The sequence below is a fragment of the Amblyomma maculatum genome, chromosome 8 (genome assembly GCF_055883805.1).
Source record: "Amblyomma maculatum isolate TAMU_Amacu chromosome 8, ASM5588380v1, whole genome shotgun sequence".
In the NCBI taxonomy this organism is placed as follows: Eukaryota; Metazoa; Arthropoda; class Arachnida; order Ixodida; family Ixodidae; genus Amblyomma; species Amblyomma maculatum.
In genome coordinates, this window is record NC_139351.1 from 58,505,623 (window position 1) to 58,577,711 (window position 72,089).

Below are 72,089 nucleotides of genomic sequence, written 5' to 3' on the forward strand. Positions count from 1 at the left end.
AGCTCTGATGTTCAAATGTCAAGACTGGGTGGAGCAAGGAATTGAGTGGAATTACTGGTAGGAGTATTATTTCACAATCTCTATTTGGTGCGCTATTGTTTCGGCCCGTACAACTAGAGTGCCGAAAAAAAGAATGCGTTTCATCGCTTTATCCACCATCACTGATGTTAATACCTAAGACCATCTAGAAAAGTGGCACAGAAAGCTAAAAGTGTGCTATTATAAATATGTAAGTTATGAATAACGTTCTCTACGATGTGCGCGGTGACTCGAAAGGTCGGGACAAAAACCTTGAAACGCAAGGAGAGAAAAGAGGTAAACGGGACCGGAAGGAGCCAGTGAATAGGCCCTAAGGACAAAAAAAAAGTATGAATAGCAGTAATTCGGCAATCTGTGAACTGCAGCGTGAGACTCTCGATGTCGCATTACGTTGACCAGCGAGGAAGGTGCCGAGCAAAACAACACTTGGTCACCACGTGGAAGCAGCTTCGTAGGATCGCTGGCGGCGATCAAGTACCGCCACAGGCGACAGCAGACTCTCCCCTAAGATCGAGCTTACAAGCTGAGGGCGAGCTTGAAGCGTTTCTCATGGAAAAAGAAGACTGCCTGCAAGGACTTAGGGCCAGCGGCAGTTATCTCGAATTGGAGAAGTACAGAGCTTTGTCTACGCATTTGAAAATGGGCCAGATAAGAAAAGACTCGAGTGTTTTGAATTTTGGGATGTGGAGAGGTTTCGACGCCCAGAACTGTATTCCCTATCTACAGCAGCCTCATATGTACCATCTGCGCAAGTCAGCGTCGAGAGAGCATTTTCTGGACATAAGTATATCCTATCTTGACGTCAAACCTGGGTAACTTCAAAAACCCTCGACAATGTCGTCTCGACTCGGCCTTGCTATGCTGGCAAATAAAAAATTAGCATTTACTGAGCACATAATACAATATTTTTCGAGCACTCATGCTGCCATATCATGCTTATTGTACAATTATTCGACTAAACATGCCAGTCTAGTCTTAAAGAGTTTCTAGAAGAAGTTGCAGGGTCGTCCACTTCCAGCTATCACACGATAAAACGGTCACTGTTTTTAAATGATCATTGCATCTGACCCGGCTATGAAATAAAGCAAAGGGGCAGACTGAGCAACCCCTCCGAGTCCCTGTGTGCCTTTATCACTTTGCTTCGATATGCGCCTACGTCGGACGTAATATTTCTCTGAAACAGTCACCGTGTTATAGTTAGAAGTGAATGACCCTGGCATAACGCGCCTATGCAGGCAACCATGAAGCGCCACAAGACGGTGGTCGCATCGTGTCGCTGCCACATGAGTGAGACAATTAGTTATTCTTGTTCTCTATAGCAAATACGATTAATGACTCTAACCCTAATACGTGGCAGAGGGGACTTTTCTCAGCACCTTTCGGGCCCCAACACGCGGGTGCATTTGCGTTTCACCTCCATACAAACGCAAAATGCGAAGGCGTTCGCGTGTTGTGCTTTATACAATCGCTCATAGGATATACATCATAAGTCTTTGGGTGCGTCCATGGTCCGGCCTTGGTCTGATTTCAAAGTCCTTTAAATGGGAGCTGTACGAAGCATTCTTTAAACATTCGGGGCGTCACGGCTTCAATTGGTTATGTGCCAATGAAAATAATCATTATTTCCCGCCCCCCTCTCCCCATCTTGCTCTAATAGTAGGTCACTAATTATGAGCATAACTGAAGCCTGCACAATCAATTGGAGCCCGTCATTGCAAAAAAATGCAAGATAATACACATTTTCTTCGTTCCCTCGAATAAACAATTAGCGACAGCTCATCGCCTAATAATGGGAACAGAAAAGCTAATTTAGTAGGGTGATTAAACAAGCTTAAAACGGAAGCGACAATGAGCACAAAGAAAGAACATCTCATCGTCAGCTCAAACTTAGGTAACAATATCATGCCACCAGTGAAGGGCACATGTAACCAAGCCAACTGACAGCAAATATGCGCCACGCATAATAGTTGAAGCACTTGGAGCCATTCCTGTTCTTTGTGCTGTGAACACTAATCTCACCTTTAGAGAAATAGCTCGAGCGTCGTTTGGCAGCCGCATCTGCAGCTTAATTGTCTGAACTGTAACAACACGATTAAAAGGAAGCATCGAAATTTCGCCAACCCTGTTGACTAAGTCATCAATGCCTCAATAATGCCAAAGTAAGAGCAAGGAAATCCTAGCGAGATGTAGACACCCCGCGTTCTAAACTACTCTATAGGCCTGAAATACAGTGGACACCGCTAGTGAAGCAGTATTTCTCCTTTACTTTCAGCTAGGATTATAGTTAGACATTGAAGGGGGCAAGGTATGTCCAAAGGAAAAAACAGCGCTAAATTTTTGACGAACCACACAGAAAGACGAACGGGACAGGCGCTGACTCTAACCAAGTTTATTGAAAGATACATGTGTACATATATAGATCGAAGACGCTGAACGCCTGCGCATGTCCTGAAAGGTAGAACAGAGAAAGAAACAAGTAAAAAAAAACCCCTCAGGTAAAACCTCACATAATCTCGTATTTATCAACAATCTATGCTCACTTTGTCTATGCTCGTCTTTCTCAGTGTTCCATCAAAAATTTAGCACTGTTTTTTTCTTTGATTAAACACAATGTCACACCAACTAGCCCAGCAAGACATACTGTTAAAGGAGGCAAGGTCGGTGTATATTCATCAGTGGGGAATAAAGCGGCTTTCAGTAGCCTGCTTGGTGTACGATTTGCAAATAGGAATAGTGGTGTAGCCTAGTGGGGTAGCCTCCCAATCTTAGCATTAAAAAATCGCATATTGCGGGATGCTTGCTAGTGCAGGGATGCTTGTAATTTTCTGTCATGGTCTAAACACTATATTGGGCGCCTTGATATAAATCCCACACTGTCCAAGAGCTACAAATTTATTTACCTAGTTACGTTTCTCCTTTCGGGCATGTTACTAAGAACAATGGAGTGATAATCTGCCAGGAATTTTATCCAGCGTTAACGTTCGTCATTACCAGTGATTCATTACATAATAATTTGAATACCTGTAACGCTGGGCCAGTAGTCATAAGTTGGAAAAGTTCTCTGTAGCTCTAGTTCGCAAGCATAAACTGACATTCAAAGCCAGACTTAAAGATTGCATAACGAAGAAATTGAAGGCCACGCGAATTTATTCCTTTTTCTCTTGGAGGAACTTCTCAGTTGCTTCTATCGAACGACTGCCGCTGCATGTGCATGTGGCTTGAAGCGTCCTTGTCCCCGCTTGGACTACAGACTGCAAGAAAGGATATCTCGGTCTTCGTATCAGTCACGAAACCTGAAAGAAAACTTCCGCCAATTGTTCTTTCCGTCCTGTATCCGCAGTGAATCACATACAACTTCAAACAACGTGACAGGAAAAGTGGCAATTGTGAAATTGTTTAGGAAGGAAAGAAACGAACGATGTTGGATAAGCGGCATGACGCCATCGGCGGCAACTTCATACTCCAAAAGAAAGAAAGAAAGAGGCTCGCAACTTCTCTTAGCGCCGCACGTTCGCCTTGATAACGCAAGCAGCAGATAGGGGATATACTCGCACCAACGCTTGTTCTGACGTGGATTTGAGTATTTGACAGACAGTGTTCCTTGCCGGAGTGAGGCCTTCTGAGCACCGCGAAGAGATGGGCGACACGCACGTAGACGGTTCAAGCCAGGAAGGTCAGAAAAAATGGTCTATATGCTATCCATCCTACGCGCGTTGTCTCCGTGCTTCTTACCATCAATAATTATCTAGAGGACTGGCAATTCGCGTGTTATCTCCACTGCGATGCGGGTCAGGGGGAGCGCAGGAGTTGGGACGGGTAGCGCCTATTAGCTGAGCATGCATTTCGTACAGGGAAGATCTGTTGTTGTATCCTCACGGCTGCCGAGTACGCATTTGCTTTACAATGCCCGCAATGTATTGCTCTGGCTTGGTGCTTAATTGCTGTGGAAATAGAGCTATTACTCTAAATAGCTATTCGATCGTTCTCTACACCGACAAGACACGCACCTGCCATAGGTGACTCATTCAGTAAGCTCTATTTGTGCTACGGAAAACTGCACCCAAGCACAGGATAGAATCACGGCTTTTTCGTGACGTCTCAAGAGGTGGTCAGGCACGAAACGAGAAAACCTCCAATCTTTTGATTTTTTTTCACGAAATGACCAATATTTTTTGCACAGCCTTTTTTTTTTATTGATGCAGTTCATGTCTTCTTTTCGAGCACGTTTTTACCTGCGTGCCTGATTGAAAAGCGCTGTCTAAAGTCACCGCTAAAACGACTTAAGTTTATAATACCAGGCCTACAAGTTGCGGCAAGCATTAGTGTTTCGCTTTGTTTCTCTACGACCAGCATCAGCAAACCCTACAAAACTCCAGCGTGCCATGCAATTTCAAATTACGACTTAAAATAGCAGAGAAGGCGTCCCATACACTTTTTTTCCAAAAGGGCAAGTGAAACAAACTGAAAAACGCAAGACTGTAATCGCACGATAAATATTCACAGTCCGATCATTATATTCAAACCTAAACAAGCGTTTTTATATCGACAACAGCTTCTATGTTCTAATGGTCACTGTTAACGTACAAAAGTATGGACAAGTGCAAATACTGAAATACTTTGTTTGCCTTTGACGGCGCGTAATTGGCGCTTTCGAGCTCGTAAAGGCAAAATGTTATGAATCAACACGTCTCCAATGTGAAGCATGCTATCGCAGTTGTAGGTTGTCTTTGGGACATGGATATACAGGACGGAACTCTTTCAGATTTTTCTACGTTAACTAATTAATTACTATCTTTCAATATCCTTTCTTAGTCGATCCCGCTTTGAGTAGTGAAAAAAATATAGAAATTTGTGATAGTTCGGCGAACGAAAACTCTGTGTACCCGATAGTCAAATAAGACGATCGGTAGAGGGTGTGCCACATATTTCCTCCAGTGGCGCCACAGTAATCTCGTAAACGGCGAAATACCATTTACCAACAGATCCGAATTGCTGCTCAAAAAGGAAAAAGACGCTTTAGATAAGGCGACACGGAAGTTCCTTCGTTTTGTTTCGAAGAGAGTAACGGGCACAGCAATTCTAAAGCCGTGGCTCGTCGTGTGGCTCGCGAAATGAAAGTTCCTGTTTTACGTCAAGCACACAGTCGAGGCTGGAAAGACGCGGCGAGCAGAGTGCTTATCTCCGTATCGGTGTTTTCAAGTGTTCTTTGCACGGCACTCTTGGAAAGGGGTGTCTCCGTTATATCCGTGTTTCGATGCTGGCAGAAGGAGCCTGGCTTATGGAAGCCTCGAAAGAGACCTGAATGCAATGCTTCCCGCCGCAGCATCACTGAGGCCTTTATCTTCGCCTTCTGTATGCGCTATAAACGGACTTTGATGCTTTCAGCAGGCGCAAGTCAAGTATCGGTGGACCCACGAGTTTTGAGGGCGCAGACTGACATATACGGAGCAAACAGAGCAAACACGTTACCTTAAATACACCATACGTTGAGTCTACTCATTATGCTCTATTTATTTGTGTTCATTTTGTTCACGCGTACAGCCGCTATGTCGATAAATCAGCGCAATGAAGCTTTCTTCAATCACGTGATTCTTAACCGGTCCTCTTTATGTAGGAACGACATCAATTTTGTGTCGACCAGGACAGCGCAGAGTAAAATGTACTAAGAAAAAAGTAGCGAAGTATGGGAGAGGTAACAGGTATTGTAATGTATGGCTTTGGAATACTGTTCTCCACTTGGCGATGGTACACGTGTACTGACAGCATGAAAGAGGTTAGTGGGTTTCTGTATAAAAAGAGGTTGCCAGCGACAGAAAATTCAGTATAAGCATCACACAAAGGCATTTTCCTAGGATCGATCAAACGTAATTGCATTGAAAAGAGACGAAAGAGCATTCCCACAATGTTCTACGAACACTACAAAATGTATCCTCAGTAAAGTTTAAACACTACACTGTTGCTAGCTATCTAACCATTAGCTAAAACGCTTACAGTGCTTGTAGCGAGAGCATGACTTCATTCAAGCGCAAGGCGACCAAACGTTTGGTTGGGTTTTGTTAGTTCCAGGCACTTGTTCCGCATAGTTAGTTCCGAATAGGCACTTGAAGCCATCATGAGCCAAACTCTAATTACAACAGGTCCTTTTCTATAGATAAGTCAAGGTTTGTTTAGAAGGTTTACTTTTAAAAATCGAACCCAAAAGCTATTTCGGCGATAACATGTCTTCAAGCAAAAGACTTGGATGAAATTAGATTTATTCATTTTAGAGAGACGTAAAACTATTTTCTTGAATTTCCGCAATTTCATGTGTGACATTAAAATGTGGTTTGTTGCCAGCTGCTCAACACATGCTTCAAATGCATGTTTCCTTGTCTGAGAATCGTGAAGTTGTGTGTGCGATGTATATGTCCAATTTGGAGACGATATAGGATTGCTTCAAAAAGCGCTCTTGACGACTGGTTGGCTTTCGTTCTTTAATGATAAACTTGACCAGGCGTAGTTTGTTCCTTACTTCATTATCCCATGACGCCTTTCATTTGGCTTTAGCGTAACGTCTTCACCGGCATGCTGATTTGTTTTATTACAGTTTTGCGAGCACGTGTAACACATTCGTCCGCTTTCTCAATCAGCGAAAGAAATATTATACTGTCAGGCATGCGCACATAAGATTGAAGCTGTCAGCTGTGTCAAAGAGCCCAAGTCTGTGAAATAACTCAGGAGCTTCCTGGGACTTTGCTCCTACTTTCGACGCTTCATTCCTAAGTTTGCTGACGTAGCCTACCCCCTCACAACCCTCCTGTAGAAAGATATTCCTTTCAAATGGACTCCTGAATGTCATTCTGCGTTTCGCCAGCTCAAGTTTCTTCTTACCTCACGGCCCATACTGCGTCATTTCAGCCCGACAGATCCCACTGAACTCCACACTGACGCAAGTGGCATCGGTGTGGGTGCTGGGCTCATACAACAACATGACGGAAACCAACACGTTGTCGCTTACGCAAGTCGCACCCTTGAACGCATCTATACCGTGACTGAGCAAGAGTGCCTTGCCGTCGTTTTTGGCGTACAGCGGTTTCGCTCGTACCTTTATGGACGTGCCTTTACAGTCATCACCGTTCATCATTCGCTTTGCTGGCTGGTGAATCTACGCGACCTCTGCGGTCGGCTGGCCCGCGGGGCATTACGCCTTCAGGAGTTCAACTTTACAGTGTCGTACAAAAGTGGCCACTACCACGCTGACGCTGAATGCCTGTCGCGGCTGCCTCTCGCAACTACCCTCTGCGATGACAACTTTGACGACTATCTTGCAGCCGTTTCCGTACAATTTTCGGATCTTGCCACTTTCCAGCGAGAACAACGAAAAGATCAAGACTTGGTATGACTTTTTGAAAAAGCTCGTGATCCGGCATCTGCGAACCCTTTCTGCATTCGCGATGGTTTGCTGCATCGAAAAAATTACTCGCCAGGCAGTGCACGCTTTCTGCTAGTCGTTCCAGCTAGCTTCTACTGCTCTGTTCTACACTCTATGCACGATGACGTTACAGCTGGGCACTTGGGGTTTGCCAGGACTCTTACCCGCATTAGGGAACGTTTCTACTGGCCAAATATGCGTCGAACGACTCAGCGGTACGTGAACTCCTGTGTGCAGTGCCAGCGGTTCAAGCTCCCCACGACTTCTCCGCCGGGCCACTTACATCCGGTGACACCACCGACCACACCATATGAGCAAGTGGGTGTTGACCCCATATGGCCCGTTTCCCCGCTCGTCCAAAGGCTATCGCTGGGTCATGGTGTGCATTGATCATCTCACGCGTTACTGTGAAACTGCCGCCATCTCTTCCGCCACCGCCGCTGACGTCTCTTTCTTTCTTCTTCACGCTGTCGTCCTCCGTCATGGGCCTCCTCGTGTAATTATCAGTGACCGAGGCCGCCAGTTTACGGCAGATGTTGTGGAACAGCTTCTGCGCTATTGTACTTGCTAGTTGCGTCACTCTACGTCGTACCATCCCCAGACAAATGGCCTCGTTGAACGTACAAACCGGACACTGACGAACATGCTTGCGATGTGTGTTGACTCGCAGCACAAGAAGTGGGATGACGTGCTTCCATTCATTACTTACGCCTATAACAACTCGAAGCATGAGACAACTTCTTATAGTCCATTTTTCCTCCTCTACGCCCGTCCGCCTCACCGTTCTCTCGACACCATTTTGCCGTTCTCTCTCGACAGCCAGCCTTCTGTTTCGAGCACCCTCTGCCGCGCTGAAGAGGCTCGTCGGGTCGCCTGATTACTCATTCTGGCCTCGCAGGACCGCTCTAAGCAGCGCTAAGATCGTCGGCATCAGGATGTCTCCTACCTTCCTGGCGACATAGTGTGGCTCTGGACACCTCTCCGCAAGTGTGGTTTGTCCCAGAAGCTGTTGTCGCACTACACAGGCCCATTTATTGTGCTCAAACTCATCCATGAGTTGAGTTACGTCGTGTCTCGCCAATGTTTCCAAGGTCGCTCCTCTCGAAAAACACAAGTAGTTCATGTCGCAAGAATGAAGCGCTGCCACTCTTGGGACTCTGACTGACAGCCCAGGGGCTTCGTCTGCGAATGGGGAAATGTCAGGCATGCGCACAGAAGAGGAGAAGGAAGTGCAAAAAGAGTCTAGGATAGAGGTTGAAGAGAAAGCTCGCCATCTGTTGGTTAGCGCACCAGGCTAAGGTGCACAATCACTCTGTCAATAAACCTTAACAATATGACTCTGATATGTAGTCCTGATACACTGCTGATTATTAAGGTGTCTTCGAATGCATAGCAGAGAGCCGAAGAAAATTGTGCGACAAATTCATCACCTTTCTTTGCCTCCATGTTATGCATTGGAAGATACCAAATTATTCCACACTATATCAGGACTACATATCAGGACTAGAGGACAGTACCTCAGGACTACATATCAGGACAGTATGTCAGGACTAGAAAAAAATGGGGGATACACTTAAGAATATATTCACTTTTGGCACTGAATTGTCCATCACATGCACGCATACACAAAAGTTCACAACAAGACGCCCACACCAATGATGCGATGATGATGCATCATTGGTGTAGACGTCTTGTTGCAATCACTGTATGCAATGCGATGGATAATGCAGCGCCAGAAGTCACCAGATTGATCTAACCAACTAGCCCGCACGCCAGTTCTACTGACACACTTAAGCTCCGTCTATAAGATTATGACTGGACGAGCTTACGGCTTCCATCAACGGATCCCTTTGCAGATCGCCTTTCGCACACATGCACTTTCATCATCATCATCATCATCATCATCATCATCATCATCATCAGCCTGATTATACCCACTGCAGGGCGAAGGCCTCTCCCATATTTCTATAACAATATGACTCTGATATGTAGTCCTGATACACTGCTGATTATTAAGGTGTCTTCGAATGCATAGCAGAGAGCCGAAGAAAATTGTGCGACAAATTCATCACCTTTCTTTGCCTCCATGTTATGCATTGGAAGATACCAAATTATTCCACACTATATCAGGACTACATATCAGGACTAGAGGACAGTACCTCAGGACTACATATCAGGACAGTATGTCAGGACTAGAAAAAAATGGGGGATACACTTAAGAATATATTCACTTTTGGCACTGAATTGTCCATCACATGCACGCATACACAAAAGTTCACAACAAGACGTCCACACCAATGATGCGATGATGATGCATCATTGGTGTAGACGTCTTGTTGCAATCACTGTATGCAATGCGATGGATAATGCAGCGCCAGAAGTCACCAGATTGATCTAACCAACTAGCCCGCACGCCAGTTCTACTGACACACTTAAGCTCCGTCTATAAGATTATGACTGGACGAGCTTACGGCTTCCATCAACGGATCCCTTTGCAGATCGCCTTTCGCACACATGCACTTTCATCATCATCATCATCATCATCATCAGCCTGATTATACCCACTGCAGGGCGAAGGCCTCTCCCATATTTCTCCACTTAACCCGGTTCTGTGCTAGCTGCATCCACTTGACCCCTGCGAACGTCTTAATCTCATCCGCCCACCTAACTTTCTTCCGCCCCCTGCTACGCTTTCCTTCCCTTGGAATCCAATTTGTTACCCTGAGCGACCATCGGTTATCCTCTCTTCGCACTACATGTTCTGCCCATGTCCATTTCTTCTTCTTAATTTCCACTAGAATGTCGGTAACTTGAGTTATTTCTCTGACCCACTCTGCACGCTTCCTATCTCTTAATGTTACCCCTACCATTTTTCGTTCCATAGCCCACTTTACCATTTGCTTATTCACTAACCATTAACTCTGGTTTTCTTCATATCCCACATGCCCTTTAGCATACAGCCATAATTACCACATTATGTGCGAGACCAACCAAGTCCCAATTTAGCAGCCAAGTCATCATTGCATGTCTGACTCGGAGTTCAATGGTAGTGGATGTTTCGATAACCCCCGCTCTCCCATCTTAATTGAGAAGTCAATGTTGGCAGCTTCCTCCAAGTTGGTCATCTCACTTCGTTTGGGCTACTTTGAACAAAACTACGATCAATCATTGCCCGGTGTGTGTCAGCTACTAGCTACGGCCTTGCAGGATTTTACCCGGGATTGTTAGCTCTCAGCGCCAAAGTCGGAATTTCTGGCGTACGGGGCCTTTCATAATACTGCCTCTTTAGAAATTTATTTCCAAAGCTTCCTGATTTCAGTGCACAAGTGGCAATGTTACGTTTCCCTTCGGAATGTTACCATAAAGAAAAAACTAGTTTCTCACACGATTGAGTTTACTACACCATGCATGTGTAGTTTATAAAACGAAGAGCATTTTAACAGCGGCATAAAAGGAACTCAGATGACGGCCTTTCTCTTTTCTTTTGTTCTACATCTTTCCTGGTGCAGAAGCCCGGAATCTTGAGATGGATACCATACCATTTCGTACTGGGTAAGTTGGACCCAATCTGTTTCTCCACAACCAAACTCCACTTCACCGTAATGCATAATCACCTCGCTGTTCCTTCTATGCGACTCGTTACTTGATTAAAGGAGCCAAAATGCGTTGAAATAGCCTGCATTGACAATGTGTTTTTATATATTACCTTCATTACACTTTGTAAGCTATTTTACAGCTGGTTGTAGCGAATTTCAGGTTTCGGAATTTTCTTGTGTTTTAATTTGTGCTGCTAATAACCTCTGCTACTATTTCCTTCTTTGGAATACAATTTTTTACCCTTAGCGACCATCAGTTATTGTCTCTTTGCACTACATGTCCTGCCTATGCCCATTTCTTCTTGATTTTCACAGGATTATCATTACCCGTGTTATTCCTCTGACCAACTTTTCGCGCATCATGTCTCTTAAGTTATCCCCCACCATTTTCCACTCCACAGCTCTCTGCGTTGCCGTCAACTTAGGTAGAATCCTTTTCGTTAGAATTCGCGCTTCAGCTGAAACACGATACAACACGTGGATATTGGTCGCTTTTTCTCACCAGTGGCAGGGTCAAACATAGGAAATGTTTCCAGTGGATACATTACGAGCGAACCTTCCAAATTTTCAACGATATACCACGATAGTCCGATCTCGTGCGCTGTATGTCCAGGCCGCCACAGACTTGGCACACATAAAGAGAAGCATATCTTATATTTCCGCCAGCGCCGCGAGGCTATAGTTATCGGGTTCGAGATAATGCACACCGTACGTTTACGGCGTAACTCACTTTGGCTGCTTTTTTGATGGGGCCTAAAAGTACACGCGCCAAAACTTCGATGCTGAAAATGTAGGGGTCTTGCTTGTTTTCTCTAAATCTCTTGAAATGACCGCTCCATCTACGGTAGCATAAAATTTTTGTATGGCCACTCTAAAAAGAACCTTCACGACAACTAATGCCCTGCAAGAATGCCTGTACTAGGGTAAAGGCGCGGACGCAGGCAAGCGTTTTTGTTTTTTGTGCGGTGTGCATTGCGCGCCAGCACATTTAGTCATTTTGTTTTACTCAGTACGTGTAGCTGAGCATCAGATTTCACTGTTGCGTTGAGCTCAGCGTATTTGTGCCACCTGCGTTCAGCCCACTTCACCGCAGCCCGAACGTTTGAAAGACGACCTCTTAACAGGCAGTGACACAGGAGCCCCACTTCTTAGCCGGGAGCCCCGGGATTCAATTGCGGTAGCAGCAACAACGTTTCGATGCACAGGCGAGACCCAAGAGTCCCTGTATATGGTTGCATATTACTGTGCGGTAAAGAATTAAGTAATCGAGACTGTTCGCAGGCCTTCGTGACGACGGCCCTAACATCCTGAGCCACTAAGAACGTCCTTTTCTTTAAGAATCTGAAGGCAGGCGATGACACTTATCCTCTTGTCATTCTTCGAGGCACACTGCAGTGGATTTCTGAACAAAAATAAAACTTGATCAGAAAGCAAGCACTCCTAAATTCTTGAAATCGCGTTTAGAAAGTTTTCAGTATTTTTTTTTTCACTTCATTATCCGCTTTTAACTATAAGTCCTACTCATGCCTAAGGACTTCTCATATGCTGACATAAAGTATGAGATAAATAAATTGAATTTTTGTCAAGTTTTTCGCATATTAGGGAGGGGGGAGGGTTGAGGAGGGATGTAGGCCTTCACGCATTTAGCTGTGGCAAGCGGTGCCTTTTCTTATGGGTAGACGCACCAAAAACTAGGGAAGAAGATATAGCTGCCTTTTACAGACCATTACAGATAGTGCAGGGTCCCTGAGGCGACCCTGCACTGCATTCCGGCATAAAACATGCGCGTCACTAGGCGGCAGAACGTGCGTGCTACACATGATTCAAAGCTTCTGTTTGACCTCACAGCGGGCATGTGGAGGGCGGTGCAATAAGCTACGACGCAAGGCGGTCGGCTGTTGGTATATAATTGGTTCACAGGAAGGGAAAGGCGCAGTATCTGTCACACTTGCTAGGTGGACACCTGAATCGCGCCATAAGGGAAGGAATGAATGTGGGAGTGAAGGTGGAAATAGAGAAAGGGGAGCCGTTGTGGAGGGCTACGGAGCAATTTCGACCACCTGGGGATCTTTAACGTGCGCTGACATCGCACAGCACACGGACGCCTCTTCGTTTCCCCTCCATCGAAACGCAGCCGCCGTGGTCGGGTTCGAAAAAAGAAGGGCGTCTTACCGTGGTGTAGAACCTGCCATTCCTTTGACGAAATGAAGTCGCGGATATCAGCAGGAACAGAGGCAGTAATCATCGGCTTCCGTTTTCTTCTATAAACATTCTTGCGCTGATCGTCGTCCAAACATTTAATTGCCACGCATTCACATATGGCTGTGGGGGTCATTGCCATAAGGTCACAGTTTGGTGATGTGTTTGCCTTAGGTTCAACGATCTCACAATGTAAATGTGAAACATTGGTGGTCTCAGCCACTGGGCCCATGCACACCGCCATTCCAAACAGACGCCGAGAGGTCCTCATCAGACACTCAATAAGTGCTTTACCACGGTATGATACTTCCACGATGATGTCGCAAGTGGCTTTTAAACCCAACAGGCGGCACATTATTTCAAAGTCTGGGATACTGAAACCACCGACAAGAGCTCTCGAAACACCCTCAGTCTTAGCTTTCCAATAGACGACCCGCAAGCAGTACCTAACCGCTGCAGAGACATACGTGGAGGAAGGGCCACGTTGGGCCACGTAAAAAGGAGTGTAACAATACTACTCTTGATTAGGTATGCTAGCTCTGAAAAAGGTAGGTAGAATATCTTGGCTACCTCGATTCGTTCCTTGGCTTTGTCTTTTATTTGTTTCCGGGGGGTGTGAGCTACCTCACCAGAAGCCAGGAGTGTGACACCCAGTAATACTCTTACGCCATCTTCAGACGACACCATCAGGAAATTCTTCATTAAAAGCTCTGAAACGCAGTGCTTTGCTTTTTGCTGGATTGAGGCGTGAACCTGTCAAGGAGCTATATATGTGAATAAGAGGCACAAATACTCTATAAGTGTCAATGTTCCTTAAGAACATAAAAATTTCATCAGCATATGCTGAAACCGTCGCCTCGCCCTGACCAGGGAGAGGAAAACCACGCATAGATCCGCAGGTTTTTATTTGCAGCAATAAATGTTCTAAGCAAAGCATGAAGAGGATAGATGACAGTGGGCAGCCTTGCCGTATTCCACGAGGGAAAGCTGTGAAATCAGTGCACTGGCCGTTTACTATTAAGCAGGCTTCTAAATCAGTGTATAGCGACCGAAGAACCTCTATCAAACGCGCCGTAGAGCCAAAGCATTTAAGAGCAGAAAATAGATATTCTCTTTCAACACGATCTAATGCCCTTTCCTGGCATAGGGATAGAAAAGCGAGTGGAGTCTGTGTCCGTGCAGCAAACGTAAACAGATCACGGGTTAGATCCAGGGAAGAAAGGTTTGTGGTTTTGTGGGGTTTACCGTCCCAAGGCAACTCAGGCTATGAGAGACGCTGTAGTGGAGGACTCCGGAAATTTTGACCACCTGGGGTTCTTTAACATGCACTGACATCGCACAGCACACGGGCGCCTTGCTTTTCGCCTCCATCGAAAAGTGGCCGCCGAGGCCGGGATTCGATCCCGCGTCCTTGGGAACAGTAGTCGAGCGCCGTAACCACTGCGTCATCCCGGCGGGGTAGGAAGAAAGGACTGTACGGTCTCTCACACAGCATGTTTGAGTATTACTGAATAATTCCGGTAGAAATGCTGTTATACCATGCGTTAGTATTACAGCAAATATCTATAGTCTGAGTTTAGTAAGAGAATTGACCTCTATGCCTTCAGGTCAGGTGGTTCACTGCCGCTGTTTAGAGTATGACTGATCTCACGAAATATTTTGGTCTGATTCCATCAGTAAGGAGCTCATTCAGCTTTGGTAATAGGGGGATATGTATTATTTCAAAAAACGTCTTGTAAAATATGATTGGAATCCCATATGGGCCTACAGCTGCAAAGCCATTCATTCTCCGAACTGTTACCCAAACCTCTTCCCAGGTTATTGGACCGCACAGAGTATCTTGGTGCTCTTCAGGAACGAGAGGCACACCGGTGCAAAACTCATGCACAGCCCCATCCAGACGTTTACTATATATATCTTCAGTTGAGAACAACTGCATAAAGTGTGTGCTGAGTACATCCCTTATATCTTCAGCGATGTCAGAATGTATACCGTTAGACAATACAGCAAAGAGCGTCGATGTAACCCTTTCTTAAGACCAACTGCGAACACTGCGGAGAACCAGAGGATCAGCAACAGGCCTCCCCTTCACGAACGATTCTGCAGCTGTGCAATCTCATCTATTCTCTTCGTGCTTTGCTTGGGGCATTTAGTGCTGCAGATAAAAAACCTGCAGATCTATACGTGATTTCCCTCTACCAGGTCAGGGCGAGGTGAATGTTTTACATATACTGAAGAGATTTCTCTGTTCTTAAGGATTATTGACATTATTAGACATTTTCTGAGTCTTTTTCACACATATAGCTCCTTGTCAGGTGGACGCCTCAATCCAGCAAAAAGCAAAACACTACGTTTAGGAGCTTTTAATGAGGAATTTCCTGATGGTGTCGTCTCGATAGATGGTGTAAGGGTACTGCGTGTGACATTCCTGGCGTCTGGTGAGGTAGCTTGCACCTACAAAGAAATACAACACAAAGTCTAGAAACGGATCAAGGTAGCCAAGACATTCTACCTACGTTTTTCTAGGCTGGCATATCTAATCAAGAGCAGTAGTGTTGCACCCCTTTTTATATAGCTAAAGTGGCCCATCCTCCTAGTATGGTTCTGCAGCGGTTCGCTACTGCTTCCGGGTCGTTCCTTTGCAACGATAAGACTAAGATTGCTTCGAGGGCTCTTGTCCGCTTACCAACAAAAAAAGACGGTTTCAGTATCCCAGACTTTGAAATATTGTGGCGCGTGCTGGCCCTAAAAGCCACTTGGGACATCATCACGCATGTAGCATACCGTGGCAAAGCACTTATTCAGTATCTGATCGGGAACTCTCGACGTCTGTTTGGAATGGCAGTGCGCAAGGGCGCGGCGGCTGAAAGCCCACCAATGTTTTGCATCTACATTGTGAAATCGCTGAACCTACTGCAAAATACATTACCAGACTGTGGCCTTAAGGAAATGAGGCCCACAGATATATGTGAATACGTAGCATATAATTGTTTGTTCGAATATTAGCGCAGGAAGGCTTATAGACGAAAATGCAAGCCTATGATTACTGCCTCTCTTCCCGATGACATCCGCGATTTCATTTCGTTAAAAGAATGGCAGGCTCTACCAACAGCCGATCGCTTTGCGTCTTGGGGCGTAACTCCCCCTGACCGCAGTGCAGTCGGACAGAAACTACCATGGTTTGCATGAATGTAGCGCGCACTTTCTGGCGAATAGTGACGCGCATGCTTAATCCAAAATGCAGTTTTATAGAGCTTAATCTGTGCGTAGGCATATGTGTACTTTGGAAGAGGAGGGGTTTGGCTGTTTTTAGGGGACGCCCGCAAGAAGCCATGTTTCCAATGCTGTACAGAATGAGAACAATGCTAGCTCTCCACTCATTTAAGGGAAGAACTGACAACATTGGGGAATAAGATTTTTTCTCACCATTTTCTAGAAGATTTATCCTTTTTTTGAATGGCAGAGTGACAGCGCCTATCCTTCCGTGCTAGAAAGGCAGGCAAGTGTTTTTGATTGGCATGATGTCCGACTCCGTAGAGTAAGAAGGCTATACAGGTGTTAGTGTTGCAAAGAACGTGTATGCGATATATATATTCAGTGTAGTACATGACTGAGTGCTTGTTAGACCAATACGTGTCGCTGAAAAAAAAGTAGGTTACTTTCGTAGAACTTGGAAAACAAAAGTTTCTTAAAATGGTATTTTGTTACTATTGAGGAATCATTATAGGTGCTGTTTGCAATGCAGTACTAAAAACAAAACCAGCCGCTTATGGGCCCAACAAGGTTTAGCCGGTATTTTGTTTCTCTTGAGGAAACATTATGTGCCATAAAGAGAATTTATCCATACATACATACATACATACATACATACATACATACATACATACATACATACATACATACATACATACATACATACATACATACATACATACATACATACATACATACATACATACATACATACATACATACATACATACATACATACATACATACATACATACATACATACATACATACATACATACATACATACATACATACATACATACATACATACATACATACAAAAACGCACATTGCTGACAAACCAAAGCACTATACAAACGCTATAGGTTACATATACATAAACTAAAAAAAGAAAACATGATTCCGTAGAGAGGGGAAAACATTATAAACCGGGAGGGTTATAATAAAGGACGACATGAATCTGAAATCAGCTACCTCGTGCAAAATAGAAGCGCGGCGCGTGTGCCAGCGCCTCAGAAACCGCGTCTCGCCGCCAGTTTATAACTGTCCTGACAGATACTTCCAGAAGACGAGGCGCATACTCTGCAAGGCTGGGTACGTTGCTTGGCCGGGAGTTCGGCGCACCTCAGCGAGGCACCTGCGACGCCACAAAACAAACAGAACCACACTGAACACAAGGTGTTCAAAAGGGTTGCGGCGGCGCCTTACGCCGGGTTTCATACGGACGTTAAACATCCTATATTCGAGCCGCCACATGTTCTCGCAACCATAGATTCGAACAAAGCATGCGCGAGGCTCTCGGAAGCAGCACAGTTGGCACACTGGTCATTGGGTACAACACGCCATCTGGCAAGGCGCTGTCTCTTGGGAGGACGCCCCAGCGCCAAAGCCAATCAAAATTTTGCACTTCATTTGGCAGCCGACAAGCTGCCCACGCTCGCCATTAGGCTACAGCGGTCTGCCGTTGCTCATCAGCTGAAAGCCTGCGAACGGCTACTAATTCGCTGATGCGTATGGCTGGTAGGTCGCCTACATTAACATCTGACAGGTCTATATTGAGAGTCAACTTTATATCGGCAACCTTACGGTAAAAAGGCATTAGTCTGTCCGCCTGTGGACCGAGGTATTCTTCGGGTGTAAGCACACGACGCGCCGTGCTCATCCAGTACTGGATAAGAGAGCGACCAGGTTAAGACTCGTCAGCTAATAGCCTCTCTACCAGCCTTAACGCGAGTACTCGAGCCACTGTAGGGATTCACGGCAGGCCAAGGCCTCCCCTGCTCCTCGGAAGATGTAGGATGTGACGAGCGACTAGCGCTGTCCTCCCATCCCAAACAAAAGTCCCTATAAGGGACTCGTCGAAAGCGGCTCGTTTTCACAACATCCCGGCCGAGAGGGGTGGAGTTCTCCCTCGTGTGAATATACCCTAAGGGACGCGAATCTATTCACATATGTGGCGCGGGTGGTCGTGATACGCGCCACATAAAGGGTGAAAGCGCGCGCTCGTGTCTTGGCAAAACTAACTTTAGCATTGAACGTGATGTTGAAACGCGCTGCGACTGAAAAGGTGTGCGTGGCTTCGGAGAGAAATACATCGCACGTCCGGGGGGAGACCCCACTTGACTCAAACAGCACGCCAAGTGCACGCACTACGTCCACAAGCGCTACAGCGGCGGCTAAAGGGCCCCTAAACTGGCCGAAGCGGAGTGCGTTACTTTTCTTCTTGTTGAACTGAGCTCGAGATAAAGCTGCATATTCAGAAATTAATTAAAAAAAAAACCAATGAAACTCTAATTGTCGTGCCCGAAGAGTGAAATGTCGTCCGCGTGTGCAGATACAACAGTCTCCTGTCCTACGGATGGACGTCTTCGAATAAGCCTTTCCGCGGCGACCCTATGCAGCAGCGGGACGAGCAAAACTATGAAGAGTACCGGCGAGAGCGGGCACCCCTGACGCACTCCCCGCATAATCGGAAAGCTGCCAGCAATTTGGTCATTCAGTACTAGTTCACTGCTAAGATCTGTGTAAAGGCCGCGTAGGAGCTGAACGAATTCGTCAGGGAAACCAAATGAGCGGAGTACGGCGAACAAGTAACCATGTTCTACGCAGTCGAAGGCCTTTGCCTAGTCCAAGGAAACAAAAGCTCCAGTGATCCGTTTGGCACAGGTGTATTAGAAGACGTCTATTGTCATTGTCAGCGAAGCGAACACAGATCTTCCAGGTATCGAACAGGACTGGCATGGGCTAACCAAATCCTGAAGGTAGATTCGCACCCTACGGACCAGCAATGTGGCTACAAATTTATAGTCGGTATTAAGGAGGGTATCGGTCGCCACGATGAGCGACTCTACGGTGTCATGCCGTCCCTCGGCACTAGAAAGATGCGGCCGACACTGAACGAGGGTGGCTTGGTGCCACTCTCTAGGAAATAATTTACGAGCCTAAGTAAGGAAGGACCGAGGATCAAAGAAAGTGGAATAAAAACCGGTTACAAGTCCGTCAGGACCGAGAGCGGTTGACTGGTTCATGGCGCCTAAGGCACAACGCACCTCCTCCAAAGTTGCCGGCTCCTTAAGTGCCGAACATGCGTCTTCTGGAAGTTGAGGAAGAGGCCCACAGAAGGAGCCGACAGCTTCTTGAAAATGCTCCTCCTCATCGAGGCCTTGCCACGAAAAGAGGACCGCGAAATGCGCGGTAAACGAGTTGCGGATGTGCGCGGGTTCCGAAGGCGTCGTACCGTCCGCAAGCGTGACGCTCTCCACGCGAGTTCGCCTGTTACTGCGCTGGCCAACGGCTCGAACGTGTCCGAGGTCTGCGGTATCCTTAAGCGGCACGTTTGATGGTCCCGCTGAGAATGATGTGCGTGAACTGTCTTCGAGGATGCGGTGATAACGCTCGCATAGCGTCTCGAGATATTCGCGCATCGAGAACGTAAGCGCTTCGCCCCCACGTACGATGCGCATACGGCGCAGAACGTCATTCCGCATGGTCGTAATGCGGACAGGCCGCGCCTTCCCCGCACATACAAGAAAATCGCTCCAGCGTGTTTTCAGCGCGTTCCAGGTAGCAGGTGTTATGTCACTAACTGCGGCCACAGACAAGCACAACTCCGGCGTACATCAGTGAAGCACTCTTCATAGCGTAGTACCGCTGCATCCATGGGCCGCATCAGAGGGCTGATTGCACGGCCCGGGGCTGCCCGCAGAGTAACCGTGACCGGGAAGTGATCACTTAGTTTTAGGCCTGGTGGGAAAGGCAATACCTCACACTGTAGCAAGCCAGGTACCATGGGGGAAGGGATGTAAACTCGATCTATTCGGCTCGCGCTGTGGCCCCCGACTCGTGTTGCCTCGAAATGGTCTCCGCTAAGAGTGACCCACGCGTCCTCTAACCGTAATGATCGCACCAGCTTTCCAAGTTCTTTCGCCTGGTATTTGGAGGCGCCCTGACCAGGCCCCCTGATGTTTCGTATTGTGTCTACAAAGAAAAGTTTATTGACTGCCATTGACATAAAACATACATACGGCGCAAAATATGCAGTATTCACATTCTAAACGAGCAGCAGGTTTCGCCTGCGCATCTGTGCTACTTGCTTCACACCAGGATGCAACAGAGGAATGCAACATACATTTTGCCATATGGACAGAAAGGTTTGATAGTTGAAGTGTAAAAGCACCTCGAAAGCGCCTGAATGTCTAGAAGTTATGTCGAAAAACACAGAGAAGAGGAGGCTTAGTTTGCGATCTTGGTTACTAGGCTTTTTCATTACATTCAATGTAGTCAGTTACCATGACATATAACAGGTTTTTGGTAAAGAGGCGGATGACTATTTTCTTCAGGCCTTTGCTCCAGCTTCTATACTATCACAACAGTGGTGCGCAAATCAGGTTCAGTAAAAATTGCAAAGCACGACAGCTGCAACTCTCAAAATGGCAGTTGGTTAGGTCCTTTATGCCGGGATATACGTAACAAGAGGTACGTTTCGCTGGCTGAGCTTGTTACGGTCATGTATATTTAGCATTGAGGTACATTGTGTATACATGCATATTATTCATATTGCTTGACAGAGACGAAGGCTGCCCGATGCTATGTCAAGTAGCACGCAGCGGTTATAATTTTTTTCTACACGGTATTTTGATTTGGCAGAGACTCCAAATTCAGTCTCATACATTGGATTGCTCCCCGGTATGAAGTCTATTTGGCGCAAGTCTCTCGCATACACTACAAATGTGTCCAAACGGATAGTTTACGATGTCTGCTTGAAATTTCCGGGTCGCAGAAGCACTTTTGGAAACTCGTGTGCAGTGATCAGTCATACGATGTGCCTTCCGGTCCTATTCTGTTGGTTCCCTTTGACTGAACTCTTCCATAGGTCCTATCTCGGTGCCTATGATACTTCTATTATGCTCGGAGTCTAGCATGACTGTTTGGCAAGCCGGTCCTTTCATTTTCGGGTGTCGTCGCCGCTCTCTTCGACTTATTATGCTCATTTGTTGTTGTTGTGGCTGTAGGAAGAAGGAAAAGAAAATTCAGGGGCCCGCTACTGGCTCTGTAGCTGAGCCACCTCCGCTGCCTCGTGCAGGTTGGAGAGAATATAGAGAAAAAAGAAAAGGAAGAGTGAAAGAAAGACGCGCGCCGACACAACAGCCGTCGTCCACCACCAGTGGTGGCGTGTGCAATGACGGTCTATGACAGATAAAAATTCGGTGCTAGCCTGGCCCCATGCCGCAAGCGGCAGTGACCCACTGTATCATTTGCCCTTTGCTGCTGCTATGCGCATCTTTTTAAGGTCCACCGGTGCCTGCGTTTCGATGGAGGTGAAACGGAGAGACGTCCGTGTTAGGGCACGTTGTTGTTGTGGCTGTAGGAAAAAGAAAAAGAAAAATTTGGCGGACGCTTAAGCTTCGCCTTCAAGAGTGGAACTCGATAGCATTATTGCACCTCGTCGAGAAAACTTATAAACGCAAGGATATTGGGACATGCTCGCACCGGAACCCGCGCGGCCCGAAGGGGAGAAGCGGGTGAGCGAAGATAGTGATCTAAAGAAAGGAAAGACGCTTGATTCTACAACCCGTGAGGGTGCTCGGCGAAACGTCAGGGGCGAGTGGCGCGCCACGTTTCGGGGCAGAGCCGCACATTGCCAGGAGGGGTTCTTCTGTATTTGCCGCAACATGGCTCTGCATTTGCGCAGAGCGCAGAAGAAATGTAGCGGAAACGTGTAACTGCGACTTCTGTAAGTAACATGCTCATAATTACCTATATACACCGCAGTATAACGTTCTACGGCACGTTTCTAAGGCAACACCGCATTCACTAGAAGCGCTTTTGTACAGCTTTCAAGTATTGAACTCGTGGATGAGTGGACAATAAAGAAAAAAAAAAACTCGTGGATGAGTGGTAGCGTCTCTGTCTCATTCTCCAGAGACCCTGGTTCGATTCCCACCCAGCCCATCTTGGAAGTTGCTTTTTTATTTATGAAGTGCATGCTGGGATTTATCGCTAATGGCCAACGCCGCCGACGCCGACGACACCGGCTATTCTGCGGACGTTAAAATGCACGGGTGTGCTACTGGGTCTGTAGGTGAGCCACCTCCGCTGCCTCGTGCGAACAGACGATTGATTTATAGGAAGGGAAAGGCGCGGTGTCTCACTTGTTTTCTGTGGACGCCTCATCCGCGCCGTAAGGAAAGGAAGGAAGGTGGGAGTGAAAGCGGAGAGCAAAAGAAAGAGGAGCCGATAGTGGAGGACTTTGGAGTAACTTCGACCACCTGGGATCTTCAACATCACACAGCACACGGACGCCTCTTCGTTTCGCCTCCATCGAAACGCAGCCGCCGAGGTCGGATTCGAACCCGGATACTCCGGCACAGTAGCCGGGCGTCTTACCACCATTAATTAAATTCCTTTACATACCCGCGAAACGAACAGGCGTCCGAGTGCGTTTCTATGAAGGCAAACGAAGAGGCATCCGGATGCTGTGCGATATCAGCGCACGTTAAAGATCTCTAGGTGGTCGCAATTACTCCGTAGTACTCCACTACGCTCCTCCTTCTTTCTTCTTTCATTCTCACCTTGCTCTTTTCACTTTTGGCTCACTTAAGTGTTAAATGGGCATTTCGATGGAGGCGAAACGAGAGGCGTCCGTGTGCTGTGCGATGTTAGCGCACGTTAAAGATCCTCAGGTGGTCGAAACTACACTGAAGCCCTCCACTACGGCTCCACGTTCTCTCCCACCTTCCTCCCTTCCCCTACTGCGCGGTTCAGGTCTCCACAGAAACAAGTGTGACATATACTGAGCCTTTCCCTCCCTGTCAGCCAATTATTATTATTATTATTATTATTATTATTATTATTATTATTATTATTATTATTATTATTATTATTATTATTATTATTATTATTAATACTATTATTATTACCGCGCTGTTATGGAAGGGAGAAAGGTGGGAGATAAAGTGGAGAAAAAGAGAGAGGAGCCGTAATTGAGGGTAATGGAGCAATTTCGACCACCTGATGATCTTTAACATGCGGTGACTTCGCACAGCGGACGAACGCCACTTCGTTTAGCCTCCATAAAAGCGCAGCCGCCGGTAAACCGTAAGAAGCTGCGCATGGCAGCAGCATGGAGAGTATGAGCTTAGAAGTCGAAAAGAGCAGCGGAGACGCCCGAACAGAGAGAAACTGCTTGCCAGACATGCCAGACTGCCGAGCATAATAGACGTAGCATAGCCTCAGAGATGTGGCTTATGGAAGAGTTCAGTCAACGGCAACCAACAGAAGACCGGAAGGCACGTTGTATGACTGATCACTCCATTCGAGTTTCCGATAGCGCTTGAGTGACTCAGACACTTCGAGCAGAGTTGGTGAACAATCCGTTTGGACCCATGTGCAGAGTGTGCGAGAAACTGTTGGACTAAATGGACATGACACCGCTGAGTATGATACTGCATTTGGAGGCTCTGCCAAATATAAATACTCTGTAGACAAAATTAGGACCACTGCATGCCACCTCACAGAGCATCGCGCAGTCGACTCTGTCAAGCAAAATGAATAAAAGATGTGTATACCCAATATATCTGATTGCTAAAGATACATGACCGCAACACGCTCAGACAGGGAAATGGACCTCTCGCTACGTAGAATAGCGGAGCTACGCCATTGCCACCTGTTTCAGACCTACAGCTGTCGTGCTTTCCAATCCTTACTGTACCTAAATTGCTCTCCTCTCCAATGAAAGTATAACATTTGAAAAGAAAGCAAGAAAACTATCATGCGCTTTTTTGCAAAGAACATGCAATACTTTATGACAACTGCTCATATTAAATGAATTAAAAGAACTACTAACCGCGATTGCAAACTGAGTGTTCCCCGCTTTGTGTGTTTTTCACCATAACATTTAAATAGAATTCATTCAGGTTTCGTGACTAATGACATTGAATCAATTACTATTGCTTTAATTGCCATGCTCGGCCGTCGTACCATTGCAAACAGGAAGAAAGAATTTTCTTTTAGTAAAATTTTGTTTTCGATATTCTACATAACTCATGTATGTACTGTGCATGCGTGTGAAGTCACAGCCAAGGCCAGCTGCGCAGCCTTCTCGCCAAGCGGTGCTATGTTGTCTAGCAACGCTTAAGAGGTGTGCGACTCCTCATTAAAAAAATGAGTCTCTATCACTTGGATCCCTAGCCGAGCGCCTTACCACTGTCACTGTGCTACGCCCCGGATTATAAAGCGTTGTTCATAATTCCGCTTGTCTACTGTGAGCCAATGGCTTGGCGCCGCATTTGAATGCCACTCAAAGAAAGTAATTGGATACAATAGTACGCATAACGCTTTGATAGCTGAAGAGGCTGTGATAGTGCTAGCATATACAGGTACTAAAGCCAGATCTATCCTCTCAGATAATAAGGCGGCTGTTAAGAACATCGGCAAAGGCCTAATTTTCAAGCAGGCGGCCAGTCTACTCAGAAAGCAACCGCTAAACAGAGAGGTGGGCGACCGTAGATACCCTGCTACCCGGAGGCAAAGACCCCCTCATACTCTAAAAGAGCTCTATGAGACTCCCAGGCTAAGCAGAAGGATCTATCCACTACCAGATAAGTCCCTAACACGCGCAGAATACAGGGCCTGGCGATACATTCAGGTCATCATTTTTTTCCCTTATGTTACTTGGCATAATGAGTCAACAGCTGACCCAGAGGCTTGCAATCTATGCAACGTACCTCTGAGTCAATATCATCTAATCTGGCAATGCCCTGATTTGCCGGAATCTAGGAGACTGATCCCCTTGATCAAATTAGCTGGGAAACCTACATCCGCAGCAAAAAAATGCGGATGTACAAAATATCGTCCTACACCTGGCGGAGGAGGCTTACTCCAAGACCTTTTCTGCGACAACAGCGTATGAGTGCCGGCAAGGAAGAGACCCTCCTTCTGACTGAGCCCCTGCTCCTAGGCAACTAAAGTCTTCTCTCTGTCTCTCTTAAATTACTCAGAGTGCCGCCGAGATGTATCAAATGCTAAATATTTATTTAAAAAGTAGAACAGAAGAACGACATAGCAAGGGATTGGCGCGCAATGTAGCACCGAAGACTAAAATGGATAAACAAGAAGTGAATTAATATGACGTATAGGATGTATTACGTAAATGGAAGTAGAGCCGAAAAAGGGCATAGAAAAGGAATGGCGCGCAATTTTAAAGTACCAAAGAATAAAATGGGTAACCAAGAAGTGAATTAGGCAACTAGAAGCAGCCACAAGCAACAAAAAGCAGTATCTGCACTTTCACTTTATTTCAATACAGATTCTGCAGTGCTCTATGTTTTTCTGGGACACAGATTGGTGTAACAAGCACTCAGTCATGTACGTATACTGGATATATACCTCATACTGGTTCTTTGCAACAATAAAACTTGTGTAGCCTTCTTACTCTACGGATTCGGACATCATGCCAGCCAAAAACATTTGCCTTCCTTTCTAGTACGGAAGGATAGGCGCGGTCACTCTGCCGTGCACAAGAAGGATAAGTCTCACTGCACATTAATACCTCTGGCTCAATAAGCAGCTAGTCTTTTATTACGTAAACTTACATGTGCCCGTAAGCAGCTGGTTTGTTTATAGTGTGGCATTGCAAACTACACACAATATAATAATTCCTTATTAGAAGCATTATTCCCTTTTAAGAGTTGCTTTTACATATTCTACAAAACTAAAATGAAATGTGTTTCTGGGGCACGTATTGGTCTGACAAGTGCTCAGTTATGTACATACACTGAATATATATCTTATACAGGTTCTTTGTAACAATAACACTTGTGTAGCATTCTTACTCTATGGATTCGGACATCATACCAGTCAAAACCTCTTCCCTCCTTTTCTAGTACGGAAGGCTAGGCGCTGTCACACTGCCGTTCAAAACAAGGATAAACCTTGTATAAAATCGCCAGAGCAATTCGTCTTCCCCAATGTTGTCAGTTCTTCATTTAAATGTATGTATAGTATTGTTTTTATCCTATACAGAACTTTAAACAAGGATTTTTGCAGGCGTCCCCGCAAAACACCCATTCGCCTCATCTTCCAATGTACAGTAAAACCTCGATAATTCAAACTCTGTTAATTCAAAATCCTGCATGATACTAAGGTTTTCTGCGGTCCCGTATTTTTCATTCTAAATCTGACCAGATAATTTGAACCGGTGGTCTGCACTAGCCCGGGTAATTGGAAAATTTGGGGTGCTGCCTCCTAACCCGGCACTTAGTCGGGAGCAGGCGGTCACCCGAAAGCAAATACAAATCGGGTCACTCCTTACCCGGCAGTGCTACCAGTCCTCCACCCAGACATCTACACGAGTGATGTGTGCAGTGTATGTGAAGTGGGTCCGGCGGACCAATGGCACAACATGTGGGACTATGCCGGGTTTCCGACTGAAGCTACACCCCAGACATACCCGCCCGAACTTCAAAATGTTATCAAAGATGCCTATGCACATAAGCTCTATGAACCGTCCCTGAGACGACCCTCCACTGCATTCCGGCATGAAACATGAGCGTCACTAGGCGCCAGAACCTGCGTGCTACACATGATTCAAAGCTTCTGTTTGACCTCACAGCGGGCATGCGGAGGGCGGTGCTACACCCTGCGACGCAAGGCGGTCGGCTGTTGGTATATAATTGGTTCACAGGAAGGGAAAGGCGCAGTACCAGCCACACTTGCAATGTGGACACCTGAACCGCGCCGTAAGGGAAGAGAAGAAGGTATGAGTGAATGTGGAAAGAGAGAAAGGGGAGCCGTAGTGGAGGTACTACGGAGTAATTTCGACCACCTGAGGATTTTCAACGTGCGCTGAGATCGCACAGCAGAGCTGTTCGCGAAGTTGCTTTGGCTGGAAGGGTAGCAGTTCCTGGCCCTACGGGGCTGGGACGGTAGGTCAACGCAGCTTGCGGCAGGGGCTAGCCAGCCAGTGGTTTTTATCTGTTGTAGGCCGTCGTTGTATCCGCCACCGCTCGGTGGGGGCGGACGACGGCTGTTTTTGCGGCGCGCGTCTTTCTCTCCCTCTTCTTTTTTTCTTGTCTATTTTCTCTTCTGTCCGCATGAGGCAGCGGAGGTGGCTCAGCTACAGAGCCAGTAGCAGGCCCGTTCATTTTCTTTTCTTTCTTCCCACAGCCACAGCAACAACAACGCTGACATCGCACGGCACATGGACGCCTTTTCGTTTCGCCTTCATCAAAACGCAGCTGCCGTGGCCGGATTCGAACCCCCGGGAGCTCCGAACAGTAGTCGGCCGTCTTACCGCGGTGTAGAACCTGCTATTCGTTTGACGAAATAAAATCGGGGGTATCAGCAGGGAGAGAGGCAGTAATCATCGGCTTCCGTTGTCTTCTATAAACATTCTTGCGCTGATCATCGTCCAAACATTTAATTGACACGCATTCACATAAGGCTGTGGGGATCATTGCCCTAAGGTCACAGTTTGGTGATGTGTTTGCCTTAGGTTCAACGATCTCACAATGTAAATGTGAAACATTGGTGGTCTCAGCCACTGGGCCCATGCACACCGCCATTCCAAACAGACGCCGAGAGGTCCTCATCAGACACTCAATAAGTGCTTTACCACGGTATGATACATCCACGATGATGTCGCAAGTGGCTTTTAAACCCAACAGGCGGCGCATTATTTCAAAGTGTGGGATACTGAAACCACCGACAAGAGCTCTCGAAACACCCTCAGTCTTAGCTTTCCAATAGACGACCCGCAAGCAGTACCTAACCGCTGCAGAGACATACGTGGAGGATGGGCCACGTTGGGCCACGTAAAAAGGAGTGTAACAATACTACTCTTGATTAGCTGTGCCAGCTCTGAAAAAGGTAGGTAGAATATCTTGGCTACCTCGATCCGTTTCTTGGCTTCGTCTTTTATTCGTTTCCGGGGGGTGTGAGCTACCTCGCCAGACGACAGGAATGTGACACCCAGTAATACTCTTACGCCATCTTCAGACGACACCATCAGAAAATTCTTCATTAAAAGCTCTGAAACGCAGTGCTTTGCGTTTTGCTGGATTGAGGCGTGCACCTGACAAGGAGCTATATATGTGAAAAAGAGGCAGAAAAACTCTATCACTGTCCATGCTCGTTAAGAACATAAAAAGTTCATCAGCATATGCTGAAATCGTCACCTCGCCCTGACCAGGGAGAGGATAACCGCGGATAGATCTGCAGTTTTTTACCTGCAGCACTAAATGTTCTAAGCAAAGCATGAAGAGGATAGATGACAGTGGGCAGTCTTGACGTATTCCACGAGTGAAAGCTATCAAATCAGTGGACAGGCCGTTAGCTATTAGGCAGGCTTCTAAATCAGTGTATAGCAAACAAAGAACCTCTATTAAACGCGCTGGAAAGCCAGAGCATTTAAGAGCGGAAAATAGATATTCACTTTCTACACGATTTAATGCCTTTTCATTGTTTAGGGATAGAAAAGCGAGTGGAGTCTGTGTGCGTGTAGCAAACGTAAATAGATTACTGGTTAGATACAGGGAAGAAAGGATTGTGCGGTCACGCACACAGCATGTTTGAGCATTACTGAATAATTCCGGTAGAAATGCTGTTATATGATGCGCTGGTATTACAGCAAATACCTTATAGTCTGAGTTTATCAAAAGAATCGGCCCCGATGCCTTCAGGTCAGATGGTTCACTGGCGCTTTTTAGAGTATGACTATTCTCGCCAATTGTTTCTGGTCGGATTCCATCAGTAAGGAGCCCATTCAGCTTTGGTAATAGGTGGATACGTATTATTTCAAAAAAAGGTTAAATATGGTTGGAATCCCATATGGGCCTACAGCTGCAAAGCCATTCATTCTCCGAACTGTTACCTGAACCTGTTCCCAGGTCATTGGACCGCACAGAGTATCTTGGTGCTCTTCAGGAACGCGACGTACACCTGTGCGAAACTCACGCAGAGCACCATCCAGACGTTTGCTATATATATCTTCAGTTGAGAACAACTGCATAAAGTGTGTGCTGAGTACATCCCTTATATCTTCAACGATGTCTGAATGTGTACCGTTAGGCAATACAACAAAGGGCGTCGATGCAACTCGTTCTTAAGACCAACTGCGAACATTGCGGAGGACCACAGGATCTGCAACAGGCCTCCCCTTCACGAACGTTTCTGCAGCTGTGCAATCTCATCAATCCTCTTCGTGCTTTGCTCGAAGCTCTTCCAAGAACATTGGACCGCATAGAGTATCTTGGTGCTCTTCAGGAACGCGAGGTACACCTGTGCAAAACTCACGCAGAGCACCATCCAGACGTTTACTATATATATCTTCAGTTGAGAACAACTGCATAAAGTGTGTGCTGAGTACATCCCTTATATCTTCAACGATGTCTGAATGTGTACCGTTAGGCAATACAACAAAGGGCGTCGATGCAACTCGTTCTTAAGACCAACTGCGAACACTGCGGAGAACCACAGGATCTGCAACAGGCCTCCCCTTCACGAACGTTTCTGCAGCTGTGCAATCTCATCAATCCTCTTCGTGCTTTGCCCGAAGCTCTTCCAAGAACATTGGACCGCATAGAGTGTCTTGGTGCTCTTCAGGAACGCGAGGTACACCTGTGCAAAACTCACGCAGAGCACCATCCAGACGTTTAATATATATGCCTCCAGTTCAAAACAACTGCATAAAGTGTGTGCTGAGTACATCCCTTATATCTTCAACGATGTCTGAATGTGTACCGTTAGGCAATACAACAAAGGGCGTCGATGCAACTCGTTCTTAAGACCAACTGCGAACATTGCGGAGAACCACAGGATCTGCAACAGGCCTCCCCTTCACGAACCATTCGGCAGCTGTGCAATCTTATCTATCATCTTCGTGCTTTGATTGGAGAATTTAGTGTGGCAGATAAAAAACTGCAGATCTATACGTGATTTCCCCTAACCAGGTCAGGGCGAGGTGAATGTTTTAGCATATACTGACGAGATTTCTCTGTTCTTAAGGATAATTGACCTTATTAGAGATTTTCTGAATCTTTTTCACACATATAGCTCCTTGTCAGGTGGACGCCTCAATCCAGCAAAAAGCAAAACACTACGTTTGGGAGCTTTTAATGAGGAATTTCCTGATGTTGTCGTCTCGATAGATGGTGTAAGGGTACTGCGTGTGACATTCCTGGCGTCTGGTGAGGTAGCTCGCACCTACAAAGAAATAAATCACAACGTCTAGAAACTGATCAAGGTAGCCAAGACATTCTACCTACTTTTTTCTAGGCTGGAATATCTAATCAAGAGCAGTAGTGTTGCACCCCTTTTTACATAGCTAAAGTGGCCCATCCTCCTAGTATGGTTCTGCAGCTGTTCGCTACTGCTTCCGGGTCGTTCCTCTGGAACGATGAGACAGAGTTTGTTTCGAGGGCTCTTGTCCGCTTACCAACAAAAATGGACGGTTTCATTATCCCAGATTTTGAAATATTGTGGCGCGTGTTGGCCCTAAAAGCCACTTGGGACATCAATGCGCATGTAGCATACCGTGGCAAAGCACTTATTGAGTATTTGATCGGAAACTCCCGCCATCTGTTTGGAATGGCGGTGTGCAAGGGCCCGGTGCCTGAAAGCCCACCAATGTTTTACATCGACATTGTGAAATCGTTGAACCTACTGCAAAACATATTACCAGACTGTGGCCTTAAGGAAATTATGCCCACAGATATATGTGAATGCGTGGATACTAAATGTCTGTTCGATTATCAGCGCAAGAAGGCTTTAGACAAAAACACAAGCCGATGATTACTGCCTCTCTTCCCGATGATATCCGCGATTTCATTTGGTTAAAATAATGGCAGGCTCTACAAACAGCAGATCGCTTTGAGTCTTGTATACATTGTATACGGTGGAGCAAAGGTTCTATGCAAAGGACAAACAGGATCGAGGACAATGGGCATCCTTGTCGAATGCCGCGGCTCACGGGGAGGGGTTCAGTGATTCGATTGTTAATCACGAGACTGGCTTCCAAGTCTGTGTACAGGAGTCTTAGGACATTGATCAGATCTGCAGGGAATCCAAAACATTCTAGTACTTCAAACAGATAGTTTCGCTCTACCCGATCGAACGCTTTTTCTTGGTCTAGGGAAACAAAGACGCCCGAGACCTGCGTGCGTGTGGCATACGTGAAGAGGTCCCGGGTTAGAGCTAAAGAAAAAATTGTGCGCTCCGGCACACAACATGTCTGGACATTGCTTATCAGTTCGGGGAGACAGGATGATATGCGATGCGCCAGTATGGCGGCAAGTATTTTATCCGGGGAGCTCAGAGGTTCGATACTGGAAGTCTGAAGGCACCTCGAGAGCGCCTGGATATCTAGAAGTTATGCCGAAAAACACAGAGAAGAGGACGCTTAGTTCGCAAACTCGGTTAATAGTTTTTTTATTTCATTGAATATTTTCAGTAACCATGAAGTATATAACATGTTATTGGGAAAAAGACGGATCACTGTTTTGTTCAGGCCTTTGCTTCAGCTTCTATACCATCATTAAAGTGGTGAGACAATCAGGTTTAGTAAAAATTGCAAAGCACGACAGCTGCAAATCTCCAAAATGGCAGTTGGTTAGCTGCTTTATGCCGGGATATACGTAGCAAGAGGTGTTTCGCTGGCTGAGCTAGTTACGGTCATGTATGCATAGCATTGAGGTACATTTTTATACATATCCTTTATTCATATTGCTTGACAGAGATGAAGACTGCCCGATGCTTTGCGAAGTAGCACGCAGCGGTTGTAATTTTTTCTACACAGTATATTGGTTTGGCAGAGACTCCAAATTCAGTCTCATACATTGGATTACTCCCCGGTGTGAAGTCCATTTAGCGCATTTCTCTCGCATACAATGCACATGTGTAGAAACGGATTGTTCACGAAATCTGCTTAAATGTCCGGTTCGCACAAGCACTTTTGGAAACTCTTGTGGAGTGATCAGTCATACGATGTGCCTACCGGTCCTCTTCTGTTGGTTCCCTTTAACTGAACTCTTCGATATAGGCCCTATCTCGGTGGCTATGCTATGTCTATTACGCTCGGAGTCTGGTATGACTGTTTGGCAAGCCGTTCCTCTCTTTTTCGGGCATCTTCGCTGCTCTCTTCGACATCTTATGATCATTGGCTCCTTGCTGCTGCTGTACACATCTTTTTATCGTCCACCGGTAGCTGCGTTTCGATGGAGGTGAAGCGGAGGGACGTCCCTGTCAGTGCACGTTAAAGATCCCCAGGTGATAGAAAGCACTCTGAAGCCCTCCACTATGGATCCTCTCTTTCGTTTCCACTATATCTCCCACCTTCGTCCCTTTCATAACAGCGCGGTACCTGTGTCAACAGAGCAGGCGTGTTAGATACTGCGCCTTTCCTTTTATTTAAGCCAATTTATTATTATTTTTATCATAATATTATTGCTGTTGTTGTTGTTATTGCGCTCTGTATCTTGGCGTCTCTGCTTGGCAAGGTGTTCTCTTTATTCGGTCGTCTAGGCTGCTCTCTATCTTGGCGTCTCCGCTCGGCAGGACTTTCTTTTTGTTAGGGAGTCCGGTTTCCGCACATGCGCAGAACTGGGGAATGGCGAGACTGAGAAACGGCGAGTCGGCAGGTAATGTAGCTCTCGCTACAACATAATTCATGGGCTGTGCGATTTCATTGCACGTTAAAGGTTGCCAGGTTGTCGAATTTACTCCATTTCGCTCCTCTACGGCTCCTCTTTCGCTCTTTATACTTTATCTCCTTTTCCCTTCCTTCCCCTACAGCGCGGATCAGGTGTCCACAGGAACCAGTTTTACACACACTGAGCCTTTCCCTTCCTGTTAACCAATTAATATTATTATATTATCAAAACTATGCCGGCCTATTTCAGTGTGGCTCAGCCCTTCTGAGCCGCTCACTGAACTGAGCCGTTTTTCTTGTGCTCCATCCCTGTCAGATCATCTGAAGAGGCCCAGGAGGCGGCCATAGGCTTGGCGATGGCCTCCACATCTTCAGTGATTCCTAATCTGCAATTTGTAACTTCGCCAAAGGCCGGGTCTCCTCATCGTCATATCCCTCCTCTACTCCACCAATTTCCATTTCCGCCATATTCCATTGATCTGGGTCCCAGCACACTCACCCCATCCAGCGAACACATCCCACAATTACGCCCGAGGATTCGTCGACAGGGCTGGGGCATCACCCGTTCTGCGGACGATGAGAAATGGTATGGTTACGTCTCATGACATCGCCATACACTACAGCTTAGGTAGACATCTCCCCGCACATAGTTGCTTTACGAAACACCAAGAGTTTGCGTGGAGGCAACTCCAAAGCAACACCTTCGCTGTGTGCTATGTGGCAAAAACACCACTCTCTCACACATACTTTGGGATGCCCACTGGGCCCCTCCCCCAGGTTTGCAGCTCTCGAATCCAGCCCAGTGGGAGGGCGTAATTCCGTCTCCTCAATGGTTGGGTCCCGCAACTTCTTTCTCCTCATTGAATGCCTCTCAGCGGGTTAATTGGCGATAGTTACCAAAAGGTGGCTCTGAACGCAACCTAAAGGTAACATACACTCACTGAAGGCAGGATATTATTACGGTGAAAGTTAACTGATTAGTGTCACCATTGTCATGCCATCACCTCGTGGCTCTGTTCACAGCTGATTTTGCTGCTATTAAGAAATAAAAACACTACTTATTGTAACCTAAAGGGGAACACTCCCCAGGAATGGGCTTTTTTTTTAATGCTGCCTTAAAACAAAAGACGAAAAAAGTTATTACAGGATTCGAACATCTGTTTTACGCGCTTAGTGCTGGGGTAAGTAGTGTCAATTCATTGCGCCACTGAATTTTTTTTTTCTTTATTACCTGGCTTTGGTTCATACCATTTCACAAGAACACAACACGAATAACACAAAACAAAGTACATATTGGAAGGTCATCATCAGCCAATGTCAGGCTGGCTTCGTCTCAGTACATTAAAACTTCCGCAACGACAGCAAAGGCTCTACCCTTGAGAGCCATTCGGGAGGTTCAGCAGCCACTTTCTGTATGGCAATAAACAAATTCACACTTTCTCGAAAGTATATTCTAGCGGGTCGAGCATCCCTGTCTCAGTGATAGCCCGCCATTCTGGAGCGCCATATAGAGTGGAGGCCCATGAGCATGATTAAATCATACGGAACGCCATCTTCATTATCAATGCTTAAATACCGGATGCCGTGGAAGTCTAGTGGAAATTCTTTCTTTATCGTACGTTGCAAAACATCCCAGAAATAAACCCCTTCCCAACAATGCAAAAAAACATGGTCTATTGTTTCCGGCTGCTTGCAGTGGGGGGCGCACTGTTTAATCTGCAAGCCATTGCGCCACTGAAGCAACGAGTTCGACTTGCTTTACATCCCGCTATTATTCACTTTCACAATATTTCCGCTTTCTGTCGCCAGGTGACGCTGCTCAGAGGACCCTACCATTGAGGGAACGGAATCACGCTTGCCAGGCCACGTTGCTCAGCTCCAACTGTTGTTGTTTTGTGGCTGTAAGAAGGAAAAGAAAATGCACGGGCCTGCTGCTGGCTCTGTAGCTGAGCCATCTCCGCTGCCTCGTGCAGACAGAAGAGATTGCTTTTTGCTGATTGCTTTATAGGAAGGGAAACTGTCATACTTGTTTTTCTGTGGACACTTCAACCGCGCCGTAAGGGAAGGGAGGAAGGTGGGTGTGAAAGTGTAAAGAGAGAAAGAGGAGCCGTAGTGGAGGGCTACGGAGTAATTTCGACCACCTGGGGATCTTTAACGTGCGCTGACATCGCACAGCACACGGAGAAGAGAAAATAGAGAAGAAGAAAAAAGAAGAGGGAGAGAAAGACGCGCGCCGCAACAACGGCCGTCGTTCACCTAGGGCACACAGATCCGGGTCGTACAAGAGCACTAGAATTCGCCCAGCAGCATGAGGTCATGGCCGCTTTATGGGGCTATAACCCACATTTTACTATTTAGTGTCGGCGAAAATACAGTTTATCCTCATTCTCTTCCCGTCGCTACAAGACAACAGCGAACCATTCATTCAGATAAAAACCAAGAATTTGGCCGCCGTTTAAAAGTTCCTTGCATACTATTATATATAGGGAAGCTAATTGGGGAGCGAAATGCGAAGAAAGGTATGTGTGGAGCCAAAAATAATTCATGGGAGGAAAAATGCTATGGTGCATTGCTGAGTAAAATTATGACATGAAATGATTAATGCATAATTAGACATATAACTCGGCAATTTGCACTGCGTGAAAAATGCCTCCTGTTCTAATGCGTGGTTTTATTGAAGATTGTGCATTTATATATGCAGATGAAAATTTTAATTTCATGCGTCTTTAATTTCATTTCATGCGTCCGCAGGTTACGCAACCTTATACACTGCCAATTATTGGAGGCACAGCTGAAAGTTTATCCATGCAACTTGAACAGTACTCATGATTGTCAGCATGCACATGGCACTCAAGCGGGATTTGTTTCACGGTATCAATAAATACTTGCTTGCTACAAGGCGGAATATTTATGTGACCGACGCGATATACCCCGCAGTTGTAAATACAGAGCACAGGCGAAGTTTGTCATAGAGAGTTTTCAGATTACGACGAAGCCTGAAAGGGAGGCATGATCTTACCAAGGGTCTATGGAGTAAAGAAATTGGTAATGATATGTCATCAAGTTACAGAGCCGGTAGTTTTCGGAAGCAAACCTTCTAGCTATATTAGACGAATGATATTTTGTGAAAACATTCTGGATGTGTCTCTCAGATTGGCTTAAGTTACGGGCCATTTACTCTTTTTTTCATTGCCAAATTGCAGAGTGAGCTGGTAACCGCTGAAGTATTATGCAGCGTATTGCAGCAATTGTCAACAATGATTATTTTTGATGTCTAAAGGAATGATATGATTATCAGTTTTCTTTAACAGGTTTGTGGTTTCCGATTGAGAAAGGAGTGAGACAAGGCTGCATGCTGTCGCCTTGCCTATTTAACCTATATGCAGAGTGCGTCATGAGGAAGACCGGTCTGTACGAGTCTTCAGCTGTAGTGAAGATTGCTGGAAAACGTATCAACAACCTTAGATATGCGGATGATACCACTTTATTGGCAGAGAGTGAAGGGGAACTCAAGAGACTTCTGATGCATGTACAAGACGACAGTGAGAAGTTTGGGCTTAAACTGAACATTAAAAAGACAAAAATCATTGCGTCTTGCCCGATCAAGTCCTGGAGCGTTAAGGGACAAGAAGTGGAAGCTGTGACAGATTTTCTCTTCTTGGGCTCCAAGATTACCCGGAAGGAGTCTGCAGCCATGAAATTAGGAGACACCTGCTTCTGGGAAAGAGACCCATGGTTAGCCTTGACCGCCTAGTAAAGAGCAGAGACATTGGTCTGCCAACCAAGATCCGTATAACTCGTGCTATGGTCTTTCCAGTTGTGATGTATGGATGCGAGAGTCGGACTGTGATGAAGGCTGACCGCCCAACAATTGACGCGTTTGAATTGTGGTGCTGGCAGAGCCTCTTGAGAGTTCCTTGGACTGCCAGAAGATTAAATCAGTCGATATTGTCGACCATAAACCCTGACTGCTCATTGGAGGGTCAAATTATAACATTAAAGCTCAGCTACTTTGGTCATCTGATGAGAAGAGAGGAGTCGCTGGAGAAAGATTTGATCCTGGGAAAGGTTGAGGGTCACTGGAGAAGGGTAGGCAGCGAACTCGGTGGTTAGATGGCGTCCTCGAGGCGCTGCAGATGAAGTTGTGTGATGTTAGGAAGATGGTGAGAAACCGGAAGGCGTGGCGTGATATGGTCCATAGGGTTACGCAGAGTCGGACACGACTGAACTGAACTGAACTTAACAGGTTTGAGAGGATTTGCAGAGACGTTTCAAAGTCCATAAACATAATCAAGCTAGTGGGTCTAAACACAATACGCAATGAAAAGCTCTAATGCCGTGAAGCTGAGCTGTTGCAGAGGATGTCGTCCGTTGCAATCAGTAAGATCTTTGTTTCATCGACGAGTGCAAAACTGTAAACCGCTTGATGGATTCCTCATGAAATGCAGACTCCAAATGTTGCATATTTGGTTTTTTGTATGTCTTAATGTGATCAGCGACCCATGCAGTGTTGGAATCTTTAGTAAAGGGTTCTGAAAAATGAGAAAATGTAAACCGTAAATTGCGTTGAAGACTAGGAATCGCGTATTTTCACACGTCTAAATGCGCCTCTGAACTACGACTTAAGAGAGGAAGAAAGTGAAATTGAAAGAAGAAAGGTAGGAAGTAGTCGAAAAACATTATTAGACCAAAAGACATTTGTCGATTTTGACCACGGACTCTCACATGGCACGACACTGTTATTTGGGTTAATGATGTTGACAGGCTAGTGCATTTCGGTGATATGCCAGTCCAGTTATTATAAGCGTAGCAGCGTCTCCCATTTGTTTCAGATCCAGGAGGGGGCAGGGTCCCCCAGGCTTCAGAATATGACTTGGGCGAGGGTGGAGGTTAGATAGTGGCAAAGTTTCAGGAAGAACGGGTAGTCTGTGTCAGCAGCGCGACCCAATATAAACGAATGAGAGGCTTCGCTTGTTGGTGAGATTTCATGGTGACATCTATACCACTTGTTATATACTTACACATTAGGCATTTATACATTCATACCGTTGGTGACATTTTATAACGCTTGTTGGTGACATTTTATGGAGGCATGAGATGAGGTGTAGGTGACTCTCTACTCAGTCTGTCAGCTGATTGAACGCGTGCATAGCTCTCAGGAGATGTCCGGCGCGGGGTCTCATGTGTCTGGCTTATACGATTTTGGACTAAATTGTCAGCAGCTTCATTCCTTCGATTCCCGCTTGCACTCTTATGTGCTCAACATGGCGGGGCGGGTTGGCTGCAGGCATAGGCAGTGTGCAAAACGTAGGGACAGGAACTGGCTCTCGGGCGAAAATCAGTAGTGCTGTTCTTCAATTTGTAAATATATATCGAGCTTTCGGCGGGCAATCGCAAAAGCAATGGGTACCTCCTTTGTCACTTCTAAGAAGGCAAGAGGGGAAAACATTACAAGATACTAAAGGTTATGGTCCGCGGCGGCTACCGCTGCTCCCTCGGGCGAGCATGTGAATTCTACCGATACGCAATCCGTCGTGTAGCCGGTATTCTTGTGTAGCCGCTGTTATCGAGATCGGTGGCCCAGCTCGTGGGTGTTACTGATGGGACTTACGCAGACGTGCATGAAAAAGGATTGCGCAGCGGATAAATGGGTAATGAGGAGGCATTTTGTGACCCTATTTGGCTAGTGAACATTAAATTTAGAGTTTGTGGCGTGCGTTGGCAGTCTCTGTCATTTGGAAAGACTAGTTATGTATGTGGGCTTCCACAAGGTATACAACAGTATTCTTGAAGCCTAGCTGAAGATGCTCACCAGTGGTAGTGTTGTAAAGTTATCAGTGAAGGGCTGTCTCGAGCGCAGTAGGACACGTCGTGTCCAAGGTTAGATCTCACATTATGTCAGTGACACGAGATTATGCCCACGAAGTGGATGAGCTCAACATGGCATCAATCGCTCGTTTTTATGCCCATTTCGTGGCCTGAATCTGTGGCTTAATTGTGAGATTGCACGTGTCCCCTGCTTGAGTTTGCTTAGATGAGGATGTTTACACAATAACATGAAGTTTATTGCAGGTGATAGGCCCAAATGAGTGCCATGACACTCATGACAGTGGTCCATGACTATAAGTCTAGACCCGAGCGGCAACAAACGATAGCGAGGCTGCTAAAGGGAACGTTCAAAATACTCGTGTTTACAAGAATGTTCTTCATTAGAAGTGGGACCACGGATAAGAGCAACCACCCGCATGATTATGCATTAGGCAGGATGGCATAGTCATAATAAAGCCTAAAGCGCTCGAAACGAGGTCGCATCAGCACGGCAGAGTTCAGAAGACGGTGTCAGAGGTTTCACCTCATAATGACAGGCAATGAGCATTCGAGGATTGTTAGGAGCAATGAAACTTGCCAAGAATTTTTGATAGAGATCCAGAGCACTTGGGAACCAGAGCTACGCGAAGCCCCCAGAGGAGAAATGTGAGACATCTATTGGTTGTTGCAGCGGCATTTCTGGCGGTACTGAGTATTTGTTGTGAGGGAGCGGAAGTTATCGCGACACTCTTTTGTTTGTTAGCTTCAGACTGGTAAGGAAGAATGGTATCGATTGGAGCAGAAGTATGACGGCCGTAAAGGAGATAGGAAAGAAGCATGCGCAGTTCGCTGCGATCGGGTATTTCAAGCTTACTTGGCACACAGAAGGAAGAAACTTCAATCAGTGTGGCTTGATGGGGCATAGGTAAATAGCACTATAGCACAATGCGTTCTTTGAGGCTGTTTGCGGATGATAGGTGGGGCTTGTTTGATGAAATATGTTTGGCTTGCCTGAGCAGGCCTTTTTTAACGTCATATACTCAAACGCGACCTGTAACTGAGCAGTTCACGAGGTGCGCGGTGGCAGGTTACGTCGGAAGCTGAGGCAAATGGCGGGGTTGCCGTTTCTGCATACCCCGTTAAGGGTCAACTGGGACAATGGTCTGACGGATACCGGCGGCAGTGACGGAAAGGGGTCCGATAAATTACTTCCGATGGCATCGCGGGCAAGGCTGTGGCTGCAACTTTGCAGCAGGAAGATGAGCGGGGGCTTGTAGAATTGAGAGCAGTCGCATGAGCGGATGTATTTGAGGACGATGTTGTACATGCCCCGTCAGTAGCAACGCAGCCGAATTAGGTTGCATGCCTTGAAGACACCTGTATGACTGTACTTTGAGTCATGGCAGAAGTAATCACAGATTTGGGAGTGTAGCTGCCAAGGGACAAAAACTAACCACTTGCTGCTATCTGCGCTGTAGTGGCACGTTAAAGGCGATTGTCTTGAATGGCGAATGGGAAACTTTATGGGGGAGGGCATGCGATGAAGAACCGCAGTATGATTGGAGAAGAAATCAAGGAGAGTAGCAATCCAAGGGTCAGTGCACTGCGCAGAAGGAATGTCGCTGATCTGAAGTGAAGGCAGGAAGGCTTCGAATGGGGAAAGACTGGTGATCTTAACCGGACCACAAAGCAATAGAGGGTATCTGCGTCTTGGTGTTGGCGTCCAGTGTGATAGGCTTTGCGAACATCATATTCCTGCTGACGAACATCCCATTTTATAGGCTACCGAAACCCGTTTCATGCAGAATATTCATTAAACTGCATGGTTCTTCGTCACGACTATAAAAGGGCGAACATACAGTTAAGGGCTAAATTCGCTAAGAACCCAAACATTACAAAAATGCTATATTTTGTGAAAGAATAATTCAACTGAAACCTTCACTGAGGTGCGGTTTGCATATGCGATGACATACTCAGAAAAAACTAGTCTGCACTGCGAAAAGTAGAGCGCAATGACCACATCCAATGGCCTCCGTGTGGACATTGGTAGAGGCAGTTATGTCGGAGTGACGCAACGCCGGAGCTCCTTTGAGAATGTGAAACAAGGTATCAAATCCTTTCTAACAATCGGATGACCATCGCGCGAGGTCGGAAGTGCCGGACATAATTTCTGTCAAAGGGGCAGCCAACGAAGCGCTAAATCTATGTAAGTAGGAGCAGACACCTCAGAAGCTGCGCAGGCTTGTAATGGAAGTTGGCCTAGGAAAGGCAGCCCCAAAAAGAAGATGGCAGCGTCTGATTACTTGTCTTGCTTCATATTATGTTCTAAAATGGTTAGTTGACGAGCGTAAAATGAGATATTTTAGGTTTAGTGTCAAAGCGGCGTAAGAGAGACGGTTACTACGTGCTTAAGGCGGCAGAAGAGGACGTCGAATTAGTGTCCAAGTACGATGAAATCGCACTGGTTACACAAGCATGTATTCCTTTTTAGCCACTCGAAAATGGCGTTCACCATTTTCTCAAATGCTTCAGGGACATTACAGAGGAAAAGGGCATAACAATAAACTACTAAAAGGTGTCTGGGGTTGCAGTAATGAGTCTGGGGTTATCGTTCGCTTCCGCTAGGATCTGCCAGTGCTAGAGCATAGATATAGGGAACAAAAACGTTTGGCGCCTTGCAAACAGTCCACAGCGTTGCCTATTCGCACCGGAGAATATACTGGCAATTCTCACAGAAGCGGATGCAGTCGTTTTTTTTTTTAAGTTGTCCAAATGCTGTTGAGGGCTCAATTACACTGTTCGTGAGTATATTGTCGACTTCGGCTTGGACATCCATGTGCTCTGCTGGTGACAAAGGGTACGGGCGCTGCCGCATAGTGCCTTGACTTGATGTGTCGGTATGATGGATGGCAATAAATGTCATACCCAAATAACTTTGACCTCGAATGAGGAACGCAACTGGTGAAGTAGATTATGAAGGGGCTTTACCTACGCCGTAGGAAGATCGCTATCAGTGGAACGAAAGACAGGTCTGTAGAAGTGGAAGGGAGAGGAATGAGCGGGCGAAAATTATTAAGAAGGGCTGAGCGCAGTCACGGCGATGTACGGGCTGTTTCTAGGTACAGATGAGGACAGAGGCGATGGGTTGAACACGGCCGAGACATTCAACATGGCGCGAACAGTAGGGCAGTTAGTGTTTAGATACCCATAGCACGGAGATGGAAGTAGAAATAGGCAGAACAGGCAGCACAAAGAAAAGTACTTTAACACAGAAAAGTATAAACCAGCATGAGAGAGGACCACATCATTACTTACAGTGTCACAAAAGAGGCATAAAGGTACATACGAGCGGGAAGGAAGGTCGATATTTTGAGCATCGACGGCTATAGCGCTGAGACTAGGAGGCGCAGTGGTCTCAACAATTGACTATCATCATCCATAGGTTGCATTTTATAGTCCATAAACTTTGTGGAATTATCCTTTTCAAACAGAACAACTTGTTGAAAATAGACTTGGTATTGGCTCTAATAGGGGAACATGATAAACTGGCTAAACACTGTCATATTCATGACCATCATGACTTGAACAGCATGATGACTTGTTGTATTGTGTGTGGACACAGTGACATTACTTGCAATCTGGCACTAAATCACTTCCATTTTGCTATGCAGACCCTGCTTGCATTCCTTCTGCGGTGGTTATTTGCTACTTCGTGGGGCCTCGTATGCCAGCCTCCAACACCGACACTGCATTGCTGCCACGCCTACGTGTCTTACGGGGTACTTCCTTAGCATCTTACCTTCACATCATGCCTTAGCGCATCCGGCCTACAAAAACTCATCTTCAAAACAACCTTCATGTCTTCAGCAACATCATTCGCCTCCAAAGATTTAGGAACCCAGCAGAGCAACTTTCGCTTCATTGGGCACGGCGACAATACTTGTAAGCTGGCACTGAACTGCTTCCATTTTGCTGATCAGGTGTGTACAAACCTTCCGCCTACGCTAAGAAAAGTAGCGCTTACTTAGAACTGTTTCAGCGCCCACAAGTGTTGTGCTAAGTTTTGTATGACCGCTGTTTTATGACCATTTCATTATTGCGGGTTGCAGATGTGGAGACGAACCCTGGGCCACCAACCTTACCCTGGGACTAACTCCGATATATTGAATCTTTACCCTCTGACCCAATGGAAGTGATGAAATTTATATTTTTTTGCTTAAAGACTTTCGCACTAGCTTCCTACAGTTCTAGAGCCCAGACGGTATTACCAGCCGATATAAAACTATTAACCCTGCCAGATAATTATTGAAACAAAAATCACTGGCATTCTTGCACGCTAAATCTGCTCGAAGAAAAGAGTAAAAATTAAATGAACTGAGTGATGAAATTTCCGAGATATACACTCATACAGAGGACCTTTCAACGCTGGTCAACTAATCAAATTCACGGCAGGAAGATTTTTACGATAGATCACTACCTAACAATTCAATTTTCTCCTAATGGCAGATTCCAATAAAACCTGGCAAGAAACTGGAGAACACCTGACCAACATTTTTAACGACGGTCTTCTTGGCTCCCTTTCCTCTAACGCAATAGAACGCGCGCACCGCCTATGAACTTTCAAAAGTATCAAATGAGGTCCTGACATCGCAAAATTCTTGAATTTCAAAACAAAAGACAACCCTCACCAATCGTGGCAGCCTCAAGAATAGCAAGGTCTCCCTTACTCAATGCCATTTCGTCACAACACGACTGGTCCCGTGATGAGCTGATCGATTTTCCAAAAAAATAACCTGGATTCCCTACTCACAAGTTGCGTCATAAACTTCGAACAAGTCATGTTACAAGCACACTAACACCGTCATTAATACTGATACACGCAACACACAAGCTAGTTCAATCTTTGCCGCTATATAGGATGCCACAACCTAGGTACACGAGAGGGATAGCAATCAGGAATCCGCCGTTTCAGCATCGGTAATTTTTGCTAATATCAAAAGCATTTTGAACAAGTATAGCTCTCTAGCTTTAGCTATCGTCAATTCTTCCGATAAAATTTTCGCCTTAAGTGAAATATGGCTGAAAGCAAATTTTGACGGTACTGGAGTACTTCTAAACGCTGAACGTTTCTCATTCTTCATGTGTGATCGTGGCAAGCTTCAAGCCGGCGGAGTGCCCCTAGCTATTTCCATTTACGACCCATCATCATGTATGCACTTTCAGACTACCATTGAAATAGCTTGGTCCGCAATTGCCCTAAATTACCACCGAGTACTAATAGGGTTTTGCTAATGTTTACCTTTCCCATCGCCTACGTTTAGTGGCTAACTTTACGAGCATGTTGTTATAGTCACTACCCATTCTCCTTGAACCACGCTTTTATTATTTGGTGATTGTAATTTCCCGAGAATAATGTGTATCTCGGGCTGCCCTTTTAATGTTCCCGTTCTGTTCCCACGGTGCCGCGTATTTAGATGTATGCTGAATATTCTCGCTAGTACGATCATGAACACAAGCAACTAAATAACTGCCAACGCAGTGAACACCGATTTAGCTTGGACAAATCGGTCTGCCATAGTATCACCACTATAAAACTTATTCACGTGTCGTCATTGTTGCTTCACTGGCAACCGTGGCATGCACAACGTAACGTCGTAGAGAGGGAAAGAAAGAGAGAGAGAGAGCCTACAGCGAATCATGACACGGCGTTGGTGAAATCCGAGCTCTGGTTGGATGGCATTGCAAACAGCGTCTCAAGTGTCCCGACAAATGAACTGCGCGCAGCAGGAAGGACGACGGTAGACCGGCGCCGACGCGTCGGAAACATTTTTTGGAGTGCTTTTAGTTTCTAACCGCCCACGTTATGGCGTCTTCAGAATACAGGGTTGCCACAACTGCCGTCTGCTAAACCTGATAGTGAATAGAGTCTATACCTACCTTCAGGCATCAGCGAGCACTTGCTTCTGTCCTCTGAGATTCATCTATCCCTTGCTAATAATTTTAAAAACAGAAAGTTATACTTAGCCCTCTGAAATTTATCTATCCCCTGCTAAGAAATTTAAAAAGAGAAAGTTATACTTAACTACAACAAAGAAAATGTTCATGCATAAAATAACGAATAACCTTCTTTTATAGATTTTGTGCTTGATAACGTTACTATCCACAGTATGCAAACTAACTGAAGCATGTTCATAGCTATAGTCACCCAACTGACTGAACAGTTTATTCCCCTTCGCGTCGTTATGGTCGGGCTTTTAGCGCATCTTCTGCAGCGGCCTCCGATTGGAGTAGAGTGGGAGCGGGTGAGCGCCTGACGCCCCTTTACAAGCCAGGCGCAGCAGTGGTTTAGGATTGGGTAGCTTGTTATGCTGCGCCTCTGGTGTCTTGTAATATAATAGTTTGTAGCCTTGTTGTTATTGGAGGTATAGTACAAGAGCGATACACGGCTGGTGCTCGATTAAGTGTGACACGATCATTTTTTTTCTGCCTTTAAGCACTGTACGGTATGTGTTCCCGCTGTTCCTAATTGATAATCTGGAGGCTCGCCGATGGATTCATAGTTTCACATCTAAACATGATGTGTACGCGGCGCGCCGCAAGTTTTGTTTGAGATCAGCGCTTCATGGCATCTCCTCTCTTGCACGTGTTCGTCTTCCCAATGTGTGATTGTAAGCATAGTATCGACCTCCTCGATGCTTCCAAAGAAAGGAAGTCTAGGTGTCTAAGTGGTGTTGCAGTCATCTACGATCCCACGGTAGGCAGTGTGCACGGGTGCTGCACTGTGGCCACTCTTGTCAAGACCATATTATTATAATGTGCAGACGCCCTTTTGGCAGACGAAATAATCATTTGGTTAGGACGTTTACATGAACCCGCAAAATCGAGTCAGGTCTTCATTTAGAGGAAAAGGTCAAAACGCATAGTAAGAGAGGAAATCACCTCACGTGTTTCACATAGAGAACTCGCTCTTTCTCTGGAATAATGAACTCGACCTGCGTTCTGTCAAGTTCATGCACACATGACTATGAGAGTATTTTGTGAGCCTCAACGGTGAGGACAAAACCGATACATAGAAAAACTGCGCGCTGTGCCAGATGTGGAGAGGAATATAATCAACGTTGTTAACTATTTATTGTTTTCCCACAGCCAACTAACCGCGGAACGCGTAGAGAATTACAAAGCTTCGGATGGTTAAAACTACTTTCAGTCGAGTAAGTACACGATAATTTCTCTCGCCCGTAAACAGCGATCGCAAACCACGTACGAAGTATTCCGCTCAAAACGCCAATTCACCCTCGAATGATTCTTGACACCGAGCGGGACAATGAGCGTTATGGTAAGCACGAAACACCTCGCTAGCACTATGGATGATGCCACTCTGCTTCGCACAATAAAGGAACACCTCCGGCGCCGCACACGCACTCTTGTCCCACCGTGTACGGCAACTCAGCGGTCTTACCCGCGCTGAGGAGGTTGCGCTACGGATGATCCGGGTCGGGGTTGCCCTCACACCTGCGGTGGAACGAGCATGCCCGCACTATCAATATTTATATCTGCGTCCAGGATGTCCGGTCTGCAGGTCACCAGATCACGAGGCAGACATTCGCCACTTGCTGTGGGTTTGCCCGGATCTAAAGCCGACGAGAATTCGGCACTTGACGGCAGTGGGCCTTTCGCCGAACAACTCTTCTTCATACATTGCATTGACTCAAGGGCTAAGAAAGTATTCTGAAGTATAAGGAAAAATATCCTCTTCACGCCCTGGTCTCAGTCGATGTCCGCAAGGAATTCGATTGCGTCTCCCATGACCACATTTTTACCTGCCTTTCCAGCACCGGCTGCGGCTCCCGCATCATTCGAGCTTTTATTTCTAATCGCGAGGCCTGTTTGCGAGTATTGAACTTCACTTCTACACCACACCGTCTTACCCGTGGCACCACACAGGGTGCGGGTCTTTCACCCACCCTTTTAAGTATATCGCCATAGCTCCTCTCGCGGTTCAGTTGTCGTCTATTCCCGATCTTCAGCACGTTTTTACGCCGACGACATCACTCTGTGGTGCTCGCGCCGGTCTCCTGGTCAGGTTCAAGACACAATTCAGCAGGGAATGGATATTATTTCTTGCTTTCTAGACTATGCAGGCCTGTATCCCGCGCCCGAGAAGTCAGAACTCCTACTTTTAACTAACTCTGCTTATCAACGAGCTCACAACTCACTGACATCCCTAACCTTGGGCGGCTCCCCAATCCCCAAAGTTTCTCAATGCCGCATTCTTGACATGCCTCTGCATGCCGCCGAAAATGTCCGGGCTCTCCATGCGGTTGTTGCTACCTGTCAGTCCGTCACCCATTTACTTCGCCGAGTTGTGAGACGGTCCTCTGGCCTGAGGAAAGCTCGCGCCTGTCGACTGGCTCAGACGCTGGCTCTTAACAAATTCCTTTACTTTATACCACATCTTTCATTCACCCAGGGCCAGCTAGACACCCTTGCAACATCTCTTCACGGCCTTTATAAAGCTTCTCTTTGTCTTCCTATAACCACTTCCACCGATAAGCTTTATGCCACTGGGCTTTTTCATCCTCTTCGCAGTGTCCTTTCCCTTCACCGTGACCGACAGATAGCTCGCCTCTCCGGCACAGTTCATGGACGCTGGCTTCTAAACCAGGCTAACATTTCCCCCATCCAGTCAGTCCCTCTGCCAATTCCTTCCCCTCCAGGGGCCACAAACCTCCGTATACTCTCTCTTCCAGCCAATATGTCACCGGTCCTGCATGCTGGCCGCCGACATGCTGCTGCCTCTCATCATAGTACGCCCTTCAATACCCATGGAGTTGATTACACGGATGCCTCTTATGTGGCTCCTCGCGGGTCCGGAAGCCAGGTCCTCTTTCATCCTCGGCTATCTACCCCTGTCACACGCTAGCGGCCTATTTCTCCGCCTTCCGGATATTATTTTGCTTGAGGCCCTCTCCATCATTCATGCCATTAAATATTTCCATTCTCTCCCACCTGTGCCTCAGTATATTATATACACCGACTCCCATGCTGCTATCCGTGCCATTCAATCTAAACGTCTAACACGTCATCTGTCCACGGAGCTCGAGGATGCACTTGTTGCGCTGCAGCCCTGCCCCGTCTTCCTCCGATGGATCCCTGGACACTCGGGGATTGACGGCAATGAGCTGGCGAACCAGCTCGCCCGTGAAACTCGTAACCGGGCACCGTTCATCCCCTGGACAAGATCCTTGTAGGGCGGGTCGAGACTGTCTCTTCGCGCCACCATCAGCGAATATTACAATGCTGCGCTTAGATCGCCAACTCTACCCTGACCCTCATCGTATTCTTTCCGTTAGGGAGGCTCATATCATTCGGCAAATACAGTTGAACACAATCATAACCTCTGCCCGGCTATATCTTTACAGATTCCGCCGTGATCTCCGCCCAGCTGCCCTTCCTCTTATACCAACCTTTCACACTGCCTATTTTCGTGTCCGGTTGCATTGAAATCGGGATTCTTTCCCACCTCCTCCCATACTATCTGGACCTGGGTGGACCGGCTTGGGGCTGAGGGTGAAGAACAGCACCTGCTCGTCCAGCAGGCCATCGATGTACTAGGCGCCTAAGTGTCGCGCCTCAAAAAAGTATTTTACTACTACTACTACTACTACTACTACTACTACTCAAGGGTCTTATCATCGCTCTCTCTTAAACTTTATTAGAACAGTTAACCTTTTTTCTTTTATTTAATACCCCCTTTAATTTTTACATATTCAATTAATAAAAATAAAGTTAAATTGGTTCACAGGAAGGGAAAGGCGCAGTAACTGTCACACTTGCTCTGTCGACACCCGAACCGCACCGTAAGGGAAGGGAGGAAGGTGGGAATGAAAGTAGAAAGAGAGAAATAGGAGCCGTAGTGGAGGGCTACGGAGTAAGTTCGACCACCTGGGGATCTTTAACGTGCGCTGACATCGCTCAGCACACGGACGCCACTTCGTTTCGCCTCCATCGAAACGCAGCCGCCGCGGTCGGGTTCGAACCCGGGAACTACGGCACAGTAGTCGGGCGTCTTACCACTGCACCACCCGGCGGGGCAATTCAATTATGCTCCGAGACAAAAAACAATGTTATAAAACAAAACAAAAAAAGGAAAAAAAAAACTCGCTAGCGTCGAGCGGCTGTATGGTTAAATAATTTTAGGTGAGCATGGCAATGGCAGCAAGGACATTGCGCCTTGACACCGTACGATTGTTTTATGCTTGCATAAGCGTTAATCGCTGAAATCAGCACGCGGCGCACCTCTTGAATCTACTCTACAATTACAAGCTGCGGCGGCGCTTTCGTAGTTCGAGTGACCGAGTTCAGTCCCGGACACCGTGACCAGGTCCGAATGTAAGATAAACTCAGCATGCGACAGTGTGCCATGGGATGTAGTTAAAGATTTTCAGAGTTGGACCACCCTATGTGTAATGTGCACTGAGATCGCGCAGCACACGGACGTCTCCGTTTCGTCTCCATCGAAACACTGCTGCCGGAGGTATGATTCGAGCCACGGTACTCTTGCTCTGTACCCGGGCATCTTAACTGCTGAGTCACCGCGACGGGGCCTAAATCCCTCCCTCCGCTAACGCCTTGGTAACTGTGTCTCGGTGGACACCCAACTTCCTTCTTTTCAGTTCAAATGTATTTCCTTTACTGTAATTCAAGTTTATATTTACAGTTGAATATTTATTTGCCTACATAAAGACATCTCATTTCATGCACCTTTTTGGATGCTAAATGATATAGCAATATTAATAATTATAATAATTGATTCACATGAAAGGAAAGGTGCAGTATCTGTAACATTTGTTTCTGTGGACACCTGAACCGCACTGTAAGAGAAGGGAAAAATATGGGTGCTGAAATCGAAAGAGAGAAAGAGGAGCTGTAGTAGAGAGCTGCGGAAGAACTTCGACCACCTAGGGAATAACATGCACTGACATCGCACAGCACACAGACCCCTCATTTCTCCTGTATCCAAAGGCAGCAGCCGGCGGTCGGGGTCGAATTCGGGTACTCCGGTCAGTAGTAGGGCACCGCGGCGCTGAATATAAACATAGACAGACCTCCCAATTGGCGCTTAATGGGAAATTCACCAGACTTTATCTTTTCCCTTGACGTTGAAAGAAAACTATACCTAAAAACATTCCGCGCGTCGTGCAAAATTCTCCATACATTCTTATCTCTACTCGCGACGTTGAAACAAAACCTTCGAACAGTTTTACAAACTTGAGTCCACCGCTTTGGGGCAGTGATTAGGACATCCAACAGCTGTACCGAAGTGCTCACACACACAAACCCAACTGCCGGCGAAGTCATTTTGATGGACGCGAAACTAACAGGCCTCAGTGTGCTGTACAATTTCCCTGCACGTTAATCCCCAGGTGGTAGGAATTGCTACTTAGCCCTCCACTGCGTCACAGGTTTCTCTACTTTTACTCCCACTTCCCTCCCTTCCATTATGGTACTTCTTTGATGTCAAGGGAGAATGGTAACAAATACTGCACCTTTCCTGTACACCGACATAATTTTTTTTAAACATACATCTACCATGTTCCGCAATTTTGACTGGAATTAATTAGTTCAATGCCAAATTCAAACTATAATGAACGTAGTCATGGCATCGAGAAAAACAGCCTTGGGCTGCATGAACAATGAAACATCATGTATGAAAGCGGGCTACAGTGCGCCAAAGCACATAAAAATCCTCTAGCTGCTATCTATAATTACGCTCTCTCATTTCTGCGAGCTTTTCTGTGTGATACGTCAGAACAACACAGCTCGAAGTGGGAAGTTATTACTGCCAGCTCTGCTGAGTGTAGGTAAGCATACGCATCAGCGAATTAGTAGCCATTCGCAGGCTTTCAGCTTATGGTGAGAAAATGGCAAGCGAGGGCAGCCTGTCGGCTGCCAAAAGAAGTGATTACTGTCAGTTCTGCTGAGTGGAGGCAAGCATACGCATCAGCGAATTAGTAGCCATTCGCAGGCTTTCAGCTTATGGTGAGAAAATGGCAAGCGAGGGCAGCCTGTCGGCTGCCAAAAGAAGTGATTACTGTCAGTTCTGCTGAGTGGAGGCAAGCATACGCATCAGCGAATTAGTAGCCATTCGCAGGCTTTCAGCTTATGGTGAGAAAATGGCAAGCGAGGGCAGCCTGTCGGCTGCCAAAAGAAGTGATTACTGTCAGTTCTGCTGAGTGGAGGCAAGCATACGCATCAGCGAATTAGTAGCCATTCGCAGGCTTTCAGCTTATGGTGAGAAAATGGCAAGCGAGGGCAGCCTGTCGGCTGCCAAAAGAAGTGATTACTGTCAGTTCTGCTGAGTGGAGGCAAGCATACGCATCAGCGAATTAGTAGCCATTCGCAGGCTTTCAGCTGATGGTGCGCAAATGGCAAGCGAGGGCAGCTTGTCGGCTGCCAAATGAAGTGCGAGATTTTGACTGGCTTAGGCGCTCCCGAGAGCCCCGCGCATGTTTTTCTCGAATGTGTAGTTGCGAGAACAATGTGGCGGCTCGCATATAGGATGTTTAACGTCCGCATAAACCCCGGCGTCAAGCGCCGGCGCTCCCCTTTTGAACACCTTATGTTCACTGTGGTTCTGTTTGTGTTGTGGCGTCGTAGGTGCCTCGCTGAGGCGCGCCAAACTCCCGCACGAGCAATGTACCCAGCCTTGCAGAGGCTGCGCCTCGTCCTCTGGAGGTATCTGTCTGGACAGTTAGAAACTGACTGCGAGACGCGGTTTCTGCGGCGCTGGCACACGCGCTTCTATGTTACACGAGGCAGCAGACTTGAGATGCCTGTCGTCCTTTATTAGAACCCTCCTCGTTTATACTGTTTTCCCCTCTCAGGGGAATCATGTTATATTTAGTTTATTATGCATATATAACCTATAGTGTTTTGCATAGTGCTTTGTTTTGGGAATAATGTGTGTTTTGTATGTATGTATGTACCCAATAAATTCTCTTTATAGTACGCACCTTTCGTTGTCCTACCATGTACGTACTACAGTGCGTGTGTGTGTATATACAAGTACCTATGTGTGTGGTAAACAATAAATTCCCTCTACTATGCGTGATACCTCAGCACAACGCAGCTCAAAGTGGGAAGCCATTGTTGTTACCTGCACTAGGTCAAAGTATTGTGCGTCGTACCTGAGCACAACGCAGCTCAAGATAGGCCGTCATTGAGGTCATCCGTAGTAGGTCTCCACTCGTCGCGATATTTGAAATTTTGGTACTCATGTTAGATATCCAAGCTTTCTGATTTCTGCGACCTTTAAGCCACGAACCTTCAGCCCATGGCAGTTCACCTCTGGCAGTCATCGCGCTTACCTGCTTGGCGATGGTCATCGCCTTATTGGCGCTTTTGGTTGTTAGGTTCAGTTTCCAAGCTTTAGGTTTTCTGCGAATGCAGCATCACCCAATAAGGCACAATAAGAGAAGTTCCCCCAAGAACACTGCGAACATCAGTAGACCTTCCCCGTTGGATGAGAAGGTCATAACTGTTTCTACATTGGTGTAAACTGCTTTACAAGTAAACACTGCTTCAAGTAGAAGAACGAAGGATGGTGGGCCTGAGTATAAGACTGCGCACGGTACAAATTTTAAGATGTATTTGAATTATACAGAAATAGAAAGCACTGCGGACATTGCACCACCTTTCTGAAATGCTTGGAGTATCCAGAAACCATTAAATAGCATATATTCAAATGTTTGGCAAGCCGCAGCGCCTTGTCTGCCTTCTCTCCATTGAATTGTTGTGAAAATATTGTTACGGTGTTGTAAGAAGGGGTGTTTATTTACAGTGCTGGTGGAGCGGGACGAGATGAAGCCTACCAGCCCCCAGAAACCAACGGTTCTTCCTCCTTTCTGCTACACCATCACAATCCTTCATTGTCGTCAGTAGCTTGACCGCCCGGCGCCTCTAACAGTACCCAACAATCGACAATACAGCCCCGTTTTACATCCAGAACGAGAATCTCCACAGCCGTTCCCCTGCATCTGATCGAAGTGTTACTGCTCCACCCGCCTTCCGTGCGCGTCGTTCTCCATCACCGCGGCGGCGCTCCATGTCGCCCCGTCAGGAAAACTAACCAGCGCGACCAATGGGGGTGAGGCCGCTGGACATGTGCTGTGTGCCAACATCCCTCCAACTATAATGCTCAAAAACAAAATTCGTGTGTTTATTGATGGTGTGTATACATTAGCTTTGGTAGATACGAGTGCGACTGTGTCTGTGATGAGTAATCAGTTTAGGCGCTTATTGGGACGCAAAGGGATATTTGAATATGACCGCGCTTTAACATTTTGTGGTGTCAGTGGAGTTGTTGCGGCCTCTGGGTGTGTGTAGTGCGGAGGTGTCTGTGGGTGGTGCAATTTTTCAAGCCGACCTCGTCATGTTACCCCACTCTACGTATGACATCATTTTAGGAAGGGACTTATTGAAGTCTTGTGGCGCTACCCTGGACTGCCGAAGTCAAGAGGCTTATTTTGACGACTCGCATCTGCCGACTCTTTTTGAAAGCGGCCGTAATGAAGAAACAGTTTTTAGTATTACCGAAGACACAGTAGTTTCACCCTTGTCTGCAATGTTCGTCCCCCTGTCCGTTCCACTTCTTGAGCAGGTTTCATTTCAGGCAGTGGTGCACCCAGTTAACTGAGCATGCCTGAAGAAAAATGTTATTCCTCATTGTATGATCTCCGTGCATCACGGTATTGCCTCGTTATGGACAATCAATCCATCGTCAGAGACCGCAGTTTTACCCACCAGATTGAAGCTTGCCTCCTGTGGATCAGATGCGCCCCACGTTGTTGCTTTGGTCACAGATGCTACGAGTGCCACCGTACCTCTGGCTGCTGATGAAACTTCGATCTGCCACATGATCAGCGCTGAACTCAGCTCACCCCAACGCCGTACTCTTGTGGATATTCTTCTACCCTTTTCGCCTATGTTTGACTTTTCTCAAACAGATGGACCAACCTCTTTCCCTGAACCTTGGACACACCATACCATCGACACTGGTTCGGCTCGTCCCATCCGTCAAAAGCCATATCGCGTGTCCCCTTCTGAACGCAAAGTCATTCATGAGCAAGTGGAGGAAGAAGGTGACACAAGAGTCATCTAGCCCTTGGACAGCCCCTGTTATTCTCGTACGCAAGAAAGACGGTTCGTGGCGAATCTGCGTCGATTACCGGTGTCTAAATTCTATTACAAAAAAGGATGTCTATCCACTTCCTCGCATAGACGACGCCCTCGACTGCCTCTCTGGTGTGTCTTATTGTTCTTGTCTTGATCTCAGATCTGGCTACTGGCCAATTCCAATGCATCCCGCAGATAAGAAAAAACAGCCTTCGTAACGCCAGGTGGCTTTTATGAGTTTAATATTATGCCATTCGGGCTGTGCAATGCGCCTGCCACATTTGAACGATTTATGGACACAGTTTTGCGCGGCTTAAAATGGGACATTTGTCTTTGCTATCTGAATGATGTCGTCATATTTGGGAAGTCCTTCCAAGAACACAATGGCCGTCTAGTACATGTCTTGAATTGTCGGCAAAACGCCACCCTAATTCTAAAGTCGAAAAAGTGCCGCTTTAGAGAGCGCCAAGCGCTGGTGCTAGGACACCTTGTCAATGGTGATGGTGTAATGCCGGATCCCCAGAAAACGGCCGCTGTTGAGTCTTTTAAACCCATGCAGACGGTGAAGGAGTTGCGCAGTTTTCTAGGGTTGTGTTCGTATTTTAGACGCTTCATACATCGCTTTGCTGACGTTGCTTACCCATTGACGTGCCTTCTCCACAAAAACTCTACTTTTGACTGGACACCAGACGGCGACGCGTCATTCCGTCAACTGAAGTTTCTTTTAATATCGAAACCCATCCTACGTCACTTCGATCCTACTGCAATGACAGAAGTACACACGGACGCTAGTGGAATCGGTCTCGGTGCAGTCCTTGTCCAACAGCACGATGGACGAGAGCATGTTATCGCGTACGCAAGTCGTACCCTGAGCCAACCGGAGCGAAACTACACAGTCACCGAACAGGAATGCCTGGCTGTCGTTTTCACTGTGCTGCGTTTCTGTTCATATTTGTACGGACGGACCTTTCCTATCTAAACTGACCATCATTCACTCTGTTGGCTGCGGAACCTTCGAGACCCATGTGGTCGCCTGCATTGTGATCCAACTTCTGGGCATTTGGGACCAGTTCGAACACTCCGCCGTGCTCAAGAAAGATTTTACTGGCCCATAATGCGCTCGACTAGTGAAAAACACGTTGCCAGTTGCAAGCACTGTCAACGCCACAAACGTCCCACTGCAACTCCATCCTGCTTGCTGTATCCTGTGAAGACCCCGACAGCTCCGTTTGATCAAGTAGGCATTGACCTCGTAGGTCCGTTTCCGAAGTCCTTGGATGGAAATCGCTGGATTGTAATCTGCGTGGACTACCTCACACGTTACTGTGAAACCGCCGCTATTCCGTCTGCTACGGCGCATGAAGTGTCGCTTTTCCTGCTGCACTCAGTCATCTTACGACAAGGGCCGCCACGAATTGTCATCACTGATCGGGGCCGACAATTCACCGCTGATGTCGTTTAAGAGCTCATGCGTTTATGCGCCCTAACTTCCAGACACTCGACGCCATACCATCCCCAGACAAATGGCTTGCCTGAGCGCGTAAACAGAACGCTTATAAGCATGCTAGCTGTGTTTGTGTATGCAGGGCATAAGAACTGGGACACCATACTGCCCTTCATCACGTATGCGCTTAATACCTCCACGCATGAGACGACTGGGTACAGTCCATTTTTTCTGCTCTATGCCAGACCGCCACGCTACTCCCTTGATACTATCCTGCCCTTCTCAAGCCGTGAAGAGCCCTGCCTGGCTGATACCCTCTGTCTCGCAGAAGCTCGAAGAATCGCCCGCTTACGGTCTTGTGCTTCACAAGAACGTTCCAAATCTCGGTACGATGCCAGTAACCGGCGTGTAACGTACTCCATAGGTGATTTAGTCTGGCTGTGGCGTCAAATTCGGCGCCGCGGCCTACATCAAAAACTCTTGGCCCACTATGACGGCCCATATGTGATTGTCAAACGCATCAGTTATTTAAAGTATGCAATAGCCCGCCTGACAGCATCGGGTCGTCGGTCTGCCAAAACCCAACTATGTCATGTTGCCCGCTTGAAGCCGTGTCGGCCTCGCACGACTTACGAACACGCCCAGAGGGCTTCGTCTGAGTAGCGGGAAATGTCACGCTACTGGCGACGATGAAGGATTGTGATGGTGTGGCAGAAGAGGAGGAAGAAGCGTTGGTTTCTGGGGGCTGGTAGGCTTCATCTGGCCCGCTACATCAGCACTGTAAATAAACGCCCCTTCTTATTACACCGTAACAATATACTGGAATTACACAGAAAGTAAATTCAACACAGATTTTTAAATGACATGATTCTCTGAGCACCCACTAGTACATTTTTTAAGCATGACGCTTAAGCACAATGCACTTCATTTCTGGCAGTTATTGCTTTCACCTTCTCTTGTCACTGCGTACTTGCCCTTGGTTGTCGTCTTATTAGTCCTTTTGGTTGTTAGATTACTCTCACCATCTTTCGCCATTAGGAGGTTGCCTTGGTGGCGCTGTAGGTTAGGTTTCGGTATCCAAGCTTTGAGATTTCTGCGAGTTTTTTGTATGCATATGAAGCAGAATGCGGTTTGCCTCTGCATTGGAGTAATACGAAAGTTGAGAAGTGCTTGAGATTGGGCTAGTTGGAGAGAGAGAGAGAGAGAGAGAGAGAGAGAGAAATAACATTTATTGCATCCGTCAAAAGGTTGGTGAGGATCCGAGGCGAAGCTCAGTCCCAACCATGTCCTTCCCTTCAGCCGTCGACCTGGATCCCTTGGATCTTAGCAGCGGCCAGGGCAAGACGGATAACTTCTCGTTGCCCTTTTTCGTCCTGCTTAAGAACTAGTGCCTCCCAGGACTCATCTGTTCGGTCAGGTTCTCCAAATCTAGGACACGTCCATATCATATGGATCATGTCCGCTATGCCATCGCAACGTTTGCACCTGGGGCTAAAAATTTCCGGGTGTCACTTGCTGTAAAGCTGGGGGTTCGGGAATACTCCAGTCTGTAGCTTACGCCACATAACCTCCTCGCTTTTGGTGAGTTGCTTACACGCTTTTTGTAGTACTGATCTGCCTAATTTGTAATGATTTAGGATATCTTGGTAGGTGTTAAGGTCATCGATCGTCGAACTGCAGGGGCTCCTCATCGCGCAAGGGGTACGGGGTTGCACATATGTCGTCACTGGGATCCCGGAATGTAGCTAATCCTCGGGCCAGTACGTTCGCTTTCTCGTTCCCCTCAACCCCTGGTGCGCCGGTATCCAAATGAGCGCGACCTGCTCTGCAGGGGGTGAACCACTGGCCAACACTCTTGATGCTATGGCCGAAATGCGGCATGCCTCAAAGTTTCTAATCGCTGATTTCGAGTCTGTAACTATAATTTTGACCTGTTGTGTTAGAGCTAGCGCGATGGCCACCTCTTCCGCCTCCGTTGTGGTCGAATTTCGGGTGCTGCAGCAAACTGCCGAGCCCCCGTCTTCTCTAGTTGCTACTGAAACACGTCCCCTACCGTTCGCGGGGCTAGTTGGAACATCTTCTCACAAATGCTCGCTGCTTAGTTGTACACGGACAAAGGAACTGGACAAACGCTAAGGTTAAGCGCAATATACCAACTGAAGTTTTATTTCTTAAAAAAAGGAAACCGGAAACACAAGCACGCGACTTAATCTGAGGATCGTGAATACACATAAATCATAACAGTACCCTGTAACAACAAGAACAACTAAGGAATGAAACCATAAAAATGTGAAAAATAAACACCTTATCTAAGCCTGGGATGAAATCGCACTCACCCCCCCCCCCCCCGCGCCTCTAAGAGACACGCGCGGGTGATCCTCATGCAAGTCTTTTGTCTCTTCTCAAAATATCTATTTCGCGGCGGGAAAGAGCTATGGAAGGAGCGCTAACGTAATCGCCTTCTTTGCCAGAAACCATCCGAAAGGCCTCAATTACCTCAGCCTTTTTCTTTTCTGTTGCCCGCGCCAAAATAACCGTGTTTTGGAAATATGGGCTGCACTCGTGTTTCAGGCAATGATTCGCCAAGTTTTCTGCACCCTGCAGGAAATGACATTTTCTTCTGTGCTCCAAAAGCGTTTCATTCAGGTATCGCTCAGTTTGCCCCACGTAGCACTTGCCGCAAGAGAGAGGAATTTTTTAAACCATCCCCTTAGAGCATGGAACAAAAGGCGAAACAGGCTTCACGCCGCACGCACTTTTCTCATCTGCAGATTCTTCCTGGTTAGTTTTTTTGTAGATACCTTTAAACTTAAAGGAGCTGAAAAAACAACCTTCACATCAAACCTCTGCCCAATCTTCTTCAGCCGGTGTGAAATGCCGTGCACATAAGGAAAGACCGCGAAAGGCTTGTTTCCATCACTTTGCTTCGGAGCCGAAAGCTCTTGGTTTATTCTTAAGTTCCTTAGGCAAGTTTCAGCAATGCCAGTTAGAAGCCTTAAGGGGTATCCAAAAAGACCCAAACAAGCCCATTTGGATAAGCAAGCTATCTTCCATTTATGGTCAGATGACTTAGTGAGGGCCTGCTTCACGCAGGACAGCGCGATGCCTCTTTTTACAAGCTTGGTGCGCCGGGATGCAAAAGGAAGTATGCCCTTATCTCCTCTCGTTTTATAAAATCAACACATGTCGTCGCTTGAGAACAGCAGACTGATATCCAGAAATTGGAGCTGGGAATCTGAGGGGCATTCTGACTTGAATTGGAGCCCATGATATGTATGCAGTGATAGTGATAAGGTATATTCAGTTCTTGTCTCCGAGTACAAGTCATATGGCAGGCAAATGAGGAAATCGTCGACATACCTAACTGACCCTGTAACACCCAACTTCATGGATCACTGCCTTGTCATGGCAGAGGGGCTTGCGAAACTCGATGAAGTCGTGAGCTCTGCTGTGTAGGGCCAGCCAAGATAGACAGGTCACGGCAGAGAGTTCTGACAAAATGTGATTCACTGGAGACGGTAATGGCAACCCACTCCAGTATTTCCTGCCAAGATAACCCCATGGCCAGTCACAATACGATTAATGATATGGCGCCGGAAGATGAGTCCCCCAGGTTGGAAGGCGTCCCACATGTTACTGGGGATGAACAAAGCGCGATTCCTAGTAGCTCCAGGACGAATGAAGCGGCTGGGCTAAAGCCAAAAGGACGCTCAGTTGTGGATGTGTCGGGAAGCGACCGGAAAGTCCGATGTTGCAAGGAGATATATCACATAGCAACATTACATGTAGAATGTAAGATCTATGACGCAAGGTAAACTGGATGTCGTCAAGCGGTTAGATGGAATCCTTGAGGCGATGCAGATGAAGTTATGTGATGTTAGGAAGATAGTGAGAGACCGGAAAGCGCGGCGTGACATGGTCCATAAGGTCACGAAGAGTCGGACACGACTGAACGACTGAACTGAACTGAACGCCCAACTCAGTTAGCTTCGGATGCAGCTTGCGGTTGCCTCTGGCCAAGTACAAATCACTCAGTATGGGCGCAATACATGAGCCTATGCAAATACCAACCTTTTGGGAGAGAACCACACCCTCAAATTCGACAAAACGTGACTGAAGGTAGGCTTTCAGTATGTTCAGAAACCTATCCGCTGCAACACCACACTTGTTCTGAAAGCCAACTACCCCGTAGGCATCAATACATTCTTCAACAGCAATAAGCACCTCCCTCTGCGGAATATTACAAAAGAGGTCCTTGACGTCCACTGAGAAGCACTGCACCGGGCTAGATACACGCAGAAACGAAACAAGGTCTCTCGGGTCCCTAATTAATGTCGGGTCTTAAACCGGCAGAAGGTCCAACAGAAAACAGAAGGTCCAACAGCGGGCAACGGAAAAGAAAAAGCGTGAGGTAATTGAGGCCTTTCGGATGGTTTCTGGCAAAGAAGGCGATCACGTTAGCGCTCCTTCCGTAGCTCTGTCCCGCCGGGAAATAGATATTTTGAGAAGAGACAAAAGCCTTGCATGAGTATCACCCGTGCGTGTCTGTTAAATGCGCGGGGGGAGGGTGCGATTGCGATTGAGTGCGATTTCATCCCGGGCTTAGATAAGGTGTTTATCTTTCAAATTTTCATGGTTTCATTCCTTAGTTGTTCTTGGTGTTACAGTGCACTGTTATGATTTATGTGTATTCACGATCCTCAGATTAAGTCGCGTGCTTGTGTTTCCTTTTTCCTTTTCTAAGAATTAAAACTTCAGTTGGTAGATTGTGCTTAACCTCAGCGTTTGTCCAGTTCCTTTGTCCTTGTACAACTAAGCAGCGCAGCATTTGTGAAAAGGTGCTCCAAATAGCCCAATCTCAAGCACTTCTTAACTTTATTTCGAGTTCAACTGGCTTCTTTGTTCCCTCCGGACCGCCTCTTCAACGTATTTGTGTGTTCATCAATTTCATCGCTGAAGCCCGGGGGCGAACGCGTACTCTGACGTATGCCCTCGCCCATGGTCTTTCGTCACCTGTGCTCACTGCCATGTTTAGAAGATTGGCCCCAACAGAAATAGCTTCAAGACGTGTGGGCAAGGTCCTGCGATCAGAAACATGGCGCCAGGTACGTTTGTTTCAGCTTGGGATAAGGAATACCTGTTCAGCCTACCTTAGGCCTGAAGACGCAAAGGCATGTCACGGTTCTTCCTTGATTCCGCTGAGGCCGAAGGTGAGCGTATGTGGTGTTTAACGTTCCGAACACTTCCGAAGAAGCACGTCAGGCCTCCGGGTGACAGGAAGGGACCAATTAAAATGGCAGAACTAACGCTACCTAAGAAGGGCAAGGATGTGTTGAGCAAGGGGCCTAAATTCGCTGTGCAACCGAGAGCTGACGCCGCTGATATCATCAGTATGGTCCACAAGGTAGCAGACAGGGCGCCTGAGGAAGACAGGAAGGTGTGCGCAGCTGAAGCCCTGTGCGCGGTTGCGGGGGCTGTTCGAACGCACGGGGATGCGTTGCGGGTGAGGCCGGACAGAGCTGTCAACTGGTTGTGTGACTCGGACTTACGCGTCGCTCTGACAGACAAAACTGGTGAGTTTGCGGTGATGTGCAAGGAAGAATACAGAGAAAAGGCGAAGGAAGGCATCATGAAGAACTTTGAGTGCAGAAAAAAGCTCGACTTGATACGACTTCGTGCCGCTTGTACACAAGCCGCTAAAATTCGTGAAGGAGGGGGACTGCATCGCCTTGCTGAAGACATAAAGAACAGCAAGAAGCTTGCGCTTCGACCCTTCGTTTCTATGAAGACCCACAAAGAAGGAGCGCCATTCCACGTGATTGTTGGGGACCGGGACACAAGGCAGAGATGCGCGGCAAAGTTCTTGCAGAGCGGTTTGGACCTTCTGCCAGTTGAAGACCCGACGTTAATTAGGAACCCGAGAGACCTCGTCTCGTTTCTGCGTGTGTCTAGCCCGGTGCAGTGCTTCTCAGTGGACGTCAAGGACCTCTTTTATAATATTCCGCAGAGGGAGGTGCTTATTGCTGTTGAAGAATGTATTGATGCCTACGGGGTAGTTGGCTTTCAGAATAAGCGTGGTGTTGCAGCGGATAGGTTTCTGAGCATACTGAAAGCCTACCCTTCAGTCACGTTTTGTCGAATTTGAGGGTGTGGTTCTCTCCCAAAAGGATGGAATTTGCATAGGCTCATGTATTGCGCCTATATTGAGTGATTTGTACTTGGCCAGAGGCAACCGCAAGCTGCATTCGAAGCTGGGTTGGGTGTTACAGGGTCATTTAGGTATGTCGACGATTTCCTCATTTGCCTGCCATATGATTTGTACTCGGAGACCAGAACTGAATATATCTTATCACTATTTCCTCGAGCACATCATGGGCTCCAATTCACGTCAGAATGCCCCTCAAAGTCCCAGCTCCAATTTCTGGATATCAGTCTGGTGTTCTCAAGCGACCACACGTGTTGGTTTTATAAAACGAGAGGAGATAAGGGCATACTTCCTTTTGCATCCGGGCATACCAAGCTTGTAATAAGAGGCATCGCGCTGTCCTGCGTGAAGCAGGCCCTCACTAAGTCAAGTGACAATAAAACGGAAGATAGCTTGCTTATCCAAATGTGACGGCTTGGGTCTTCTGGATACCCCTTAAGGCTTCTAATTGGCGTTGCTGAAACTTGCCTAAGGAACTTACGAATACACCAAGAGCTTTCGCCTCCGAAGCAAAGTGATGGAAACAAGCCTTTCGCGGCCTTTCCTTATGTGCACGGCATTTCGCACCGGCTGAAAAAGATTGCGCAGAGGTTTGATGTCAAGGTTATTTTTTCAGCTCCTTTAAAGTTTAAAGGGATCTGCAAGAAACGTTAACCAGGAAGAATCTGGAGATGAGAAAAGTGCGTGCGGCGTCAAGCATCTTTCGCCTTTTGTTCCATGCTCTAAGGGGGTGGTTTAAAAAGTTCCCCTCTCTTGCTGCAAGTGCTACGTGGGGCAAACTGAGCGATACCTGAATGAAAGGCTTTTGGAGCACAGAAGGAAATGTCATTTCCTGCAGGGTGCAGAAAACTTGGCGAATCATTGCCTGAAACACGAGTGCAGCCCATATTTCCAAAACACGGTTATTTTGGCGCGGGCAACAGAAAAGAAAAAGGCTGAGGTAATGAGGCCTTTCGGATGGTTTCTGGCAAAGAAGGCGATTACGTTAGCGCTCCTTCCATAGCTCTTTCCCGCCGCGAAATAGATATTTTGAGAAGAGACGAAAGACTTGCATGACGATCACCCGCGCGTGTCTGTTAGAGGCGCGGAGGGGAGGGGGTGAGTGCGATTTCATCCCGGGCTTAGATAAGGTGTTTATTTTTCGCATTTGCATGGTTTCATTCCTTAGTTGTTCTTGCTGTTACAGGGTTGGTTGGTTGGTTGGTTGGTTAGTTCACGGGAAAGGAAATGCGCAGTATCTGTCACACTTGCTCTGTGGACACCTCACCGCGCCGTAAGGAAAGGGAGGAAGGTGGGAGTGAAAGTGGAAAGAGAGAAAGGGGAGTCGTAGTGGAGGGCTACGGAGTAATTTCAACCACCTGGGGATCTTTAACGTGCACTCTCCCCTGATGGGGCTGGTACAGGTGGGTCTCCACTGCTTGCGGCGGGGGCTAGCCTGGCACCGAATTTTTATCTGTTGTAGGCCGTCATTGCACACGCCACCGCTGGTGGTGGACGACGGCTGGTTTTGCGGCGCGCGTCTTTCTTTCCCTCTCCCTCTTCTTTCTGCTCTATTTTCTCTTCTGTCTGCACGTCCCCGCCGGGATGGTGCAGTGGTAAGACGCCCGACTACTGTGCCGGAGTACCCGGGTTCGAACCCGACCTCGGCGGCTGCGTTTCGACGGAGGCGAAACGAGGAGGCGTCGTGTGCTGTGCGATGTCAGTGCACGTTAAAGATCCCCGGGTGGTCGAAATTACTCCGTAGCCCTCCACTACTGCTCCTCTTTCTCTCTTTCCACTTTCACTCCCATCTTCCTCCCTTCCCTTATGGCGTGGTTGCGGTGTCCACAGAAAACAAGTTAGACAGTTACCGCGCCTTTCCATTCCTATAAATAAATAAACCAGTTTTTTTTAAATCTGCACGAGGCAGTGGAGGTGGCTCAGCTACAGAGAGTAGCAGGCCCGTGCATTTTCTTTTCTTTCTTCCTACAGCCACAACAATGCTGACATCACACAGCACCAACACCTCCTACAAGTATAGGAGGTGCTGACAGCACACGGACGCCCCTTCGTTTTGCCTCCATCGAAACGCAGCCGCCGTGGTCGAGTTCGAACCCGGGAACTCCGGCACAGTAGTCGGGCGTACGATTTCCTCAGATTAAGTCGCGTGCTTGTGTTTCCTTTTTCCTTTTCTAAGAAATAAAACTTCAGTTGGTAGATTGCGCTTAACTTTAGCGTTTGTCCAGTTCCTTCGTACGAGTGCAACTCAGCTGCGCAGCATTTGTGAGATAATACGAAAGCACGAATGCTGCTGCTGGTTGCTTCTACTTGCTTAATTCACTTCTTATTTGCCTACTTTAGTATTTGGTACTTTCAAACTGCGCGCTAATCCCTTCCCATGCCTTTTTTTGGCTCTACTTCCAGTTGCGTGACGTCACATTATTCACGTCATATCCACTACAGCACCCCTTTCTCTCTTCCCGCTTTAAGTCTCACCTTTCTTCCTTCCCTTAGGCCCGCCGGGGTGGTGCAGTGGTAAGACGCCCGACTACTGTGCCGGAGTACCCGGTTTCGAACCCGACCTCGGTGGCTGCGTTTCGATGGAGGCGAAACGAAGAGGCGTCCGTGTGCTGTGCGATAGCGCACGTTAAAGATCCCCAGGTGGTCGAAATTACTCCGTAGCCCTCCACTACGGCTCCTCTTTCTCTCTTTCCACTTTCACTCCCACCTTCCTCCCTTCCCTTACGGCGCGGTTGCGGTGTCCACGGAAAACAAGTGAGACAGTTACTGCGCCTTTCCCTTCCTATAAATAAATCAGTTTTTTTTCCTTCCCTTACGCGGGATTCAGGTATCTACAAAACGTGTGTGGCAGATCAATGCCACCTCTACGTGGCGTTGGGAAGATACTGCGCTTTTCCTTTCCTGCGAACCAGTTATTCTAATTAATCTTGCCCCGCCGGGGTGGTGCATGGTAAGACGCCTGACTACTGTCCAGAATACCCGAGATCGAACCCGACCCCGGCAGCTGCGTTTCGATGGAGGCGAAACGAAGAACCACTAAAACGAAGAGTCATCCGTGTGCTGTGCGATGTCAGCGCGTTAGCCCCGTCAGCTGTGCGATGTGAGCGCACGTTAAAGATCCCCAGGTGGTCGAAATTACTCCGTAGCCATCTACTACGGCTCCTCTTTGTCTACTTTCATTCCCACCTTCCTCCCTTCCCTTACGGCGCGGGTCGGGTGTCCACAGAGCAAGTGTGACAGTTACTGCGCCTTTCCCTTCCTGTGAACCAATTATTATTATTATTACTATTAGGATCCCCAGGTGGTCGAAATTACTCCGTAGCCCTCCACTACGGCTCTTCTTTCTCTCTTTCCACTTTAACTCCCACCTTCCTCCCTTCCCTTACGGCGCGGTTCAGATGTCCACAGGGAAAGTGTGACAGATACTGCGCCTTTCCCTTCCTGTGAACCTGTGTCGACGTCCGAATTTCCAAGCAGCGGAACCCGCACGTTCGTCTGACTGGGATTGACCCCGACATCAAGCCGGAGGAGTTCAACTCTGCACTCAACCTTCGCAACCCGACTCTTCATCTGGACCCCTCTTCCTGCAAGGTCAGGCTATCTTTTCTACATCGCTCAGGACAGTTCGTTCCCGTCATTGTAATAGACGCTTTTGCCCGTCTCTGCAAGCCACGTCGAGTAATTATAGGGTGGACTTCCGTAGAGGTATGCGAGGACCTGCATGCACCTCTGTGCACATTATCTGCACAGTATAGCACGCTTTTAAAAAGTGCAAGCTGAGGAATGACCCTTCGAAGGCACGTTGCACTCGTTGTGCGGGGCCGCATGCCTTGGCAGCTTGCCCGAGTTCTATCCGGGATCCCAACGATAAGTGTGCCCCTTGCGCTGCCGCCGGTCGCCCATCAAATCATCAAGGGGGGGCACGTGTCGTGCTCTATTTTCAATGAACTCTCGGACAAGATCAGCGCGCGAACTAATATGGGCCGTGCACGGAACATACGCACAGAGAAATAGGCACGCAATAAGAAGACGCGCCGGTCTGCAGCCTCCGCCATCACAGTTTGGCAATGGAACTGCCGTAGCTTCAGACGGAAAATGGCATCCCTACACATTCAGAAACACGCAACTACTCCGGATATCGTAGCCCTTCAGGAAACAAGCTGCTCGCCCACTTTGACCGGATACAATACCACCTTCTTATCTGCACGCACTGCGATTCTCATCAAAACACTCTCACGGCCATAGACCATAAATTCAGCAACCAAGTAATTGAGCATACGCTCACCGAAATACTTCCGCCTACACGAGATGCCCCCAGTCTTTTCATAACGAACGTTTACGACCCACCCCCGAGCCAAAGGACATGGCTTCCTCACATTTCTGGCCGACATCAAACGCATATCTGGGTCACATACACTCGTAGTAGGTGACTTCAACGCCGGACACACAGCCTGGGTATACCTTAAAACGTCTGTACAATGCTTTTAAGCAACACTCTCACTCTCATCACGGACCTCGACACCCCTACCCGAATCGGCACTAGCACCACCATCGACACCAGCCCAGACATAACACTGACCAACATTCGCTCTCCCTTTTTCTACAACGTACTACTAGACACCCAGACACACTGGGCAGCGACCATTATATTGTCCAAACTCAAGTGCAACATGACGCAAAACAGTTCACATACAAGAGCCAGCATCTCACTAATTGGAAAGAATTTAGTGAGCAATTAACGGTAGTCACTCCCAAGGACAGCAGTCTCCCACTGAACTCCTGGGTAGATAAGCTCCAGTGTGCATTGAAACGCACCCCTAAACACATAAACATCATTCTGCAAGCAACTCAAATTGATCCTCATCTTCTGCATCTCTGGGAAGCAAGGCGAAGCCTCGTTAAGAGATGGAAAAGACAATGGCAGATCAGAAACCTCCGCCTCCGAATCGCACATATTGTCACGTAAACGAGGCCCCTCACAGTTGCTCCGGGGCAGGCTCGGAGTTCCGAAACAGCTTTAGAGCTCAGTTTTGGAACTAGCACACTTCTCCGTTCTTTCTCACCTCTGCTCGTCTTCGTCGTCAGCGCATCCTACAATATTACCACTAAGGCCATAGAGTATGCAGCCAATCTGGCAAACTCCAACTGGTGAAACCTCTGCAATAGCCTTCAGGGTACTTTAGGCACGCGAAAAACTTGGAATATTCTCCGAACTTTGCTCGACCACACAGCCACCAAATAACAGACAGCCATCAACACGCACCGTCTCATTCACTTTACAGCACAAGGCACAGACATCCTTCATTACCTCACACAGCGATACATTTCGACCCCCTCCCCTCCCAGCTTCTTCCACGCCCCCACCCAACCCACAGCTGGATGAGGACATAACCACTTCGAAGGTACGGGCCACCCTCACCCACATCACTCGTAGCACCGCACCCGGGCCCGACTAAATTACATATAAACTCCTTCGAAACCTCGATGATACATCGCTCTCTCAACTCACAGCTTACTAAAACCAACGCTGGAGGAAGGACACCTTACCAGCCACCTGAAAAAACGCTGCAATCAACTTCAATCCTAAGCCCGGAAAACCCCTTTCCTTGGACAACCTACGCCTCATTTCTCTCACAAGTTGTCTTGGCAAACTCTATGAACACGTAAAGCTTAGACGGCTTCAACCTGAACTGGAATCTACCAACTTTTTTGTTGACTCTCAATTCGGCTTCCACCCACATCTCTGCACCCACGACATTCTACGGCACCTGAAAGAGACCACCCTAAACAATACCCTCTATAAACATGTCACATGGGCCATACTTGCACTTGAGATACAAAAGCCATTTGACAACGTGAGCCATGACCACATCCTCTCTACCCTTGCCACAACTAACTGCGGGCTGCGCATCTGGCGCTACGTGGAGATATTCCTAACCAAACGCACGGCTGATATCACACTCCGGTCCTACACCTCTCGGATCATCTATTTACCCATTCGAGGCACACCGCAGGGTTCAGTCCTCTCACAAATCCTCTTTAACATCGCCCTAACTCCTGTAGGCCGGATACTCGAAAATCTACCTGACCTTCAGCACGCAATATACGCAGACGACATCACATTATGGACTACTAAGGGTTGCCCTGGCCAAGTTGTATATACTTTGCAACTCGCGACAGATGCTACCACACATATACACAGGTCTTGCGTGTGCACCGCAGAAATCTGAGCTCCTAGTCATCAAGCCTTCCCCATGTGCCCCAACCATCACCGTACTACTTCACAACGCTCGGATTCCCAAACTATCGCGGCTCCGACTGCTGGGTCTCCACATTCAACTAGAGCCACCTACACCATACAACTCCTGCAGCGCCAAATCAACCAGATCACACATCTCATTCGTCGCATTTCAAGCCACAATCAGGGCTTCAAGGAAAAAGACGCTTTAAGACTCGTAGACGTCCTTATCATTAGTCGACTAGCTTACCACCTCCCCTACCATCACATCACCAAACCCCAACTCAATAAACTTAATGTCCTACACCCCTCAGCCGTTAAAGCTGCCCTCCATTTACCTCGTCATACCAGCACGATTCGGCTCCTTCAATTAGGCATTCACAACATTTTGAGGAGATCATAGAGGCGCACCTCTCCAGCCAACAACGTCGACTCCACGCAACATCTACAGGCACTCATCTCTTGCGCTCAATGGGCTAAAATACCCCTGATCCCTCACCTCATACTCATATAGCCATCCCTCCGCATCTGCGGAGCCTCCTCGAGCTTAAACCCCTTCCACGAAATATGGTTCCCGAACACCACAACGGCCGTCGTGCCACCCGTGCCTCATATTTTTCCAAACAGTACTCTACACGCCAGGACATCATCTACACGGATGCTTTACACAATCCGGACATTCCTCACATATGCACTGCTGCATTCACGGACATTCCCCGCTCAAAATTCAATGCCGCCTCCATCCACTGCGCTAGCATCGCCGAGGCCGAATGCTTGGCCATTACACTCGCTATTGCACGCATCAGTTAGTTGCAGGCTCAGCACACCACAATATACACAGACTCCCAAACAGCATGCAGATAGCTACTGCCAGGAACCCTCCCACACTCATCTGCTAAAATAATATATACTCTACCTACCCCTCCCGATCCCATCACCATCACATGGGTTCCTGGGCACGAGGACATCCTCGAAATGAGCGCGCTCATGCGTTTGCCCGAGAACTAAGCTTCCCTTCGCCGGTGGATGTCCTCCCCAAACCATCATTATACACCCCCATCGAACCTCGTGACTACCTTACAATTGTTCACTACTATCGTCGTTGCCGCGCCACGTACCCGCCATCACATCACACGCTTTCTCACATCGACAGTACGTACCGGCGACAATTCCAGACACATTCGTTCCCATCTCAATTTGCCCACATCTTCCACCCCATGGACTTCCCACCATACTGCACCACATCCAACGCCACTCCACCAACCCTCTACCATTACTTATGGGAATGTCCACATACCATCCGCGTTGCTCACGTCAAACACCCCACCTCCTCCGCCTGGGAGGCTGCCCTTCTAGCCACGCAACCTGCAGATCAGTTGCGGCTGGTCGAGCGGGCTAAGCTGGAAGGAACAGCCAGAGGACTCCTGGACTAAGAGATCCTCCTGGGAGTGCTTACATTGTTTTTATTTAAATAAAGGTTTTTCCTCCTAATCCTCCTCTAAGACAGAGTTGTATCGGTGCAAAGCATTTGTCGAGAGAGCCGGTTCGCGCTCCAGCACTGCACTATCGCTACTTGAAATCGCTTCTTGTGCAATGAGTCCAACTTTTCGCCACTTGCCGCAGTCATTTGGACGTGCTTCACGCCGGGGCGAACACTGGAACGCTAGCTAAGGTCGCCTCTTCCGACGGTTGACGTTTTGGCACAAGGCTGTCGCTGGCGACGCACCAGTGCTTTCGGCATGCTTTCTGGTGCATTTATTACACTTTTTTTTGAATTTGTGCACGCTGTGAAGCTTGCAATTCAGTTTTATCATGGTACTTTCTTCAAAATTGTGGCCATGATACCAACTACCGTATATTTGAAATCTTAAACTAGCACCAAACGTCCGAAGAAAATGACGCCGGTAAATTAGATACAGATTTTGCCACGTGATTGCCTACAGCTAATAGCACTTCTCTTCTTTTTTTCTGTCTTTTTCTCGTTTACGAATCGTGACTGGTCTTTCATTTTGACGAAAAAGAAAGTTTGAGGCACCGTGCTCTCAAATGAGATCAAGGTCATAGCGCTACAAAGGATATATACGACGCGACAGATGCCGCCAAATGTGCATTTCGCTGTTTTCTTGCGAGCAGTGTTGTGGATATTAAATCTTTAAGCAGCGAGTTTTCCATAAATATGCTCTGTCGGGCCACCAAACTTGACAGAAGTGAGGGAAAACAATGAAATTCAAGCAAAGTTGACTTAATTGAAAAATCGATTTTTCTTTTGCGTTTTTTCGGTCTTAACAATCACGTCGTCCTCTCCTCCTTTCTCTAACTAGCGCTGCAGCGGAACACTTGTGGGAATGCACAAGTGGCTGCCATGATAAATGCACATGCGCAGTAGTGGACTCTGCCAGGCACCGGAAAATGCGGTTCTACTTGCGTAATGAAGCTTTTGGCTAAAGCATACACAAAGCCGCAGGTTCCCGATACTCCAACCTTGTTGGCCTCCCGTGATCGTTCGCCGATGCATGACGCCTTTAGCGGCTGTAAGGGCAAACAACCGCATAAAACTCGCTTTTTTTTTTTCACTCCGGCCCTCGGCAGGCAGCTATCAATGAATATCTAGCGCTGTTAGGCTGTTGCCGCTGTACCGACAAGCCGCCGCCCTAATCTGGCACCACCGCAACTGTAGCCATACATGTAGCAAAACACCTGATTTGACAAGTGGATTATGACTCGACCGCATGACCGAACGCAGCAATTTCAAACATCCTATTTTCAAATTAAGTTAACTGGCATCTCTCAAAACCAGTTTCTTTGCGACCTAAAGGCCATTAAACATTAAGCTACCCAATTTGGAAAGAGTCTAAATTAAGCGGAAAGCGCCAGCGCCATGTATCGAAGGAGTGTTGTTGAGTCTAGGACAGCTTCTGAAACTAGGACTGGTATCAGTAAAATAATCTGCCACATGGTGTCCGAATAACAACTCTGCACATGCCAGGCGGCAACGAAATAATAGGCGACGAAGGACCCTTGCTTCATAGCGTGTGAGAAAGAGAACCTAATGAACCATTTTGCTGACAATAACAGAAAGACACGTAAAACAAAAGCCAAACTTAAATAATAAAATTCACTAAATATGCGCAATAAGAAGGTCCTCGGCTTTGGTCTGAACTCTTGGGCGGAGCTTAAGCATTTACGTTTTCGGTTTAAAACGTAATTACCTAATTCCTAAATTTTTACCACATGTGAAGTACTAATCACAAAAACAGCATTATCTCGACATTTTTTGTCATCAGGGAGTTTCATCATCATCATCACCAGCCTGACTATACCCTCTGCAGGGAGAAGGTTGCTACCACATTTCTCCAATTAACCCGGTTCTGTGCTAGCTGTATCCACAGGGAGTTTATCTGCCTTTTATTCTGGAAATTTCCTTTAAATTTATTTTGCCTAGGGCATATTAAATTTCAAACAGTAATACTGCTGTAACGTATATATATACCCCAAACAGTTCCGCCGATGTGGCACAAAGCTATGGAAATCGAGTGCTGAAACTAATATTACTCTCGAACCTGTGACCACACTTTCGCATGCCTTGCATCAGGAATGTAGACGGAACATATCCTCAGCCGCCTCCATCGTCATATGTACTTATATCCAACTTCAGGATTGTTTTTAGGCCTAGCTCGAACAGTGAAAAGGGCCTACAACGTTTATCAATGGTAACACTCAAACCCCAATATAAAAGGTCATGACAAAGTCCCCTTAACACTTCACCAGCTAGAACGTCTCACTAAGTAAATTACTCGTGCTTGAAACCTTAGTCGTCTGGAAATATTACTGCGTATATTCTAATATATCAAATAATTAGCAGAAATCTACATAGGCAGTTTTAATGATCCTCACGAAGTTTGAGGGAGGAGGTACATTACCATGAGAACTAGAAGTTATAAGTGTCGGAATATTATTCTGAAGTAGTCATCGTTCTCCAATAACTCAATACTACTATATGTTCCCGAATGAAGTACTTAGAATACAGAACTTGCAGGATGCCTTGGGAAATGTCGTGCGCGTTTGATATTCACTC

General features: G+C 47.0%; 1 long non-coding RNA gene across 1 annotated transcript; it reads left to right on the forward strand.

Annotated features, from left to right (window-relative positions):
- The first annotated feature begins 3,570 nt into the window (after positions 1-3,570).
- LOC146181225 (uncharacterized) lies at positions 3,571-27,857 on the forward strand. The gene is made up of 3 exons (XR_014700427.1): positions 3,571-3,712; positions 10,960-11,002; positions 27,664-27,857. It is a non-coding gene; the product is annotated as an uncharacterized LOC146181225 (long non-coding RNA).
- Positions 27,858-72,089: the final 44,232 nt, after the last annotated feature.